Source organism: Anomaloglossus baeobatrachus, chromosome 9 (genome assembly GCF_048569485.1).
Source record: "Anomaloglossus baeobatrachus isolate aAnoBae1 chromosome 9, aAnoBae1.hap1, whole genome shotgun sequence".
In the NCBI taxonomy this organism is placed as follows: Eukaryota; Metazoa; Chordata; class Amphibia; order Anura; family Aromobatidae; genus Anomaloglossus; species Anomaloglossus baeobatrachus.
In genome coordinates this window covers 115,686,934-115,758,728 of record NC_134361.1, presented here as the reverse complement: position 1 = coordinate 115,758,728, position 71,795 = coordinate 115,686,934, and the positions used below count along the sequence as shown (strand labels likewise).

The 71,795-nt window shown below is 47.5% G+C and overlaps 3 protein-coding genes across 4 annotated transcripts; 2 read left to right on the top strand and 1 right to left on the bottom strand.

The window, feature by feature from the left end:
* Positions 1–26,178: 26,178 nt before the first annotated feature.
* On the top strand, positions 26,179–30,813 carry LOC142250539 (glutamine amidotransferase-like class 1 domain-containing protein 3, mitochondrial). Its single transcript, XM_075322717.1, has 4 exons — positions 26,179–26,382; positions 27,439–27,610; positions 29,072–29,273; positions 30,531–30,813. Exons 1-4 carry the CDS (start codon positions 26,275–26,277, stop codon positions 30,721–30,723), a joined length of 675 nt encoding a protein of 224 aa, XP_075178832.1. The 5' UTR covers positions 26,179–26,274; the 3' UTR covers positions 30,724–30,813.
* Positions 30,814–43,487: 12,674 nt separating this feature from the next.
* Positions 43,488–46,082, bottom strand: LOC142250538 (L-threonyl-[L-threonyl-carrier protein] 4-chlorinase-like). The gene is made up of 6 exons (XM_075322716.1): positions 45,906–46,082; positions 45,518–45,734; positions 45,347–45,438; positions 45,093–45,232; positions 44,475–44,579; positions 43,488–43,927 (listed from the first exon to the last, which is right to left on the bottom strand). The coding sequence occupies exons 1-6, from the start codon at positions 46,033–46,035 to the stop codon at positions 43,820–43,822; spliced, it is 792 nt and encodes a 263-aa protein (XP_075178831.1). The 5' UTR covers positions 46,036–46,082; the 3' UTR covers positions 43,488–43,819.
* An 8,504-nt stretch (positions 46,083–54,586) lies between these two features.
* LOC142250537 (uncharacterized) lies at positions 54,587–60,722 on the top strand. 2 transcript variants are annotated; one of them, XM_075322714.1, is made up of 9 exons: positions 54,587–54,770; positions 54,884–54,997; positions 56,658–58,334; positions 58,452–58,551; positions 58,976–59,124; positions 59,290–59,402; positions 59,559–59,648; positions 59,729–59,851; positions 60,475–60,722. In XM_075322714.1, the coding sequence occupies exons 1-9, from the start codon at positions 54,704–54,706 to the stop codon at positions 60,682–60,684; spliced, it is 2,643 nt and encodes an 880-aa protein (XP_075178829.1). In that variant the 5' UTR covers positions 54,587–54,703; the 3' UTR covers positions 60,685–60,722. The 2 variants fall into 2 exon arrangements, with proteins under 2 accessions (XP_075178829.1, XP_075178830.1); XM_075322715.1 differs by lacking the exons at positions 54,587–54,770; positions 54,884–54,997 and adding an exon at positions 55,215–55,246.
* Positions 60,723–71,795: the final 11,073 nt, after the last annotated feature.

The window sequence follows — 71,795 nt, the reverse complement described above, 5'->3', positions numbered from 1 at the left end:
ACACACACACACACAATACAATGCACCCCCATTACCCCTACACACACACACACACACACAATACAATGCACCCCCCATTACCCCTCCCCACACACAATACAATGCACCCCCCATTACCCCTCCCCACACACAATACAATGCACCCCCCATTACCCCTCCCCACACACAATACAATGCACCCCCCATTACCCCTCCCCACACACACACAATACAATACACCCCCCATTACCCCTCCCCCTCCCCCCACACAATACAATACACCCCCCCATTACCCCTCCCCCTCCCCCCACACACACACACAATACAATGCACCCCCATTACCCCTCCCCCCCACACACAATACAATGCACCCCCCATTACCCCTCTCCCCACACACAATACAATGCACCCCCCATTACCCCTCTCCCCACACACAATACAATGCACCCCCCATTACCCCTCTCCCCACACACAATACAATGCACCCCCCATTACCCCTCTCCCCACACACAATACAATGCACCCCCCATTACCCCTCTCCCCACACACAATACAATGCACCCATTACCCCTCTCCCCACACACAATACAATGCACCCATTACCCCTCTCCCCACACACACACACACACAATACAATGCACCCCTCATGACCTCTCCCCCCACACACAATACACCCTCCATTACCCCTCCCCCCACACACAATACAGTGCACCCTCCATTACCCCTCCCTCCACACACAATACAATGCACCCTCCATTACCCCTCCCCCCACACACAATACAACCCTCATCACCCCCTACACACACAAATTACACTGCTCCATCCCTACACACTCCTGCCTCCCCCCCCTCCCTCGGAATACAGTGCTCCTCCTCTGCCTGTCACAGAGCTGTGTTCCTTCACAAATGTTCACCGTTGTGTCCTCAGCCCCTCCTCACTCATCCCCATTAATTACACCTGTCTCTTCAGCTCCTTCATGGAGCGCTCGCTTCCTCATGTCCCCAGTGTGGCGCCGGCAGCACTGTGATGACGTCAGCAAGGTGCTGATCTCATCACGTTGCTGCACGTCGGGGGCGGGGCCCAGTACCGGTGCGCTGTTCAAATGTATTTACGTCTGAAAGACGCAAATACATTTGAATAGGAACGGAAACAGGAAGCTGCGGTCATTGGCTCTGCTGCGCTCCTCTGCAGTGTACATGCCGGCACACAGCAGAGCCGGCGCACAGCAGAGCCGGCGCACAGCAGAGCTGGCGCACAGCGCGCTGCCTCCTGCTCCTGCTAGTGTGCCTGGCATGTAAGGAGCGCAGCGGGGACAGCACACTGCTCCATCCCTACACACTCCTGCCTCCCCCCCCTCCCTCGGAATACAGTGCTCCTCCTCTGCCTGTCACAGAGCTGTGTTCCTTCACAAATGTTCACCGTTGTGTCCTCAGCCCCTCCTCACTCATCCCCATTAATTACACCTGTCTCTTCAGCTCCTTCATGGAGCGCTCGCTTCCTCATGTCCCCAGTGTGGCGCCGGCAGCACTGTGATGACGTCAGCAAGGTGCTGATCTCATCACGTTGCTGCACGTCGGGGGCGGGGCCCAGTACCGGTGCGCTGTTCAAATGTATTTACGTCTGAAAGACGCAAATACATTTGAATAGGAACGGAAACAGGAAGCTGCGGTCATTGGCTCTGCTGCGCTCCTCTGCAGTGTACATGCCGGCACACAGCAGAGCCGGCGCACAGCAGAGCCGGCGCACAGCAGAGCTGGCGCACAGCGCGCTGCCTCCTGCTCCTGCTAGTGTGCCTGGCATGTAAGGAGCGCAGCGGGGACAGCAGACAGCGGCCCACCACACCGTGCCCCTGCTTCTAGGTACGGCCGCAGCACATAGCAGGGAGCATTAGCACACCTCTGACCCCGGAAGTTCAAGCGGCCGCTGGTACTTCCGAGGTCAATCAGCGTCCTGTGCCCGCAGTTTGTTTTTGCGTCTTAAAGACGCAGATGCAAATAAATAGCGGTGCCCCTTCCCCCCCCCCCCCCCCCCGAAAACACAGCTGATTTATTAGACTGTCTTTACGGAGGGGGAGAGGGTGTGAAAAAAAAAATGCTGACAGGTGCCTAGTGCCAAGTATGGTGGGGGCCCCCTTGGAAGTTCTTTTGGTGGGGGCCCCTGGGCTCCAGCCCCGCCTGCCCCGCCTATAATCCGGCCCTGCAGACATGCACTCATACGCAGACATGCACACATACAGCTCGCAGACATAGTTACAGACATACACTCACATATGCAGATATGAACACACACAGTACACAGACATGCACACACAGAATACGAAGACATGCACACATACAGTACACAGATATGTACACACACAGTACACAGGATTGCACACAAACAATATGAAAACATTAACTCATACAGTATGCAGAAATGTATGTACCGCCCCAGGGTTATGGGGTACACGGTCTTGGGCCGTATATCTACGGGGACAATTCACTGGGTAGCCATTAACCGGTTCCGTGACTCTGGGGGTCGCTTGAAGGGGGTTATGTACAGGGGAAACTTTATAAAGTTTGTATCGTGACACCACTTGCGGGTTGCGGTTATAGTGATGGAACCGCTGCTGCACAGTTTCTCACCGCTGGGGCTGATGTTAGTGGCAGCCTGATTTTTGGGCCCTCCGCAAGTAGGTCCGTGGCCCCAAGGGGGTAGGTGATGGAGTTAGGCGCAGAAAGAAGGTAAGCCACACAAGGGATTGAAGTGTAACTGGGTTCTTTCCTCACAGCAAGTTGATAACTGGTACCCGGAGGAAGGCGGGTGCTCACTGCTGGTTCCCGTAGTCCCAGTGGCGGTTTGGTGACCTGGTGGCTTCTTTCCTCTGCAACCTTCTCAAGTTGGTGTGTCCCTATGGCTTGGAGCATCTGGGGGTCCCCTCCTTGTAGTCTCTCAGTCTTTAGTCCGTACGGCGGCAGTTTGAACCCTGTAAGGTCGGTGTTCCATTCTGGTCCCTGGTTCTCCCGTCACTGCTGGTGCCCCCGGACTTTACGGTCAGTGAGGTCCTGGATGGTCCCCTCACTGTGCAGATTTTATTAGGTCTGCTTGGAGCGTTTGCCTGACCTAGGGCTCTGTACCCTGTCGGTGCTATGGTTCCTGGAGCACTTCACCGTACTCCACCGGCAACTACACGCCTGGGCCCTCAGGTCACCGTCACACACTTCCGTCAGTATGGTTGTCGGGGGCGGGGGCCAGTCCCCTGTCGCGGGGGCTGCTCGGGGAGATCACGCTCTGTTATCCGGTGCCTTCTCCTCGGTGTCTCGAGTGGGCCGGACCCGGGGCTCGAGCAGCGCTCTTCACCCACGAGTGAAAAGGGGAATTGGATTTTTGGGATATATAGAGTTCGTGACGCCACCCACGGGTTGTGGTGATGGTGGGCACCACCGCTGCTGGTAACGGGGTTCCCGGGAGCAATAGCGGGGAGCAGCTAGGTGTTGACCCCTCCGTGGGTAGGGGCTGTTGGTCCCGGGGCCCGGAGGAGGGAGGGTTCCGTAGGATGGGGTTTGCAGGGTGCAGTGTTGCGGTGCAGCACAGCGCGGATGTCGGATGGCACAGGTTTACTCACTCAGACAAAGATGGACAGAGTCTCTGGTAAACCAAATGGCTGGATGGACGGGGCCCACAACCGGCTGCAGTGTTCTCCCTGGATGGGTTGATGGTGGCTGTCGTTTCCCTGCACCTGTGTTTTGTATCTTGACTCCAATGCCTAGGCACCGGTAGTCCGCTCCCCGGCGTATACGTGTCGAAGGAGCCCGTTTGCCCGCAGACGCTGGCCCTATGGATCTCTGGCCCTTGGCGGTGGCGCTTATCCGGAACGGTTGGGCTGTTGCCTTCAATCGGGATTTGGGTGGGAATGAACCCCTGAGGTCCAGACCACAATCAGTAAATTTGACTAAAGGGCGGCTTCAAGCCTAGTCGGGGTCTGAGTATCCTGCCTGGTGCATGGCTCCAATCGGCTCCCCGGTTCGGTACCAGCGGGCCACCGCCCGACCCCGGTCCTACGGTTCCGCTGACCGTCACCAACTCCGGCAGACGGCCACCACCATCTGCCTACCTTGCTGGAAGTGCCTGGGCTCCAACCCAGACACCAACAGTTTCACTCCTCACTCTCTACTGACCACATCTGGTGTGTTTTCCTGCCTCCAGGCCTGTGAACTCCTCGGTGGGTGGGGTCAACCACCTGGCTCCGCCCCTCCTGGTGCGGACATCAACCCTGGAGGGTGGCAACAAGGATTCAATGTGTGACTGGTGTGACCTGTCCAGGAAAGGGGGGGGGGGTTGTGATGTTGTGCCTGTGACTACCTGGCTAGTCCAGGGCGTCATATGGTCACGTCCATCTCCTCACTCATTGACTCTCCACACTGTTCTCACTGTGTGCCCCCTCTCACCTGGTTGTCGTCTAGTGGACTGGATCGGCTCCACCCCTGGGTGGCCATCCATTGGGTCCAACTGTAGTCTGTCACCAGTCTTTGGGGATGGGGAAAACTGGGATTATATTGTGTTTTGCTGTTAAATACTCACAGACTAATGGCAGAAGATGCAAACTGCCGAGGACAAAAAAACAAATGCACTGCCAGGATGCAGCAAGACCTCAACTAAACGGAGACATCACAGGTGCAAAAGGAGCTTGATGGTAAAATTGCACACTTGTGGATTGCATAGGGCACGGTTCACACATGCAGGTTCAAAGTATCTGTTAAGCAGCCTATTAGTTACGCCTCATCACAATAGATGCAAGCGGGCTGCGCCAGTACTAAACATGTGCTCCCTGCAGGGACAGTGACTATAGTATGCAAGGCCTAACAAAAAGAGGCCTGGCTGTAACCTGTATAAAATATTCTGTGCAAAAGAATAAATAAATATATGAGGTATTGGTAGGTAATTGCAGGGGTGGGATTCAAATTTTTAACAACAGGTTCTCTGTAAACCCCGCCCATTTGAAAACCACACCCATTCTGTAACCACACCCACTTTGTTAGCCACACCCATTTTCACGCACTTTCCTCAACCAAAAATACAAGTAATTTAAAGTATCATCTCTTTCCCCTTCTTCCCCTCCTCTACCATCACTCTCCTGTCCAGCACCAGATGTTCCAGTCACTGTCAGTCATATTGTATTAAATGGTTTTTCTACAGTTTTTAAAAATTATTACTAAAAATTATTGCTAAATTGGAACGGATGACCTTCCCCATACAGATCCCATCCCATGTGGTCTCTCCCCCCCTGCAGATCCCATCCCATGTGGTCTCTCCCCCCCTGCAGATCCCATCCCATTATGGCCTCTTTCCCCTGCAGATCCCATCCCATTATGGCCCATTTTCCCCTGCAGATCCCATCCCATTATTGCCTCTTTCCCCTGCAGATCCCATCCCATTATGGCCCCTTTTCCCCTGCAGATCCCATCCCATTATGGCCTCTTTCCCCCTGCAGATCCCATCCCATTATGGCCTCTTTCCCCTGCAGATCCCATCCCAATATGGCCCCTTTTCCCCTGCAGATCCCATCCCATTATGGCCTCTTTCCCCTGCAGATCCCATCCTATTATGGCCCCTTTTCCCCTGCAGATCCCATCCCATTATGGCCTCTTTCCCCCTGCAGATCCCATCCCATTATGGCCTCTTTCCCCTGCAGATCCCATCCCATTATGGCCCCTTTTCCCCTGCAGATCCCATCCCATTATGGCCCCTTTTCCCCTGCAGATCCCATCCCACTATGGCCCCTTTTCCCCTGCAGATCCCATCCCATTATGGCCCCTTTTCCCCTGCAGATCCCATCCCATTATGGCCCCTTTTCCCCTGCAGATCCCATCCCATTATGGCCCCTTTCTCCCTGCAGATCCCATCCCATTATGGCCCCTTTCTCCCTGCAGATCCCATCCTATTATGGCCCCTTTCTCCCTGCAGATCCTATCCCATTATGGCCCCTCTTCCCCTGCAGATCCCATCCCATTATGGCCCCTTTCTCCCTGCAGATCCCATCCCATTATGGCCCCTTTCTCCCTGCAGATCCCATCCCATTATGGCCCCTTTCTCCCTGCAGATCCCATCCTATTATGGCCCCTTTCTCCCTGCAGATCCCATCCTATTATGGCCCCTTTCTCCCTGCAGATCCCATCCTATTATGGCCCCTTTCTCCCTGCAGATCCCATCCTATTATGGCCCCTTTCTCCCTGCAGATCCCATCCCATTATGGCCCCTTTCTCCCTGCAGATCCCATCCTATTATGGCCCCTTTCTCCCTGCAGATCCTATCCCATTATGGCCCCTCTTCCCCTGCAGATCCCATCCCATTATGGCCCCTTTCTCCCTGCAGATCCCATCCCATTATGGCCCCTTTCTCCCTGCAGATCCCATCCCATTATGGCCCCTTTCTCCCTGCAGATCCCATCCCATTATGGCCCCTTTCTCCCTGCAGATCCCATCCTATTATGGCCCCTTTCTCCCTGCAGATCCCATCCTATTATGGCCCCTTTCTCCCTGCAGATCCCATCCTATTATGGCCCCTTTCTCCCTGCAGATCCCATCCTATTATGGCCCCTTTCTCCCTGCAGATCCCATCCTATTATGGCCCCTTTCTCCCCTGCAGATCCCATCCTATTATGACCCCTTTTCCCCCTGCAGATCCCATCCTATTATGGCCTCCTCTCCCCATATAGCCACATATAGTAACAGTTCCCATCTTATGCGGCCCCTCTCCCTGCAGCTTCGGCTCACTGAGCGGCTTACCTGATACAAGCAGCACCGGCCTCTCCTGTGTCTCCCGTCCTCCTCCGCGGCTCTCTGCAGTCACAGTGACGCTGACAGACGGCAGGAGGAGGAGCTCCCTCCTCTCACTGCCGTGACCTGTGTCTGCAGCGTCATCGCGTCACTGCACGCCGGGTCAGAGAGCCGAGGCTGCACTAAACCAGGAAGTGCGGCACGGAGGTATGCAGATTCATTTGTGCTAGAGTCTTAAAGAGACACTAACACAAATGAATACAGCAGGGAACCGGATCTCCAGAGCTGTTTCTTGCCGGTTCTGGGAACCGGCTGCTATTTTAACAACCGGTTCTCCAGAACCGGACAGAACCGGCTGAATCCCACCCCTGAGTAATTGGTATCCTTTTGCACCTGTGATGTCTTCATTTAGTGGAGGTCTTGCTGCATCCTGGCAGTGCATTAGTTTTTGGCCTGGGCAGTTTACATCTTCTGCCATTAGTCTGTGAGTATTTGCTTAGCTTTTAGAGGATTTAATTCCTCTTTTTTGCTGTGTTTTGCTGTTACCGGCCCTGGTCTTCCAGGTTCCTGGGGGTAGGCCCTGCGTCTTTGACAGGATGCAGTACCTTATAGCTCCCTGATGGGTTCAGGGGCGCTACATGTACACATACAATATGCAAGAAAGTACACATACAGTATGCAGACATGCACACACATACGCATGCATGCGCACACATTCTGTATGCAGACAAGGGAGCACACCCACACAGATGCACTCATACACAGATATGTGAACCGCCCCAGGGCTATGGGGTACACCTGTGCTGTGCGGCCAGGTAGGGGGGCTGCTGCTGCAGGGTTCTTCTCAGGGCCGATGTTGATTGCAGCCAAGATTGAGTCACTTCCCACAGGTGCAGTGGTTGCCCCGAGAGGGTGGCCGGCTGGCTGATAGAGGGCCGTGGGTGCCGCAGTGCAGGGCGGCGTCACCGGTAAATAATGGAAATGAGGCAAGAGCTCTGGTTCAGGTATTTTACTCACTGGTTAGGATATTGCCGGAGAGCATACTGATTCACTGCTGGTAAAGGCGGCGTTACACGCTACGATTTATCTGGCGATATGTTGTCGGGGTCATGGATTCCGTGATGCACATCCGGCATCGTTAGCGGCGTCGTTGCATGTGACACCTACGTGCGACTCCGAACGATCGCAAATAGGTTTTAAATTGTTGATTGTTGACACGTCGTTCAGTTTCAAAATATTGTTCATCGTTTGGAACGCGGCAGACATATTGGTAAGTTTGACGCCCTGCAAACGACGAACAACATCCACACGGCCGCTATGGTCAAACAATATATTGCTGAACGATTTTGCGTCAATTGTGAGATCTTTACGTGTGACCGCTAATAAACGACCTATGTGCGATCTCGGCAAATCGTAACTCTGATCTGGGCGTGTCACATCGCTAATGAGATCGTCAGATAAATCGTAGCATGTAAAGCGGCCATAAGTCTCTGGTTATCCAGTGCAAGTTCCCGGCAGTTACCGGTGTCAGTGTAAATTTCCTGTTTGTCCCCGCTATCCAGCGACTGGCTGAGGGAACCTGGGCTGAGCTCCAGCTCACAAGCCTCAGGCTCCACAACGGAAAGATAAGCTGTGTGTCGTCCCACCAGCACTGGTGCTCTGCTGCACCCAGTCTGGTCTCATGGGACGTCCCTCCAGAAAAGCTCACTATGCGTCATGGCTACCTCCTTTTATAACCCATGTGGCACCCGCCCCCCAGTGGTTGTCTTGGTGTCCGGGAAGTCCCATACTACTGGATGGCTAACTCTCCCTGTCCACCCCAGTCCACTCCCCCCTGTGGGGAAGGCCCCTAACTGCATGTGTAACGTGTCTGGTGTGAGCACCGGCAAACCACCTGTCACTTACCCCAGATAGATACTGCTCGTTAACTCAGTTGCAGTACCCTGTAGGGGCCAGCGCTACACATGCACACACATGCAGACTAAACGCACATGGTACACAGACATGCACACCCAAAAATGCATATACACAAACATATATGTAAATACACATGCACAGATATGTACACAGGCATAAACATACTTGAATACATGTTCACAAAAAAACATATAAACTGACAGAAATATACATGCAGTCATATACACTGACATACTGTACATACACACAGACACATTTAGATGTATTTTTTTATATGGCTGAAGCCCGTAGCAAGCCTCGCTCACCTCTCCTGCTTGTCTGTTGACTGGGTAGCAAGAGCTTCAGGAGAAGGCCAGTGGCCCATGTTAATCCTTACAGGGTGTATGATGTGGTTAACAGGGATAATAGTTGTATCCAACTATGGTAGCTAGCATCTGTAGAGACAGTCGAAAGCTGCACGATCTGTGCTGCTTAGTAATTTAGGGAGAAATTGGGAAGAGACAGTCTCCTTAGTCATCTTTATCTAGACATAGTTGTGTGTACAATCCTGGGGCATTTGTCTTCACAAACAAAAATAGAAAGTATACAATTTATATTTGCAGAAACTCTAGCTGAAATTGGGATCTGTAGGGAATGTAAAAGTTAACTATATATAATAATATTTATTAATATAGCGCTAATAATTCCACAGCACTTTACATACAATGGCAGCACTGTCCCCATTGGGGCTCACAATCTAAGTTCACTATCACTATGTTTTTGGAGTGTGGGAGGAAACCCACACAAAGATGGGGAGAACATACAAACACCTTGCAGATGGTGTCTTTGGTGGGATTTGAACCGAGGACACCAGGGCTGCAAGACTGTAATTATAACCACTTAGCCACTGTGCTGCCACTAGGGAGAGATCTGATTTTAAATCTCCTGGCCAGGAGAGGAAGCGCATGTACCGATGGAAAAGTTCATTGGGAATTCTACTAATTACAGTGGAACCTCGCTTATCGAGTAACCCAGTTAGTGAGTATGTCGCTTAACGAGCAAACTTTGCTGTAAATTTTTAACTCAATTTACGAGCAAGCTTTGCTGTATGAGCAAAATACTCACCACACACACTTCCGGTTCCGTACATCCACCGCACTCTAATCCGCTCTTGCAGTCCACACAAACTCACACAAACACACACAAATATGCACAAGCACAAACACACACATAATATGCTCACCTTACCTTTCGTAATAGGAATAACCAGCCCCCGAGATTACGTAGGAAAACACGATACAGAGATAAGAAAAATAGATTTAGCAAAGGCAAGGCCTGACTTCCTAAATACATAGTAAAGAAAAGGAAACTGATTGCAGTCAGTACAAACCCTGCAGAAAAATACCAATCTCCTGATAGTAAAAATGGTCCTGGAGGTCACACGACCTTACCCCGACTATATCAGGTACTCTTATAAATAATGGGAGAAGCAAAATACCAAAAAAAACCTCAAAAATACAAAAGTGCAAATAATCAAGTGTGACAGGAAGAATCTCCCTTTTCTTGCAGAAGAGCTAACAAAGGGGGAACCCCCATGCTCATCAAACTAGAAAAGCAAATCTTCACCTGTAAGAAAACAGATTCCAAACAAAACAAAAAGAAAAACAAACACCCTTTGATGTAAACCAGGAAGCAAACATATCTGCAGAGGTCTTGCACAGGAAGACAGGGAAGACAGAACTCCAAGCCAGGTTCAGAGACTGAAAAAAATTCAACTATCAATGGCACCAGCAAGGCAAAAAGTGCTCCCCTATATACACCAGACTTGTCTGCAATAGGACTTCCTTAATTCCCAATTAACGCTGACGCCTGTCTGAGTCACAGACTCAGACTCAGCTTCACTACCATTCCTGGCCACCAGAAGGAGCTCCAAAACAGCACCCACACCTAGAACATTCACAACAGTAGCCCCCCCTTCAGGAGGGGTCACCGAATCCTCACGAGAACCACCGGATCTGTCAGAATGAGCATGATGGAAGTCACGAACCAATCTGTCAGCGTGAATGTCAGAAGCAAAGACCCAAGAATTTTCCTCCTGACCATAACCCTTCCACTTAACAAGGTACTGGAGTTTTCGTCTATTAAAATGGGAATCCAAAATTTTCTCTACCTCATACTCCAGATCCCCTTCTACCAAGACAGGATCCGGAGGCGCCACCGTGGGAACTACTGGCTCCACATGTTTCTTCAACAATGACTTATGAAAAACATTGTGAATTTTAAATGACTCAGGAAGAGCCAAACTAAAAGATACAGGATTAATAATCTCTGAAATCTTATAGAGCCTAATAAATGTAGGCTTAAATTTAGGCGAAGAAACTCTCTTAGGAACAATCCTGGAGGACAACCAAACCATGTCCCCCACTTTAAACCGGGGACCAACTGTCCTACGTCGGTTGACAAACCTTTGAGCATTCTCCTGGGACTGAAACAATTTCTCAACTACTTCAGCCCAAATCTGCAGCATTCTCTCCACGACAGAATCAACTCCCGGAAAGGCCGAAGCCTCAACCTGCCGTGAAGAGAACCTGGAATGAAATCCAAAATTGCAGAAAAAGGAGACATCAAAGTAGAAGAGTTTGCCTTATTATTGAGAGCAATCTCTGCCAAGGGCAAAAAAGAAACCCAGTCATCTTGATCTGCAGATACAAAACATCTCAAATAGGTTTCCAAGTTCTGATTAGCTCTCTCAGTCTGGACATTGATCTGAGGATGACAAGCTGAAGAAAAAGACAGTTCAATTCCTAATCTAGAACAAAATGCTCTCCAAAATCTGGACACAAACTGAACTCCTCTGTCTGACACAATATTCTCAGGAATACCATGTAAACGAACCACCTGTTGAAAAAACAAGGGCACCAACTCTGAAGAAGACAGCAACTTCGGTAATGGTACCTAATAAACCATCTTAGAGAATCTATCACAAATAACCCAAATAACCGTCATCCTTTGAGAGACAGGAAGGTCCAAAATAAAATCCATAGCAATATGAGTCCAAGATCTCTTAGGCACAGGTAATGGCAACAACAACCCACTAGAACGTGAACAACAAGGCTTGGATCTGGAACAAATCCCACAAGATTGCACAAAACTCTTGACATCCCGAGACAAAGAAGGCCACCAAAAAGACCTACTCACAAGATCCATAGTACCAAAAATCCCAGGATGACCAGCCAAAACGGCACAATGAATCTCGGACATAACTCTAGTCCTCCATTGATCAGAAACATACCATTTCCCCACAGGACATCTCTCAGGTTTGCCCCCCTGAAATCTCTCAAGTGCTAATGTGACGCCCTGGCAAAACCAGAGTGTCACAGAGGTCTGCATCCATCTTTTTGGTGCAGATCTCACTCTCCCTTGGGGAGTTTCCAACACAGTTATACACAACACCAGTGGGCGGAGCAGAGAGGTCTGAAGTGTCTGGGAGGGAACTATATAGGGAGTTTCCAGTTTGCAGTGAGCAGTCTGCAGAAGGTGTGGAGTCTGGAAGGAGCTCTGGTGTGGAGCTTGGGGAGAGGGGCAGTAAGGGCCTCAGGAAAACGCCAGCCGCTTATGGGGAGCCGAAGTGGACCGGGACAGGGTAGTGGCCCGACGGTGCCGACTGTCGGGACCTGGTCCAGACCTGTGCACGGAGCAGACACAGACAACAGACAGGAGAAAAGCACATGTATTGCACCCCTGGGTGAGGGGCCCCTCCTTACAGCATCCGAGGGCTCCGATTACCAGCAATTTGCTTAATTCCTGGACTCGTGTCAGTTATTGCCTTATATCGTGAGTACTCCTGCACCACCTGGTCCAAGCCCTGGTCCAGTACCGCATCCGTTTTATCCCTATAGATTTGCATTGTTACCAGATTGTACCTGATGGCTTTGCGTTGCATCCGTTTTTTTCCGGATGCGGCAAAATTAATTAAAGCGGCGGCCGGAGGCAACGTATCTTGTAAAGTTTTTTTGTCCGGCAAAAAAAACGCATCGTGCCGGATACGGCGTGTTTTACAATGGAAGCCTGTGGACGCCGGATCCGGCAAAAACCGGATGCGGCTGCCGGATCCGTTTTTGTAAACTGAGCATGCTCCAATGTTTTGAAAAAACGGATCCAGAAAAAAAAAAAACCGGACAAAACGGATGCAAAAACGGATGCAAAACTGATCCGTTTATTTACGCATCTGGCATAACGGATCCGTTAAAAAACGGATCCGGTGATTACGGTTTTTACACTTTTTGCCGGATCCGTTGGATCAGGAAAAAAAAGGATTGTGCCTGAATGCAGAAAACTGATGTGTGAAAGTAGCCTAAAACATATAAAATAATTTCTGAAACATTAAGTCGCTCTTTAAGGTGTGTTTACACTGCTGCGGATTATCGATCTACCTCAACAAACTGTCAATCACCTGATGCAGGAGCAAAATATCTGTCACCCACAAAATGCCGATCACCCGGCACAAATATTCATAATAGGGAACGTCGCCCATAGAAAAATCATACCAGATGTATACAGCCCATACAGAAATCACACCAGGTGTATACAGCCCATACAGAAATCACACCAGGTGTATACAGCTCACACAGAAATCATACCAGGTGTATACAGCCCACACAGAAATCACACCAGGTGTATACAGCTGAATACAGAAATCATACCAGATGTATACAGCCCATACAGAAATCATACCGGGTGTATACAGCCCATTCAGAGATGACACCAGTTCTGTACAGCTCATACAGAAATCATACCATTTGTATATAGCTCATACAGAAATCACACCAGGTGTACACAGCCTATACAGAAAGCACACCAGGTGTATACAGCTCACACAGAAATCATACCAGGTGTACACAGCCCATACAGAAATCACACCAGGTGGAATATAGCCCATACAGAAATCACACCAGGTGTATATAGCCCATACAGAAATCACACCAAGTGTACACAGCCCATACAAAAATCACACCAGGTGTACACAGCCCATACAGAAATCACACCAGGTGTACACTGCCCATACAGAAATCACACCAGGTGTATACAGCCCATACAGAAATCACACCAGATGTATACAGCCCATACAGAAATCACACCAGGTGTATACAGCTCAACATAACATTTGATAAAAGATTCACTTTTGTTTATGGCATAGGCCACTCCAAAAGTGCACAACGCCCCCTGACTGCAAAAAAAATAAAAAAATAAAATAGAAGATTTTTTTATTGTTAGGTTTCTATCTGTTTCTACCTGGCATGATTTTTATATGGGCTGTGTTCCCTAAAAAAGTGTTTGTACAGTTTAATTGGCATTTCGGGGGTGACAGACACCTTTAAATATCTTTCTTGGCCGCACATTGTCCTGTGAACACATGCTGCCAAGAACAATGCTATTCTATGTGCACAGGACGATCATAGTAAAGATCATATTGTGCACATGAAAGTGCGGTCACAGGCTCAGAAGCTGTTAAACCATTGACCATCTGCTGGATATAGATCAGCGATCGCTTAAAACCTGCATTTATCCAATGTGTTTAGCCATCACCTTCATTTATCCAGCCTCAAACCTTGGTACCTCACAGGTCCTGGTGCCATGATGACTTCACATCCACACCTCGTCTCTGCAGACCTCCATCTTCTCTGCTCTTCTGCAGCACATCACGACACAGTGCCCTTAAAAATAACATGTCATTATAAAAATAATCAACCATGCTGTTCCCTAAATAAGCCCCTAAAATAAATAACTGTCCCTCACTTTAATCCCTGCACAAAAAAATGACCCCCACACTGTCTATATTATGGTACATGGCTTCCACACTGCCCCCTTTATATACCACACCGGCTCCCCTCATGAGTTACACCCACTACACCCTCCTCACTTATGAACTATGATCGCCAAACTGTCTGGACCACATGCTGCCCCCTATTCGAACTGTCTCCCACACATTAGACTACATACTGAGGCATGTTGCCCTTTCTCCATACTGAGCCCACCCCACGTTGCCCCCTTTTCCATACTGAGCCCACCCCACGTTGCCCCCTTTTCCATATTGAGCCCACCCCACGTTGCCCCCTTTTCCATACTGAGCCCACCCCACGTTGCCCCCTTTTCCATACTGAGCCCACCCCATGCTGCCCCCTTGTCCACAGTGATTCCACCCCACAGGCTGCCCCCTGCCCCATACAGATCACACCCCATGCTGTGAGCCCACACAGAGCCAACTTCATGCACCCCCTTTATCATACAGAGCGCTCCCTCTGCTACTGCCCCCTGCCCCATAGAGATCTCCCTCCATGCACCCCCTTTCCAATACAGTGCGCCCTCTACTGCTGCTGCCCCCTGCCTCATAGAGATCCCCCTCCATGCACCCCCTTTCCTATACAGCGCACCCCCTATGGCTGCTGCCCCTGTCCCATAGAGATCCCCCTCCATGCACCCACTTTCCTAGACAGCGCGCCCCCTATGGCTGCTGCCCCTTGCCCCATAGAGATCCCCCTCCATGCACCCCCTTTCCTATACAGCGCGCCCCCTATGGCTGCTGCCCCTGTCCCATAGAGATCCCCCTCCATGCACCCCCTTTCCTATAAAGCGCGCCCCCTGGCTGCTGCCCCTGCCCCACACAGATTACACTCCATGCACCTCTTTTTCCCATAGAGCGCCCTCTATGGCTGCCCCTGTCCCATGCAGATTACCCCCCGCCGGCTTCTACCGCCGCTATCTTCGGCTCTACAGCGCCTACCTCCCGGCTCCGGTGACTTCTCTCCTCAGCGGCACTCAGTCTGCAGAGACGCCGGCAGCGGTGACTCATCGCGCTGCCGGTGACGTCACCAGTGAGCGCGCCAGGCCAGGGAGCTGATTGCAGCTCCCTAACCCCGGAAGTGCCGGCGAGAAGGGAGCAGAGCAGGTATGCAGGATGATTTGTATTAGCGTTTAAGACGCTAATACAAATTAAAAACGGGACCAACTAACTACCCAGCCCCCCCCCCCGCAAAGACTCCAGTTATGGTAATGAGTCTGGGGAGAGAAATTTAAAAAAAAATTTTTTTTTACTCTCGCCCTCGGCGCCGCCCCCCCGCAACCCACCGGACCACGGGTGCCTAATGGTAAATACGGCCCTGCTTGTGGGTAATTACATAGTCTGCCCTGGTATTTTTGTATCTCCATCCTCTTCTCTATGTATTGTTTCTATGCGGTATATGTACGTGTTTGTTATTTAATACAGATAACTGTTTTTATTTTCATTTTTCTGGGGGTCTCTTTTTTCGGATTACATTCTTATTTGTGTTCAACTTTTTGATTGCATTTTATTCCACTTTTTTTCTGCAGTATGATGAAAAAGCATTTTTTTGCTGCTTTTATTTTTAAACTTTTCAATGAAGGGGATAAATAGTGTGACAGTTTTACAAATGAGGGTGGGCTGGATTCGGCGATACCAACTACGTGTTATTTTTTTTTAGTTATTTTTTGGGTATACTGTATATATATTTTATTTACATTTTGTCTTTTTTTTTACTTTTTCACCTAGTCCCTATATGAGACTTTAACTTTTCTTAATCTGATCACTGATATAATTCATTGCCCGGTGTCAGGCTACAGATCACCTGTCAGACCCTACTGCAGGCTGAGTCTGACAGGCCACCATACAAAGCAGATCCGGTCAACATGTGACCTCCAGCTGCCTAGGCAACCTTCGGCTCCCCCATGATCATGTCACTGAGGAGCTGGAGAGGTAAGAAAAGCAGTACACTGCTTCTCTGAAACTTATATGTGCTGCGGCACATAAAAGATCATAAAAGCTTAACATCATCAGTATCTGATCCAATCAGGTCCTGATGATGTCTCTGGGAAGAATTACCATTCTGCACCGGAAATCCTGCAATAGCGGCGCACAGAGTGTCGCAATACCCTCCTGACTGCCGACTGTAATTATGTAAGCTCTGCACAAAGCCAAGCAGAAGCTGACGTATATTTACAAAAGGTCCTGAACAGGTTAAATAAGAGGAAATACTGTTTTTTTTTTTTAAAAAAAAAAAAAGCCTCATCAATAGAGATGCGCGATCTTGATTGATAAAGGTTCGCCAATTTCAAAATCATACAATCCTTGGCCGGTTCAGATCGGGCTTGAAAATCCGAACATTTGTCCCAAAAGTCGTCAATGTTCGGCTTTGTTCAGTAACAGCTTTTCTGATACTTGACTACTGTAGTGGGGCTGTATGATGAGCGGGGGGACGTGTTTGATGAGGGGAGGGGTTGGGGAGAGGTCAGCGGAGCTGCGTATTTTTTTTTTCTTAACTTTATGTGTGGATGCTCTGGCAGCCAATCAGGGTGCAGAAAACATCCACAACGTTCAGACACAAGGGCTTGTGTCATTGGCTGTCTAATTCCCATGTCCCTCTGCATATAAATCGCGGACATGCAGCGTTGGCACGATTTTGTGATTGCTAAAGCTTAGGGACGGTTAACCGCCGCTGCTGCTGCTAGACAGCTTAGGTAGGGGTTTATCATAGGTCGTTGAGATAGTTAGGATGGAAGGCGACTGTGTAGAATAGGGAAGTGCAGTGTAGGGAACATTGTGTGCCACAAATTAGCATTTCATCTTCTAGTGATAGCTAATTGTGTGCTCCTGCTCCAAATTGTGATTTGTGCATCTAAATAGGTGTCATGGGTGAGAGACAGTCCTGCGATCTCCGGCTATAGAAGGTCACAGCGTTTGGCTGCACAAACTGTTCCTTGGCCTTCTATCATTCTTGCTTGGTTTCCATCCTTCTCCGTTTAGAGCTCTGCGGAGTTCCTCAGCCTCTCAGCTGCTGTTCACCAGCACTTTCCTTGTCTATATATACTTTCACTTCATATTACTTGGTGCTGGTGATATTTGATACATCTTTATCAAGTCCTTAGTGCAAGCAGGCGGCTTCCATATATCAGGAGAATCTTGGTGGTTGTTGCAGCTTCTCTGCCTGAGACATCTAGAGATAAGTTGTTGGTTGTTTTCCCTTGTTTGTTATCCCTGGGTGCCCTTTAGTGCCCAGTGGGGCTGACGAAGAACTCATCCCATCCGCTCTTTACTTAGGGCCCAAATCAGGGTCAGCCTAGGGTCAGGTATTTGACTGGGCCCATAGGTGCAGAACCTATCTATAGTGGTGAGGGCCCAGCAGTAGGCTTGGTAAGGAGTCAACATCACCCCCTTCCCTGGACACAGGATTTCCCTTAACGTTTTGCTGTTTGTTTGGTACTTTCCCATAGCTAGCATGATATTATTTCCATGAAAAAAACACCTGACACACAGGTTTTGTTTTTTCTTTTTTTTTCTCTTTGGTTGTTGTTGTTTTGTTGTTTATTTTTCCTCCCATGGACCCCGTTATTGTTTTGTCTCAACGGCTCCGGGGTCTGTTCCTGGAGGCTGCAGACCTTTAGTTAGCTGTGCAGCAGCAGTGGTCACAGACCCCTAATGTTGGGGATTCTGCGGGTAGACAGTTCCAGCCAGAGACCAAAATTACTCTGTCAGACAGGTTTGCAAGGGGGTAGACCCACATTTTTTGTATCTAAAGAAGCCTGTAAACTGTACTTTAGCCTAAACTAAACTACATTGGTCCAAGTGTTTTTTTCATGGATAGCACCAAACATAAGGTCAGGTGTACGAGCCCTAAGGATGCCTGTAGACATATACATCAGACGTGTGTTACCTGATTTTTAATAGGACAGCATACTGACCCATGTTATTCAATACTGCTGGGCAGATAAACTATTTTTTTCGGTCCAAGGGACTGTGAGAAAAAAATGGCAGCATGTACGACCTCCTTCCGAGTCTTGGATGAGACTCGCCCATTCAAGTCCATGTGTGCAAAAGAAAAATCAGATCCTACACAGACCATCAGATAGTTATCTGAATTTTACTGATAGATTTTTACTATAATCCTGGGAAACTGTGCTAGAACATTTATATATTTTAATGAGAAAAAAGATTTAAGGGCATAACAACCAGTCGTATAGATAATGAAAATATAGGGCCCCTCCCAAATCAATTATCTCACAGAAAGAACAACTCTTGGAATTTGTAAACGCCCCTGTATTGTATAAACTCATCCTGATCTGTCCATACAGTAAAAAGTCAAAAATTGTAAATAACAATTGTATCAATTGCCGGGAAACTTGCAAAAAGCATCTATCAGCAGAAAGTAAGTGACCCCATGATGAACCAACTTTCTACTCACCCATAAAGTGCACCGTGTCTTTATGTGCCACATCCAGGCACGGTGCACTTTATGGGTGAGTAGACAGTTGGTCTCATCATGGGGGTCACTTACTTTCTGCTGATACTTGTAGATGCTTTTTGCAAGTTTCCCGACAATTGATACATATCAATTGGAACTTGGGGATATAGCGCCACCTTGTGGATAATGTAGTAATAGAAGTCTGGGTTTCTATATATAATTCTGGGACACATTGTCTGGCAATTGTTGTCCGGTTATTTTATGCCCACTGTACAACTTCCCCCTTGGATGTCTTTTTGTTGGGGCAATTATCCCTGTCCTCATTTTTTGTCTTTGGTCATTTTCCTCTCCTTTTATATTTATACAATATTATTGTGTAATTTTTGTATGACTGTCCAAAAGTTTTTCTGATGTAGCAATTATTCAATAAAATTGTTGTTTATACCACTTTAAACAATTTTTAACTTTTTTACTGTATGGACAGATCAGGATGAGTGTATACAAAACAGAGGCATTTACAAACCCCAAGCCTTGTTCTTTCTGTGAGGTAATTGATTTGGGAGTGGCCTTATATTTTCATTATCTATACGACTGGTTGTTTATAAACCCCAAGAGTTGTTCTTTTTGTCTGGTAATTTATATATTTTATTGTAGCATGAAAACGGATCCGATGGCACAGGATGAAAATCTGATCAAAATTAGAAAGAAAGTTTTCTGGATGAAACTAGGACGATTTTTCATAACCTCGTCTGCAGCCAAACTAAAAAGCAAAAACCTGCTGACAGATTCCTGTAAAAATTCACAAAACTTTCTTTTCTTTGTTTGTTCAGTAATTTGGGCAGTTGTGTGAGTGCGTCAGCGTTTTATACAGGTGTATCTTGTCGTCTGAATGAGCCTTAGGTTCCCATGAGGAGGTTTTGAAGCTTTGTATTTCTTTTCAGTTATACAAAAAAAAATCAGCGTTTTACAGCTCCAGTAAAGTGGATGGGAATTATAGAAATCTCCGGCCCGATGTCCTTTTGTTTTCTATGTAGTGTAAACTTACCTGCGATGTGGTTTTCAAATCCGTAACATATCATTTCTCTTGCAGAAAAAATGAGTTTTATTTGTTGAATTTCCCCCTAGAATTGAATGAGATGAGAATAATCCGCAAATAAAAAACTGATGTGTTTCTAGTCTGTTTCTGTAGCAGAAAAGTCAAGTTGGCAATCCTAATTGTGCAAACTAAGGGAATGTTCACATATTGGGCTTTTTCTGTACTTTTGTTTTTTTATTATTATTATTATTATTATTATTATTATTATTATTATTATTAATAATAATATTATTACAATTATTGCACCAATACCCAGAATGGTGGCGAGAAAATGCTGTGTCCAATATGGGAGTTACTGTTGCATTTTTATGTGCATATCGTTCATTATTTAACTTGCGTTTTTCAACCATTTATGAGTCAAAAGTGGAGTAAAAACGCTGAAGGAATTGTCACGCTGCGTCCTGCAAAAAACGCAAAAGGGCTCAAAATACAAGAGGAAAAAAAAAACGACTGCGCATGAGATTTCAGAAATCTCAGGATTATACTGCTGCTATGAACGATACGTATTTTATACACCAAAAACTCTGAATAAAAATGTAGCAAAATCTCTGTGTGAACAAAGCCCATACTTCAGTGAGACGCAGGTGTTAACCCTTTCACTGCAATCATCCAAATGACTATGTCCTGATATCAATTCAACTGAAGACAATGGAATAGTGTAAAGCCGGGTGTGAGAGCCACAAGCTGCTACATACATTACCGGGATGAGGACAAATCTAATTAAGTGATTTACAAAAGTTTCATAACTTTGAATAATAATAATAATAATAATTATGTTTTTATTTATATAGCACCAAATATATTCCACACCACGTTACAATTCAGAGGAAACATAGACAATATGAGACATTATAGAATAACACAATTCAACAGAAACCAAGAGGAGTGAGGGCCGTGCTCGCAAGATTTCAGTCTATGATTATCCAACTCCTCATGCTGGATAAATTATATCTATATACAGTGGTGCCTCAGTTTTCGTTATTGTTCATTTCGGTTTTCGTTGATTTTTTTTCCCCTGAAAATTTGCCTCAAGTTTCATTGTTTTTGTCAGCATGCCCACGTGACTAAAACCGAGGTATCTCTGTAAATGTTTTTCTTCTGTAAACTGAGTGCCAGGTGCGGGCGGCTCTGAATAATAAGTGACAGGAGCGGGCGGTTCTGGATACTGGGCACCAGGCACGGGTGGCTCTAGATACTGAGTGACAGGCGCAGGTGGCTCTAGATACTGAGTGACAGGCGCAGGTGGCTCTAGATACTGAGTGACAGGCGCAGGTGGTTCTAGATACTGAGTGACAGGCGCAGGTGGCTCTAGATACTGAGTGACAGGCGCAGATGGCTCTAGATACTGAGTGACAGGCGCAGGTGGCTCTAGATACTGAGTGACAGGCGCAGATGGCTCTAGATACTGAGTGACAGGCACAGGTGGCTCTAGATACTGTGTGACAGGCGCGGGTGGCTCTGGATACTGATTGCCAGGTGCGGGCGGCTCTGAATAATAAGTGACAGGCGAGGGCGGTTCTGGATACTGGGCACCAGGCGCGGGTGGCTTTAGATACTGAGTGACAGGCGCAGGTGGCTCTAGATACTGAGTGACAGGTCTGGGTGGCTCTGAATACTAAGTGACAGGCGAGGGCGACTCTGGATACTAAGGGCCCACTCACACTTGCGCTATTTTGACGCAAACGGAATCCGTCACTAATGTAGTGCAGTTAATTTATTTACAGTGGAAGCGCGACATCGTGTGGACACAAGCGGGTACTGCATGACACACACACGTGCCATAGTAACGCGCTTCCACTGTAAATAAATTAACTGCACTACATTAGTGACGGATTCCGTTTGCGTCAAAATAGAGCAAGTGTGAAACTAGCCTAAGTGACAGGCGAGGGCGACTCTGTGATACTAAGTGACAGGCGCGGGCGACTCTGTGATACTAAGTGACAGGCGCGGGTGGCTCTAGATACTGAGTGACAGGCACTGGTGGTTCTAGATACTGAGTGACAGGCGCGGGTAGCTCTGGATACTGAGTGACAGGCGCGGGCGGCTCTGGATACTGAGTGACAGGCGCGGGTGGCTCTGGGTACTGAGTGACAGGCACGGGTGGCTCTGGATACTGAGTGACAGGTCTGGGCGGCTCTGGATACTAAGTGACAGGCGAGGGCGACTCTGGATACTAAGTGACAGGCGCAGGTGGCTCTGTATACTGAGTGACAGACGCAGGTGGCTCTGGATACTGAGTGACAGGCGCAGGTGGCTCTGGATACTGAGTGACAGGCGCAGGTGGCTCTGGATACTGAGTGACAGGCGCAGGTGGCTCTGGATACTGAATGACAGGCGCAGGTGGCTCTGGATACTGAGTGACAGGCGCAGGCGGCTCTGGATACTGAGTGACAGGCGCGGGCGGCTCTGGATACTGAGTGACAGGCGCGGGCGGCTCTGGATACTGAGTGACAGGCGCAGGCGGCTCTGAATATTGTGAGCTTCTCACCTCGCTCTCATAGTGAGTTGCTGTATGGTTTGGGGTAATATTTATGACCCTCGCTGTACTCCAAAAACATACTGATAGGGAATTTAAATTGTGAGCACCAATGGGGACAGTGTTGCCAATGTATGTAAAGCGCTAAGGAATTAATAGCGTTATATAAATGAATAAATATTATTATATTACTCTTGTATTATGATGGTATCAGATTCAGCGCTTTCACTTTTTATTGGAGCTATAATAAACCACAGACACATTGTTACTTTATTATTGCTCTGATCCAGATGTAAAGCTCCTACATCAGAATAGGGCAGCAGAGTCATCCTCCTCAGTCACCGCCAGCCATACTGTGACCATCAGAATAGGGCAGCAGAGTCATCCTCCTCAGTCACCGCCGGCCATACTGTGACAATCAGAATAGGGCAGCAGAGTCATCCTCCTCAGTCACCGCCGGCCATACTGTGACCATCAGAATAGGGCAGCAGAGTCATCCTCCTCAGTCACCGCCGGCCATACTGTGACCATCAGAATAGGGCAGCAGTGTCATCCTCCTCAGTCACCACCGGCCATACTGTGACCATCAGAATAGGGCAGCAGAGTCATCCTCCTCAGTCACCGCCGGCCATACTGTGACCATCAGAATAGGGCAGCAGTGTCATCCTCCTCAGTCACCGCCGGCCATACTGTGACCATCAGAATAGGGCAGCAGAGTCATCCTCCTCAGTCACCGCCGGCCATACTGTGACCATCAGAATAGGGCAGCAGAGTCATCCTCCTCAGTCACCGCCGGCCATACTGTGACCATCAGAATAGGGCAGCAGTGTCATCCTCCTCAGTCACCGCCGGCCATACTGTGACCATCAGAATAGGGCAGCAGAGTCATCCTCCTCAGTCACCGCCGGCCATACTGTGACCATCAGAATAGGGCAGCAGAGTCATCCTCCTCAGTCACCGCCGGCCATACTGTGACCATCAGAATAGGGCAGCAGAGTCATCCTCCTCAGTCACCGCCGGCCATACTGTGACCATCAGAATAGGGCAGCAGTGTCATCCTCCTCAGTCACCACCAGCCATACTGTGACCATCAGAATAGGGCAGCAGTGTGATCCTCCTCAGTCACCGCCGGCCATACTGTGACCATCAGAATAGGGCAGCAGTGCCACCTCCTCAGTCACCACCGGCCATACTGTGACCATCAGAATAGGGCAGCAGTGTCCTCCTCCTCAGTCACTGCCGGCCATACTGTGACCATCAGAATAGGACAGCAGTGTCATCCTCCTCAGTCACCACCGGCCATACTGTGACCATCAGAATAGGGCAGCAGAGTCATCCTCCTCAGTCACCGCCGGCCATACTGTGACCATCAGAATAGGGCAGCAGAGTCATCTTCCTCAGTCACTGCCGGCCATACTGTGACCATCAGAATAGGGCAGCAGAGTCATCCTCCTCAGTCACCACCGGCCATACTGTGACCATCAGAATAGGGCAGCAGTGTCATCCTCCTCAGTCACTGCGGGCCATACTGTGACCATCAGAATAGGGCAGCAGTGTCATCCTCCTCAGTCACCACCGGCCATATTGTGACCATCAGAATAGGGCAGCAGAGTCATTCTCCTCAGTCACCACCGGCCATACTGTGACCATCAGAATAGGGCAGCAGTGTCATCCTCCTCAGTCACCGCCGGCCATACTGTGACCATCAGAATAGGGCAGCAGAGTCATCCTCCTCAGTCACCGCCGGCCATACTGTGACCATCAGAATAGGGCAGCAGAGTCATCCTCCTCTGTCACCGCCGGCCATACTGTAACCATCAGAATAGGGCAGCAGTGTCATCCTCCTCAGTCACCGCCGGCCATACTGTGACCATCAGAATAGGGCAGCAGAGTCATCCTCCTCAGTCACCGCCGGCCATACTGTGACCATCAGAATAGGGCAGCAGAGTCATCCTCCTCAGTCACCGCCGGCCATACTGTGACCATCAGAATAGGGCAGCAGAGTCATCCTCCTCAGTCACCGCCGGCCATACTGTGACCATCAGAATAGGGCAGCAGTGTCATCCTCCTCAGTCACCACCAGCCATACTGTAACCATCAGAATAGGGCAGCAGTGTGATCCTCCTCAGTCACCGCCGGCCATACTGTGACCATCAGAATAGGGCAGCAGTGCCACCTCCTCAGTCACCACCGGCCATACTGTGACCATCAGAATAGGGCAGCAGTGTCCTCCTCCTCAGTCACTGCCGGCCATACTGTGACCATCAGAATAGGACAGCAGTGTCATCTTCCTCAGTCACTGCCGGCCATACTGTGACCATCAGAATAGGGCAGCAGAGTCATCCTCCTCAGTCACCACCGGCCATACTGTGACCATCAGAATAGGGCAGCAGTGTCATCCTCCTCAGTCACTGCGGGCCATACTGTGACCATCAGAATAGGGCAGCAGTGTCATCCTCCTCAGTCACCACCGGCCATATTGTGACCATCAGAATAGGGCAGCAGAGTCATTCTCCTCAGTCACCACCGGCCATATTGTGACCATCAGAATAGGGCAGCAGAGTCATCCTCCTCAGTCACTGCGGGCCATACTGTGACCATCAGAATAGGGCAGCAGTGTCATCCTCCTCAGTCACCACCGGCCATATTGTGACCATCAGAATAGGGCAGCAGAGTCATTCTCCTCAGTCACCACCGGCCATACTGTGACCATCAGAATAGGGCAGCAGTGTCATCCTCCTCAGTCACCGCCGGCCATACTGTGACCATCAGAATAGGGCAGCAGAGTCATCCTCCTCAGTCACCGCCGGCCATACTGTGACCATCAGAATAGGGCAGCAGTGTCATCCTCGTCAGTCACCGCCGGCCATACTGTGACCATCAGAATAGGGCAGCAGTGTCATCCTCCTCAGTCACCGCCGGCCATACTGTGACCATCAGAATAGGACAGCAGAGTCATTCTCCTCAGTCACTGCCGGCCATACTGTGACCATCAGAATAGGGCAGCAGAGTCATCCTCCTCAGTCACCGCCGGCCATACTGTCCTCAGTCACCGGCGTCTAAGGCTACTTTCACACATCAGTTTTCTGTATTCAGGCACAATCCTTTTTTTTCCTGATCCAAAGGATCCGGCAAAAAAAATTTAAAGCCGTATCCACCGGATCCGTTTTTTAACGGATCTGTTATGCCGGATGCGTAAAAAACCGGATCCGTTGGATCCGTTTTGCATCCATTTTTGCATCCGTTTTGTCCATTTTTTTTGATGGATCAGTTTTTTAAATAAATTTGGTGCATGCGCAGTTTACATAAACGGATCCGGCAGCCGCATCCGTTTTTTACCGCATTGCGTTGGATCCGACGTCCAAAGGCTTTCATTGTAAAACACGCCGTATCGCGCCGTCGTCGTGCCGGACAAAAAAACGTTGCAAGACACGTTGCCTTCGGCCGCCGCTTTAATTAATTTTGCCGCATCCGGAAAAAAAACGCATGCAACGCAAAGCCATCAGGCACAATACGGTAACAATGCAAATCTATGGGGATAAAATGGATGCGGTACCGGATCAGTTTACCCGTTTTTTTCCGGATTGTGCCTGATGGAAAACAAAAAACTGATGTGTGAAAGTAGCCTAGTCATCCTGGGAATTTCCTCCACCTCCTATTATGTAATGACAGTGGAAGTGCTGGGACTGTCTCCTCCCCTGAGACTCTGCCCCAGGAGCTCACACCTTCCCTGTGTATAAAGCACAGGAGCAGCGGGTCCCTCAGCTGCAGACTCTTCTACTCCTGATCTACCGGAGCCGCCATTCACCTGAATCCGCCATGACCAAGCAGGTGGCAGTGATCCTCTGTGGCTGTGGGGTGTATGATGGCAGTGAGGTCCACGAGGCCTCTGCAGTGTTCGTGCACCTGAGCAGAGCTGGGGTGCAGGTAAGGGGAAGGGTGCGGGGAAACCTTCTGTGGGGTCACAGCCAAAGCCCCGAGTCTGAGACTGAACTTTGTGTCAGAAGTCTTATTCCAGTCACAGTCAGAGGGGAAAGTCTCTGGTGACATTTCCACACGTCTCAATGAGTCCAGGGCAAAGGCTCCATTCTATGTAATGAGGAAGAAAGCGGCTTCTTCTCCTGACTGTGGTGGGATCTTATAGCCTGAAATATACGGAATAGCTGCACTAATCTACTGTTAGTCACACAGTGCAGGGGGCGTCATTACAGGACCGACATTTATCGTCTGTGGATTGTACAACTTCGGATGTAGCAGAGTGCTGTAAGATCAGATTACACCGATGTAGAGAGGAGTTTGCTGGGTGCATGCTGCTGAAGGGACAGGACCTCAGCTCTGCTGTATCTGTACAGGATAGATACAGAACATATACAGATGTAGCAGAGCTGAGTGTTTGTTATATTTCCTGTATTGTTACTGTATGGATGTAGCAGAGCGGAGTCTGCTTTCAGTCCCCTTATTACCTGTATAGTAATGATGCAGAGGGTATGGCACTTGTATACAGATGAGGCAGAGCAAGTTTGTTTCTCTCCTCATTACTTGTATGACCAGACTATATGATTGTAGCAGAGTGGAGTTTGTTGTATGATCACACTAGGTCATTATTGAACAACCCCTTTAAGCTTTATATATAGTGAAGGCAGAGTTGAGCTTGGTATTGCCCATCTTGTGTGATAAGACTATGGATGTAGCAGAGCTGAGCTTGGGGTTTATACATTGTCTATGTGCTCGGTGTATGTGATCTCTTTCATGGTCTGTCTGATTATCAATTTAATAACCTACAATGAATGAAGAAGAAACCTAATCTGTCTTGGTGACTGCAGAGCTCTTCATCTAGTCAGTAAGAGGTCGTACGAGTACAATTATTTTTGTCCTATAGGGTCTTCCATACTTTCCTAGATCCCTTATATATTTGGCCTCTGTACATGGTGGATGGTTTGTTTTCTTGTATTGAGATGTGTCTCCTCCATTCTGTTTCCATAGTATGTGGCGTTTGCCCCTGACATGGAGCAGATGCATGTGGTGGACCATGTGAGAGGACAGCCCTGCGAGGAGACCCGGAACGTGCTGACCGAGAGCGCGCGCATCGCAAGAGGGAAGGTCACAGATCTGAAGGAGCTAAAAGTCAGTGACTTTGCTGCAATCATCATCCCAGGTATGTGTCCTGATCATAAGGACAGTATGGAGGACATCTTAGGCCGTAGTCACAGTTGCGTGTGCCTTTACGTGTATTTCTCATTGAGTTTCCCCCCCCCCCTCCCTTTCCTCCACATGGCCGCACACTCCTAACATGAGCGAGTTGGTTGCATATATCTGTCGCGGGCGGAGGAGGGGACGCTGCGCTCTCCCACTGCTCAGGTCTGGCTGCCGCTGCTCGGTGGTGGCTCGAGCGGTGGGCCAGACCCCGGGGACTCGAGCGGCGTTCCTCGCCCTTGAGTGAAAGGGGGGATTTGATTGGATGGTGGGGGATTTGGTGATTGTTCGTGACGCCACCCACGGTCGTGGTGACACCACCGCTGCTCTAGACGGGGATCCCGGGAGCGGTGACAGGGAGCAGCTTTGTTAGTTCTCCCCTCCGTGGGTAGGGGGTTGGTTGTCCCGGGGCCCGGTGATGGGGTAGGGATGGATGACAGGCGGGTTACAGGGCCTGGTGAGGTGCAGGGTCGCGGGGGGCAGCGCTGTACGGCGCGGTGGTACTCACTCAGCCAATGATGAGGACACAGTTCTCGGTAAAACACACGGCTGGATGGACTGGTCCCACAGACAGCTGATGTGTTTCTCCCGGCAGGTTGATGGTGACTGCCTTTCCCTGCACCTATGTACTGTAAACGGTTCCAATGGGTTCCCACTGGTAACCCGCTCCCTGGCTTGGATGTGGGCTGGAGGATCCCCCTTTTTCCCGCAGGCTCTGGCCCTGGGAACAGTAGCCTTGGTGGTGGCTGTTTCCCTCTCTCGGTTGGACTGTTGCCTTGTGTCGGGTCTTGGCTGCTGGGAAACCCAGGAGGTCCCCTTCGCTAACGAATTTGGCAAATTCACGGCGACTCCTAGCCTTGCCGGGGTCCGTAAGACCCTGCCAGATGGTGCTGACTTCTTTGTGTACCGGCGGGCCACTGCCCTTCCACGGTCCTTACGGTAGACTCCGATAGGCCACTCCTGCAGACGGGTCACCACCGTCTGCCAACCTTGCTGATCCGTCCGGGCCACACACCCGGACTAACTCTAGTCTGCTCAGCTGCCACTTCACTCCTCTCGCTTTCGCTTCCCAAACTGAACTCCCTACTTTTCCCGCCTCCAGGACTGTGAACTCCTCGGTGGGCGAGGCCAACCGCCTGGCCCACCCCCTGGTGTGAACATCAGCCCCTGGAGGAAGGCAACAAGGGTTTTTGTCTGACTTTGGTGTGCCTGACCAGGAGTGTGGGGTGTGTGGGTGTTCTCTGTGGCCCCTGGCTTGTCCAGGGCGCCGCATCTCTATGCAGCTGAGGCTCTCCTGTCTGGAGAGTGTGCGGCCGTGTCGGGAGATTCAATGAGAGACTTGCACGAGTTAAACGCAAGACATTCGCAAGTGTGATACTGGCCTTCTACTCAGACTTCTTACACTCTTTCTTCTCTTTACCAGGAGGTTTTGGAGTTGCTAAAAATCTTTGTACTTGGGCGATTGATGGGAAAGACTGCTCCGTAATAAAACCCATTGAAGACGCTATTAAAGGATTTCATGATGCCAAGAAGCCCATTGGCCTGTGCTGTATCTCCCCCGTACTGGCCGCCAAAATCCTACCAGGATGTGAAGTCACTGTCGGGTCTGATACAGAGTGCGAAAAGTGAGTGAATTTAACTAAATATCTCGGTCTTCAGTATCTATCTAAACCAGAGGTCTTAAACACGCAGGCCGCATTCGGCCCCTGAAGCTACTTGTTGTGGCCCGCACACCCCGTGACAATCGCGGCCCTATACCCGGGGCGGGCACCGGCAGGACATTACTACAAATTGAATTATTTGCGGTGCCGCACAGATGTCCGCGTTATACCAATGGCTGCTGCCTGCCAATCAGATGCAAGGAAGTGACGTTGCTGTATGATTCCACCTCCTTGCATCTGATTAGCGGGCAGCAGCCATTGGTATAACGCGGACAACTCTCTGTGCGGCACTGCAAATGATTAAACTTGTAGTAAAGTCCTGCCGGCGCTTTTTTTTTTGTTTCCTTTTTTTTCCCTCTCCCGGGCGGCGCCCCCCCCCCCCCCTTGTTTTCACTGCTTCTAATCAGCAGTGAGTGTATTATAATACTTACCTGTCAATATCTTATGCCATTTCCAATGATTGGTAACAGGGGACAATTAAAGCTAAATATGCCAGAGTGGTAGTTTAAAAATAAAAGCAAGGGATTATTATTAATAATTATATTATTCTACAGTTTTACTCATCCCCAGACTCCTGACAGCCTATACAGCGCCTTTAACCTCTGCAGTGCTGGTAATACCACAATATTGGGAACCACATTGTAACCATTACAAAAGTCTGTATGGTATAGATAATAGGAACCGGGTTTCCAAAGTCTATTTGGTGGGAGCCTTGTCTGTACAATCTAGACTTCAACCAATATGTGGTCAACTAAATGTATATTACTGCAGTGTTCTTTTATTTGTGGCTGTAAAGAGTATTGTTCATAAGAATAATGTAAAGACTTTATAATGTCAGAAAATTGGGGCTGATGCTTAGTAATTTATTTATCCATCTTCCCCCCCCCCCCCCCCCCCCCCCCCCCCCGCCATGAAGCCCTATCCATACACTAGAATGAGGTTCATGAACCTCAATTACCGCACATAATTCCAAGTAAATTAACCAGGACTAGTTCTCCGGATCGGAACTGCTGATCATTTGGGTTTTCTGGAGATAATTCCCCACCAGACCTGATACTTGGTGCCTTGCTAATAAAGCACACAAGCGCTCTGCTGAGCTGTGTATGGGGAGATGGCCACTGTCTGAATACGATAAGGCATAGTACAGACATGCTGTATGTGTATAGTCGTAGTTTTCACTATTGTAACTTGCTGCCCTTTGTCTATTCTTCTATTGTGTAGGTGGCCACATGCTGGAACAGCGGGAGCCATTGAACAGCTGGGCTGTAAACACGTCAACAAACAGGTCAACGAAGTTCACATAGATGCCAAACATAAACTGGTCACCACGTGCGCCTTCATGAGTAATAGCCCGCTACATGAGATATTTGATGGCATTGGCAAAATGGTTGAAGCCGTGCTCAAGTTGAGTTAAATGAGAGAATGAAACATTTGGTGGAAGAATTGGAGGAACATTGACTGATATTTATTTCTGTGTACAAATAAATATTGCTTTGAAATAGAACTGATTTGTGCTTACTGGTTATAATAAATATATTATAAGGGTTTTAGGTGTGCAAAGTTGGCTATATAATATATCAACCAAATAAATAATTAAATGGGGGGAGAAGGTCCATAGCTGGGCCCTTCCCAGCCTAAAAAATGTCAGCCCCCAGTCACCCCAGCAGTGGCACATAAGATGCTCCAATTCTGACCCTTTGCCTCTAATCATTCCTGATGCTTTGGTGTGGTGGCAATTGGTGAAATGGTTTTGGGCTAAATGTCAGCCGTGTAGTAGCTATTACTAACACCAGGGTCTGATCTCAGCTGTAAGGGTACGCTCACACGAGCGTGAAAATCGGACGAGTGCAATGCGAGAAATTCTCGCATTGCACTCTGACCAATGTCTGGCAATGAGGTTGAGCTGTTCAGATTCTGGATGCGAGAAAAGCGGCAGCATGCTGCGATTGTCTGCGAGAGCCGTATCCCTCGCACCCATTCAAGTGAATGGATGCGAGAGATACATCGGACTGCACTCGGATGTTATCCCAGTGCAGTGCGATATAAGCACAGGCTGACAGTGGAGGAGATGGTAGAATTAACCCCTCCCTCTCCTCTGCTGCGCCCGCACTCAGCTTCACAGCTGTGACCCGATCGCAAGATCGGGTTACAGTCGCATGACACTCGGCTCACGCTCGCAGCAGAGCCTGAGCCGGGGGACATTAGCATATCGCATCCGATGCGCTCGCAACGGATGCCATACGCTCGTGTGAGTCCAGCCTAAAGAGGAGTCTAGCAGACCAACCCCTTCTACCCCCACGTATGTATGTTCTTCCCTAAATAGTTCATGCATAATTTGGAGGTGTGCTTTGGGTAATTGTCCTGTTGTAGGATGAAATTTACTCCAATTAAGCGCTGGCCACAGGGTATGGCATTGCAAAATAGAGTGAAAGCCTTCCTTATTCAAAATCCCTTTTTTATCTTGTACAAATCTCACACATTGCCAGCACCAAAGTAACTTCAGACTATCACGTTACCGCCACCATGCTTGACAGATGGCATCAGGCACTCTTCTAGAATCTTTTCAGTTCTGCGTTCTTCTGTGTGATCCAAACACTTCAAACTTCGATTCGTCTAACACTTTTTTTTTTTTTTTTTAAAATCTTCATCTGTCCAATGTCTGTGTTCTTTTGCCCATAGTAATCTTTTCCTTTTATTAGCCAGTCTCAGATATGGCTTTTTCTTTGCCACCCTGCCCTGAAGGCCAGCATCCCGGCATCGGCTCTTCACTGTAGATGTTGACACTGGCGTTTTGCGGGTACTATTTAATGAAGCTGCCAGTTGAGGACCTGTGAGGAGTCGATTTCTCACAATAGAGACTCTAATGTACTTGTCTTGTTACTCAGTTGTGCAGCGCGGCCTCCCACTTCTCTTTCTACTCTGGTTAGAGCCTGCTTGTGCTCTCCTCTGAAGTGAGTAGTACACACCGTTGTAGGAAATCTTCAGTTTCTTGCCAATTTCTCGCATGGAATATCCTTCATTTCTGAGAACAAGAATAGACTGTCGCGTTTTACATGAAAGTTCTCTTTTTCTGGCCATTTTGAGAGTTTAATGGAACCAACAAATGTAATGCTCCAGATTCTCAACTAGCTCATAGGAAGGTCAGTTTTATAGTTTCTCTAATCAGCAAAACTGTTTTCAGTTATGCTAACATACTTGCATAAGGGTTTTCAAGGGATTTCTAAATATCAATTAGCCTAACACGGTTAGCAAACGCAATGTACCATTAAAACGTGAGTGGTGGTTGTTGGAAATAGGCCTCTATACACCTATGTAGATATTGCATTAAAAAAACAGATGTTTGCAGCTAGAATAGTCATTTGCCACATTGACAATTCAGCAATTAAGCTTCATTGAAAAAAATGTGCTTTCCTTTCTAAAATAAGGAAATATCTAAGTGACCCTAAACTTTTGAACTGTAGTGTACATGTAGCGCCCCACAGGGCAGGTGGTTAACCTACTCGTCGCTGGGCCATTTAGGTCGGGTCAAGCATTGTCACGGGGTGGCCTTGCAGGGTTTTGTTGCCCCGCGGCATACAGTAAATGGTGGTGGAAGGGGGTATTTGGGAAAGTTTGTTGTGACGCCACCTGTGGCATGCAGCCAGGAGTAGCCGCCGCTGCAGGATTCCTCACCAGGGCAGGTGTTGCTTCCCACAGGCGGAGTGGTCCCCGGGTGGATGATGAAGGTTTTAATGGCCATTGGCACCTGGGCGTCGGCGACCGTAAGGACGAGCCAACACAGTCTCTGCGGGTTCAGACTGTAGTTTACTCACAACTTTAGCTGCCAGCCTGGTCCCACTGGTCACTACTGTGATGGGCTCCGGTCAATCCCAGATCTGGGTCACCACCAGTGTTTTGAGAAAGTAGGAGAGTCCTATTTCTAGGGGTGTCCCCCTCAACAGTTAGGTACCCTGGCTGAGCCCCCTCTCCAAGCCCCGGGCCCAGTAAAGTCCAAGTTCTTTCCAGAGATGTCTTGCCAGAACTATCTTCCTGATGGGTCTGTCCTGTGTTCCGCCTATTTCTACCCCAGGTGGAATTCGCCCCCCCCCCCCCCCCAGGTCGCTGGCTTCAGTGACCGGGAAGTCCCATGACTGTTATGGCCACCCCCTGCCTTCCCTAAGCCAAGCCACCCTATGTGAAAGCTCCTAAGCTGTATGTAGTGTGTGAATGTGGAACACCAGTGATTAACCCCCTCCTTACCTGAAATAGAAAACGCACCTTAATTGAGGTGCAGTACCCTGTGGCGACCAGAGCCTCAGGGGCACCACATTCCCCATGGCAAATGGCAGCACTTCCGGGCTGCAACAAAACACAGTTAACACTGAAATTTTTATATATGCATATAACAGGTTAACAAGAAACATCTTTTCCCCTTTTTTGGGAAGCAGCATTGACTTCAAACGTTTCAAACATGTTCAACATTACCAGTCACAGGTCGTCCAAAACGGCTCAAGTCAGAAAATATCACAAATGAAAAAACATTCTGCATATGAAAAACATTAACAATTATTCTTGTTTGGGTTGCTGGTGTTTCCAGAGGTTCGTTCCCGACCCCCTGGATTGGCACGATAACTGGACATCCTCTGGCATAATGTCCTGCTTGCTTGCAATGACAGCAAGCAGGAATGAGAAGACCGGCGGGATCAATATCAGGGTCCCCCTCCAGAACAGTGCTCAACCGACCTCCCAGAACCCCTGGTTTCAAGGGTAGGATCATTACTACCTCACCCGCAGTCCCAATATGAGGTTCTGGGCAATGAATCTGCCATTACTTCACCCCACTGGGACCCGGGTAGATTGATTGGGTCAGCGTGTAAGTCTCAGCTGGACGGTGACCACTGATCGGGTTGCTGAACCTGTCCCCGCCAGCACTCGGTGGTTGCAATTTTTCTGTGCACTGCGGAGCTTCATCCACTCCCAAGGTACCAGGTTTAAGTCCTTTCCTTCCTCTTTCAACTGGTCATTCGAGGTGGTAGACTCCACTCCAGCATTAGATCCTTAGTTCACGTGCTTTTCAGGAAGCCACTCCCCATGGCGCTCCCTCTTCTTTTCCTGCTTGGAATTATTAATGGCGACTGTTCTTTTTGCAAAGGAATAGTTCAACACGAAATTATGTGGTTTAACACTGTTCTGTAGGCGCACAGTACCCGGTTTAATGGGCATGATATCCTGTTCATGACGCCAAATGTAGTGCCCCACGGGGCAGGTGGCTAACCTACTCGCCGCCGGGCCATTTCGAGCCAGGTCAGGCATTGTCACAGGGTTCCCTTGCCCAGTTCCGTTGCCCCACGGCGTACAGTAAATGGTGGGGGAAGCAAGGTATTTGGGAGAGTTTGTTGTGACACCACCTGTGGTATGCGGCCAGGAGTAGCCGCCGCTGCAGGATTCCTTGCCGGGGCAGGTGTTACAGCAGCCGGGATAATGTTGCTCCCCACAGGCGGAGTGGGCCCCGGGTGGATGATGAGGGTTTTAATGACCGTTGGTGCCTAAGCGCTGGGCGGAGGTGACGGTACTGACAAGCCAACACAGTCCCTGTGGGTTCAGGGTGTAGTTTACTCACAACTGCAGCTGCCAGCCTGGTCCTACTGGTCACTGCCGTGATGGACTCCGGTTAATCCCAGATCCGGTAAGGGGTCACCACTGGTGTTTTGAGAAAGTAAGAGAGAGAGTCCTATTTCTAGAGTGTCCCCCTCAGCGGTTAGCTACCCTGGCTGAGCTCCCACTCCAAGCCCCGGGCCCAGTAAAGTCCAAGTTCTTTCCAGAGAAGTCTTGCCAGAACTATGGTCCTGACGGGTCTGTCCTTCATTTGTGTGTGTTGCGCCTATTTCTACCCCAGGTGGAACTCGCCCCCAGGTGGCTAGCTTTTGTGAACGCGAAGTCCCATGACCGTTATGGCCACCCTCCTGCGTACACTGAGCCAACCCACCCTATGTGAAGGCTCCTAAGCTGTATGTAGTGTGTGAATGTGGAACACTGGTGATTAACCCCCTTCTTAGCTGAGATAGATACCGCACCTTAATTGAGGTGCAATACCCTGTGGTGATCAGAGACCCAGGGGTGCCACATACATAAGGGCTAAATATGGGTTTTAAGATATACATGACTTACAAAAGTTAGGGATGTTTGGCTTTCGGGTGAAATTTATGGAAAATGTAAAACGTTCACAGTACAATGATACTTCATTTAAGTAGAAGCATGTAGTATTGATTTCCTCATCTCAAACAATTTATTGAAACAATAGTCACCAACAGTGGTGGGTATACCCCACCAAAAATGTCAGTCTCAGTAACTTGTCATGTGGCCTTCAGCATCAATTACAGCTGACAACGACTTCTCATGCTTTTCAGAAGTGGAGTTATTGTCTGCAGAAGCATGGCATCCCGCTCTTCTTAAACGGCGGCCCTCAGGTCATTGAGGTTCTCGGGTACAGAGTTACGAGCCTCCACACGGCAACTCAGCTGATCACATAGGTTTTGTTTGGCATTCGGGTCTGGAGAAAATGCAGGCCACTCCATTTTAGGTCATCCAGTCTCCAGCAGTCATTCCCTAAAGGCCTCAATGTGCTGGTCTTCCGTGAAGATAAAATTAGCGTCTGTGTTGTTCATGCAGAGGCACAATGACTGGATTAATGATGTTAGTCAGGTAGTAGGGGCTGTCACCTTACTATTCACAAAGTATAGGTCAGTTCTGTAATGACTTGACACCTGCCCAACTGTAACACCACCACCCCCAAAGGCTCGTCTTTTGACAACAGTGGCTGATGCATAGCGCTCTCTTTGATTTATCCAACATCATTGGCGGCCATCAATTTTGCTCAGTGTGAATTGACTTTCATCAGTGAACAGCACTGAGACCCACTTGTTTCTCGTCCAGCAAGACAATAATGCCTGTATCTGGTGGTGTGGTCAGGTACACTTGCAGATCATCTAGCATGCAAACCACGCTGATGTACCGTATTTTTCGCTTTATAAGACGCACTTTTCCTCCCCAAATTTTGGGATGAAAATGGGGGGTGCGTCTTATAAAGCGGTAGCGGGGGAGGGGGGTCCTGTCTGAGGCGATCGGGCGGCCGGGTGCCTGTGGCTGCATGCAAGCGGCCGGGTACCTGTACTTGCGTGCAGCGGCAGCCGGGTACCCGTGGCTGTGTGCGGGCGGTAGCGGGTGCTGTGTGGGGTCGGCAGCCGGGTACCTGTGCTTGCATGCGGTGGCAGACGGGTACCCATGGCTGTGTGCGGGCGGCAGCCGGGTGCTGTGTGCGAGCGGCAGTCGGGTGCCCGTGCGGGCAGCAGCCGGCTGCCGCCCTCACACAGGTACCCGGCTGCCGCCCTCACACAGTCACCCAGCTGCCGCCCGCACACAGCCATGGGTACCCGGCTGCCACCGCACGCAAGCACAGGTACCCGGCGGCTTGTACGCAGGGTGGGCGGGCAGCCTGCTGGCTGCCACTCTGTGGATGCGGGGCGGGCGGCTGTGCAGCTTACCAGTTGTCCGCGGTCCCACTTTCAAATGATGGCGCCGGTGGAGCTCTTGGATGAGCGCTCCATCTGCGCACGCGCTGCTCCGGAAGTCAGCGCGTGCGCAGATGGAGCCCTTGGATGAGAGCTCCATCTGCGCATGCGTCGCTCCGGGCGCCATTACTTGAATCGGGACCGCGGACACACTCCACCACTGAGCCGTCGCCGCCGCTCCCACCACTGAGCCGTCGCCGCCGCTGCCACCACTGAACCGGGACCGCGGACAAACTCCACCACTGAGCAGTCCCTGCCGCTGCCACCACTGAGCAGTTGCCGCAGCTCCCACCACTGAGCCGTCGCCGCCACTCCCACCACTGAGCCGTCGCCGCCGCTGCCACCACTGAACCGGGACCGCGGACACACTCCACCACTGAGCAGTCCCTGCCACCACTGAGTAGTCGCCGCCGCTGCCACCACTGAACCGGGACCGCGGACACACTGCACCGGCCTGCTGCACGGCTCACCCGCCACGGCTGCTGCCGCCACCACGGACGCCACCGCGCCTGCAACCACGGACGCCACGGCACCTGCAACCACGGACCCTGCTGCCACTGACCTGCCGCACCTGCCAGCACAACCTGTGCCTCCTGTGACCCCGCTTCACCACCACTGCTGCCCCCCTCCGGTAAGAGAACACCGGAGTATAAGACGGACCCCATTTTTCTTTTTTTTACCTTTTTTTATGTCTAAGCTTGGGGTGCGTCTTATATTCCGGTGCGTCTTATAAAGCGAAAAATACGGTAAATGGTTTTAAATTATCTTACGTGACACTTTGGTGCCTCTCACCCACCTTAAATTTGCCTGGAGTTGTGTGGTACTCATGATCCGAATCCAAAGAGCATTGTTCACAATTAAGTGATAATCAGTGTGGGATGTGGCCAAAGGATGTCCACTTTGCCTTTCTGTGACTCTTCCAGTTTCTCTGTATCTCTGTTGCAACCTGCTGAAGACACTCTGTGACACTCTATGCTCAGTGGCCAGAGATCAACCTGTATGAAGCCTCACAATGGCGAGGTACTTTTGATCAATTGTTAGGTGCTGTCTTGGTCTCATGATGTCAAAATGTGAACAGCATGATGAGGAGGACTGTATTAATACCAATTCTAATAGAACCCCAAAATTTATTGTGCGATTCATGGATCAAACATCTGTTGTGAATATATATATATTCTAAGATGGTGGCTCTGGTACCTGTAGCACTATGACACCATGAGACTTATTAGGGCAGGTCTGGCTCTGTTGTTATACGTCTGGAAGGAACCGATGAGAGAGAAAGAGAATTCACTTATCCTGAGCGGGTAAGGAGTCTGTTGATGCAGCTATGCCTCCACTGGGATACATCTGGAGAGAAGTTGTATCTTAACCTGTACAGATGTACCCACAAGTGAAACGGACTAGGACACAGTCAGTGTTTATATTCCTTGAAGATGGAAGAAGGCTTGTGTTATGTTTTTGGAGTGCAGATTATATGCTGCTGAATAAACCTGCTTGACGTTTTAAGTAAAAGTATTCCTGTCATTACCTTAAGGAGCAAGCTGAGTGAGTAACCCCATCATATATGGTGGACAATGCAGACAGCGTTACAGGAGCCACATGTAACGGCTGTAGTGAAGGCTGTAGATCCTGGATGGAACCTGGTGGAATTGTGGAGAGCTGTGTGAGTAGAGATGTGCATACGAGCGAGATGTAGGAGCTGTGGATGCAACTGGTGCAGGTCTATGTACTGCAAAAGGGGTCCAGCAGGCGGAGGCTCCCAGAGAGCCAGTAACAACAGCGGGTGCTGTGGCAGCGACAGGAGTAGCTGACAGAGTATCCTGAAGAGGTGGTAATGGACCGGTTTGAGCAATCCTTTCTGAGGCTAGTACAGGCAGGGGTTGACAAGGGTGATCCCCTAATAACCAGAGTGGGCCGGTGGAGAAACACCAGGTGTTTAAGAGTGCCTTGAGGAGCCACAGAACTTACCCTCTCCATCCTGGGTAGATGGCATCATAATGAAAAAAGATTATGTGGCAATACTGAACCAACGTCTCAAGACATCAGCCAGAAACTTAAAGCTTGGACAGAAATGGGTCTTCCAAATGGACAATGACCCAAAGCATACTGCCAGACTGGTTACAAAGTGGCTTAAGGATAACAAAGTCAATGTTTTGCAGTGGTCATCACAAAGCCCTAATTTTAATCCTATTGAAATTTATGGGAAAGTTGAAAAGGCAGGTGAAAGCAAGGTGACCTACAAACATGGCTCAGTTACAACAGTTCTGTAAGGAGGAAAGGGCACAAATACCTACCAACTATTGTTGGAAGCTTGTGGAAGGAGATCCAAAATGTTTGACCCAAGTTATGCAGTTTAAGGTCAATACTACCAAATACTAATGAAACGGATGGAAACTTTTCACTTTGCAGAAAGTATTAAAAATGTATTTCCTTCTCTCTCTCATTATTGTGGCATTTGGCAAATATAAATAATTTTGGTTCCTAATTGACCTAAAACGAGAAAGGATTATTCTGATTTCATGTCAGATAGTGAGTAAAACATGCAGATGTGTCTTTATAGAGAGTGTATGTAAACTTCTGGCTTCAACTGTATCTGTAAATAAAATCACAGCGTGCTGCAATTTCACTCTGATATCACATGAGAATTACCTATTCAAGTCTATGGGTGTGAGAAAAAAATATGAAATGCCTCAGTATGGCATCCGATACATTTCTATGGACATATTGCAATTCTCTAACATAGCAAACTCTAAATGGTCCTGTAAATGATTCAATAAGGCTACTACAAAAAGTAAAAAATAAACTGCATACAGAACAGATGACAAGTGAGAAAAAAAACCGTCTCACTTTTCTGAATGAAAATCAGACTGATTTTTTCTATTGTCATTTGCCCCCCGCCTAATTCTCAGATATCATCTGAGCATGAAATCCTGCAACCAGAATCAATATTAGTGTGAATTATAGTATTAGCATTCTCACTGCTGGGATTTCCTGGAGAATATCTTAATTCTGTATAACTTACGTCCAAAATTTGTAACCTCTTCCCGTCACGGCAATTTTATGTTTTCATGTTTTCCTCCCCTGGTGCCAAAAGCCAAACGTTTTTTATTTTTCCACCTTCTGTATTTGGGCTTGTTTTTTGCAGGAAGAGGTGCAGAATTTAATGGCTTCATTCCTTATACCATTCAACATACTGAAAAATGGGGGAAAAAAAATCATGAATTATTTGGGGTTTTTTTTAGCTTTGCTTTTTCAGTGTTCAGTAAAAGTGTCCTGACATCATGATCCTCCAGGTCAGTACGATGGGGGAGAGACCATATTTTTTATTTCTTTCTTTTAAATGGGGAAAAGATTGGAAATTTTAATTAATATAGATAGATTCTTTAAAACTTTCTGCCTAAACATTTCCCTTCGTTTGTTAGTTCACTAAGGAGACTTTATCCTGCGATTGTCTGATCACTTGTACTACATATTGCAATAGTAGAATATTTCAGTATCTAGTAAAAAGCGTTTCTTTTGAGTTCCAGGCACAGATTTGTCTTCAGCAGCCCCCAGCTCTCATGGAGACCCATCAGCATAGAAATTAAGCAGTTACCAGCAGCGGGCATAGCTCAGATAGTTGAATAACACAGCCATCATCTGCTGGGAATAATGCAGGCTCCGCTCCTGAGCCTGCTTCAAAGACGGGTAACCGATATATGAGATGATACTATGTCGTATGTCAGTAACATTTAGGCATCAAAAATAAACATTTTCAATTGCTGAATAAAAAATTGAACTGCTGTTCTATCCAGGAAAACCTTTCTTTTGCTTAAAGTCACGATAGCATTCGGCTCATTTCCACCAGTGTGACTTACACACCACATGAAATAGGCTAATCCACATGAGGAAACCTCCTTAATGGGGTTAAATACCTTAGTAGAGAATATGAACGTCAATAATCTTTTATGGGGAATTCTCTTTATTTTATGCCTTTTTTGTGTAATTTCTGAATTTGTTCTCAGTATTGCATGTAACCAAATATAATAGTAATGTACATATTGTGAGAGTAAATGTGGAGCTGGCGGTGATTCCTGTTTGCTTAGTCACTAAAGGCTACTTTACACACTGCGATATCGGTCCCGACATCGCTAGTGTGGGTACCCGCCCCCATCTGTTGCGCGACACGGGCATATCGCTGCCCGTGCCACACAACATCGTCCAGAGCCGTCACAAATACTTACCTGTCCGGCGACGTCGCTGTGACCGGCGAACCGCCTCCTTTCTAAGGGGGCGGTCCGTGCGGCGTCACAGCGACGTCACTGAAGCGTCACTGAACCGCCGCCCAATAGCAGCGGAGGGGCGGAGATGAGCGGGACGTAACATCCCGCCCACCTCCTTCCTTCCGCATAGCAGCCGGGAGGCAGGTAAGGGGAGCTTCCTCGTTCCTGCGGCGTCACACGCAGCGATGTGTGCTGCCGCAGGAACGAGGAACAACTTCGTTACTGCTGCAGTAACGATTTTTAAGAATGGACCCCCATGTCACCGATGAGCGATTTTGCACATTTTATCAATGATGCAAAATCGCTTATCGGTGTCACACGCAACGGCATCGCTAATGCGGCCGGATGTGCGTCACAAATTCCGTGACCCCAACGACTCCGCATTAGCGATGTCGCAGCGTGTAAAGCCCCCTTTAGCCTTACAATGTGATGGCGGGACAGGCCAATGTGTTGTAATGGAGTCTCAGAATTTATTTCTGCTTTCATTTCCTTCTAATCAAATACAATTCTGCTAGAAAGTAAAGATGGTATAAAGCAAATGACTAAAATGTAACTTTTAATATGTAACAGATAAAAGTTTAACGTCCCTTAGGACACATAAATATACCACAAAGCTCCCTGGATGACAAAAAGGTTTTCTAGCTTAAATAAACACAGACAAAATAACCTAGGATATTGCCTTGGGGCACAACCGTCCTTGTAAGGATGTGAGCTGATGGGTGACAGTAAAGCAGGGTTTACACGCTGCGACATCACTAGCATCGGCTAGCGATGTCGAGCGCGATAGCACCCACCCCCGTCGTACGTGCGATATTGTGTGATCGCTGCCGTAGCAAACATTATCGCTAAGGCAGCTTCACATGGACTTACCTGCCCTGCGACGTCGCTCTGGCCGGCGACCCGCCCCCTTCCTAAGGGGGCGGGTCGTGCGGCGTCACAGTGACGTCACACGACAGGCGTCCAATAGAAGCGGAGGGGCGGAGATGAGCGGGACGTAACATCCTGCCCACCTCCTTCCTTCCGCATTGCCGGTGGAGGCAGGTAAGGAGATGTTTGTCGCTCCTGCGGAGTCACACACAGGGATGTGTGTTGCCTCAGGAACGAGGAACAACATCACTAAAAAAAAACAATTGATTTTTTGATTCAGGACGACCTCTCCGCGGCAAACGATTTTGACCGCTTTTGCAATCGTTTAAGGTCACTCATAAGTGTCATACACTGCGATTTCGTTAATGACGCCGGATGTGCGTCACAAACAACGTGACCCCGACGACAATTCATTAACGATATTGTAGCGTGTAAACCCCGTTTAAGGATTTTAAGGCCGCTTTACACACAACGATATCACTAGCGATCTCGTTAGAGATGTGACATGCCCAGATCGTTGTTACGATTTGCCGAGATCGCTCATAGGTGATTTTGTAGCAATCACACGTACACATCTCACAAATGACGCTACATCGTTCAGCGATATATTGTTTGACCAAGGCGGTCGTGTGGATGTTGTTCGTCATTGGCAGGGTGTCAAACGTAGCAATATGTCTGCTGCGTTCCAAACGACGAACAATATTTTGAAACTGAAACACGTCAACGATCAACGATTTTCACCCTATTTGCGATCGTTCGGAGTGGCACGTAGGTGTCACACGCAACGACGTTGCTAACGATGACGGAAGTGCGTCACAAAAACCGTGACCCCCGACGACATATCGTCAGATAAATCGTAGCGTGTATAGCGGCCTTTAGTTTAATTTCCCTCAGGGCGTAATAGGGCCAGTTTAATGATGGATTTTTGAGGACCCTGCCTAAAGGACACTATCCGTATACCCCGGCTCCAAGAGATTTGGTGAGACCACTCCATTTATTCTAAAACAGGAATTATATACTTAGATATGATTGGAGTTACCACTATATTGACCACTGTCACTGTGAAATTTATCATTTAAGTATATTGTGTTTTTTCTCCCTTTTTTATATTGGATGACCACTGTCTATCCTATGAGATAGAATTAATACATTTTTTGTTTACTGTTTTGTTTGTTTTGTTGTGTTTTTTTCTTGAGGATATATCTAAATGTATTTAATGTCTGGTGGCTTCCTGGGGTTCGTACAATCGTGCACCAAGGCAATATCCTAGGTTATTTTGTCTTTGTCTATTTAAGAAAGAAAACCTTTTTGTCGTCCCAGGAGCTTTGTTGTATATTTACGGTATGTGTCCTAAGGGATGTTACACTCTTATCTATTACATATTAAGTTACATTTTAGTCATTTGCTTTATACCATATTTTTGAGTGACATATTTTGGAATTCCACTTTCTGTGCTGTATTATCTATAAAGTAAAGATCACAAATGTCTCCATTTACATCAAACAGTTTAATTTACAGCAAAGTATAAAAAGTAACACAGGACAATAATGTTTAATAACTTAACATATTAGATTACAATGTATGACATTAATATATTACGTCTGTCTGTAAATATTATAAATTAGAACAATAAGAGCATAGAGTCCAGTGCGAGGGCGACATTGCTGAATGTATGAGGAGCCACATTTTATACATGAAGAACATAAGATACTTATGAAATATCGGATACAATGAATTGTGTCTTATTCTACAGATTTCTGTGAATTACTGTGATTATAGGAATAAATTGTCCTAGGCGTCTCATACATAATGCAGCAGATATTTTACTAAACAATTAAGATGTCTTGGTGAAGAAATTAGGAGCGTGGTCCTGGAAGTGCTTATATTCATCTGTTCCCGCCACCAGAACAGTTGCAGGAAAAGTCCTAGGACGTTCTGGGTCCTGTAAGAGAAGCACAATCTGTGTTAGTGAGTGATCGTTACTCTTCGGTAGTATCTGTCGCCCATTGGCAGCAATATTATCAGGAGATCCATAATTACATTGCAAAGAAATGAAATACCATAAAGGCTGGCCATGCACCTTCACTGGGGTGTAAGACCCCCCGAGAAACTATAGAGGAACAAGGGCTGGGGAATTGTCCTAAAGCTCATGTCTGTCGGAGCCTGAGATCACCACTGGGGGACATCTTTATGGTTTCTCCCTCTGTGACCCTCCACTATGTCCACCAGTGACTCCACCAGTTACATCAGTGGGTGCAGTTTATGGTATGTCATCTGCAGATACTATAAATACTATATTATTGTCTGTAGCTGAGATAATAAATCACTGAATATTTTCTAGTTTTCCTTATTTACTTAGATGTTATTTTATGTGACCTGTTTGGTCATTTTACATTATTTCTGGTGTTTCTCCTCTTGGGTGAGCCCAACCTTCTTCTTTGAGTGTGATTCCCTCCCGATTTACAACCTTCTGGGTTTTGATTTCTTACCTTCACAGGATAAGCTGTCGTAGGAACATAACGGATGACAAATCCACATCTTCGCCTGTCAGACATGTTGGGCTCACTGGCATGAACAGTCAGACCATCGTGGACCTGTCAGTATCGGGACACAAGGGTTGTTCAATACACAAGTCTCACACATTACACTTGGCTTATTATATGGAAACTCATCATCAACATTTCAATTTCTGCTGAATATTCAGAGCTTTTTATATTAGTACATCCCATTCTTCTCTGGGATTGGGATTTATCCATAGAGATGACTGTCCGTGACTTATCTGTATGGAGGACAGTGTTATGGACATGACGTCGTCCTTCTCCACATCCGGTCCTCATATCCTCCATAATGACACATTCCCATTCATCCTTATAGAAATTTACTGACACATAGAAATGCTGTCTTGGTTTTGTCAGTAAATATATCAGAAAAGGACATTTCTATTACATTAATAGCAGAGGATGAAGCTGTAATAAAACCATTTCTCCTACTTGTACAAATATCTACACAATATTAATGTCACTGTTATATTCTGAGGGGCTGTATGGTGATAACGCACTGAATAATGTAATAATCTGTGATGTCTGTAGAGGATTATTTCTACTTACAGACATCTGACCGGCTTTAAGTGGACACTCCACCAGGTCTTCTACATTCACCAGGTGCCCTGGGATCTCCTGGTTTGCCGTCAGCATGTTCCCGGGGATCTCTGCAATTCTGTGCTCCAGAATACCTTGTTTATGACTCTCTGGGGTATTAAGCATGGTAAACGCAGGTTAGATCTCATGTAAATTCATATAAAGAAGGTTATTTCTAGTGTTACACATTTAGCTATAAAGAAAAAGCCATAAAGAGATCATACCGGGAATGATTTGTAGGACTCCATTTTCTGCATCAACATCATCAAATGCCAGCCATACAGAAGCCACTGGTCCTCCTTCAAATCCCCAGTATCTTTAGAGAAGATAATACTGTTAGGTTATATATATGTATAAGACGTCAATCATTATTATCTACCCGCTTTCATACTCACTTGATATCCTGATGCCAGGCAACATAGGGGGGAGTGTTATCTTTGTGTGGAACCTCGGAGGACGGATATTTACAGATAAATCTGGAGTCTAAAAGAATGACGTTAGGCCCCAGTACAGCTGTGATGGCTTTCAGGAGATTGGGATGGGCAGCGAGATTCATCACCCACTCATACTCCATGTGGATGTTATGTAGATTGTACTGAGTGTACTCTTTACCTGAAGGATACAATATATGGAGGGATCAGGACCTCAGCCGCCATTAATACACACTTACATATATCAATTGTTTAACTACAGGAAATTCTTCTTTGAAAAAAATATTCTGATCTTGGATAAATGTGCAATAAATCCTACAAATCACTAATTCATTGTAAAGGTAACACTCACCAAACTTCTCTTCCAGCTTTCCATGCTCCTTCTGAGCTTGGTGCAATTCCTTCTCATCTAATACATCAACTGCCGTCAGGAAGCCATTGGTGTCATAGACGTCCTTCATCTGATTACTGTCAGTCTTCATAGTTTATTAGTGGGATGCTTTCAGCTGTGGTGAGAATGCTTACTCACTGAGCGTATAACCGTGCGCTCCTCACACTGACTTATATACAAATCTGACAGCGGCCCAACCCACGATACTATATCTAAGAACTGGTTATTTTACTTTCTATATTTTTGTTTCCTGTATGAGATAGGAAATGTTATAGCCCTGAGTAATGCATTCTGAAGTCTCAAGAATCAATCACGCTCTAAAGCTCAGAATAGAATTTCCTTGTTTTCTCCTTCTTTCGTCACCGCAGCGTGATTATTGTATCGTCACTGTGGTAAGAGCCCGGTCCTGGAAACTCCACAGCAATTCAGGAACCAAATACCAGATATGTTACAAGATTTAACAAAAACATTCAATTCATTTGTTTTTACATGTAACATATTTAAAAAAAATATTTTCAGTAAGTTTTAAAAAATGTAATGTAGTCAATATGTATATATGAGCAGATCAATCTGCAGAGGATCAGGGTACTGAAATTGATGGAAATTTAAACACTTTGAGATTTGATTCCCAATTGTACATACCAAGAGGGGCCCAGGATGGGGACATATATGCTAGGAAGCGGACATATATACCAGAATGTGCCCACGAGGGGGATATACTTAGCAGGAGGAGTCTTGAATAGGGACATATATGCTAGGAAGGTGACATTTATACCAGAATGTGTCTAGGAGGGGGATATACTTAGCAGGAGGGGCCCAAGATGGGGACATATAGGCTAGGATGGGAAAAATAAACCAGGATGGGGACATATATACCAGGAGCAGGACATATATACCAGGAAGGGGACAAAAACCAGGATGAAGACATATATATCAGAATGTGCCCAGAAAGGGGATTTACATACCAGAATGTGCCCAGGATGGGACATATATATCTGGACGGGGATAAATAAACTAGGATGGGGACATATATACCAGGAGGAGGACATATATGATAGAAACGGGACAATAAACCAGGATGAGGACATATACATCAGGAGGGGGAAATATATACAAGGAGGGGGGACATACATACCAGGAAGGGCCCAGGATGGGGATATATATACCAGGATGGGACCCAAGGGAGGAACATATACACCGAAGGGGATAGTATATACAAGGATGGAGGACATGAAATCCAAAGAAATTCCAGCAATCCAGTCCGAAAAAATATTCTATTAAAAAATACAAATTTTATTTTTAGGTCATGTTAAAAAGTCCATACAGGGTCAACATCAGCCCAAAAAGAGGACATGTTTCAAACGTGTTGTTCTTAATCTGTCTTAATCCTGTTAGAGTTAGAGACAGATTAAGAACAACACATTCGAAACGTGTCCTCTTTTTGGGCTGATGTTGACCAGGTATGGACTTTTTAACATGACCTAAAAATAAAAATTGTATTTTTTAATATAAGATTTTTTGGACTGGATTGCTGGAATTTCTTTGGACTTCAAGTTTCAAGCCTTGCCGACTTTTCCCTTCCGTGCACGGTCCAAAATCTAATGGTCTCCACGGAGCAGGTAAGCTGGACAAATCTTTTTTCTTTGTCAAGGATGGAGGACAGTATATATCAGGATGGGGAACATTTTTACAAGGCTGGGGGACATATATACCAGGATTGGGGGACATATTTACCAGGAAGTAGCCCAGGATGTAGGACATTTACCAGGATGGGGGACATATTTCCCAGGAAGGAGCCCAGGATGGGGGGCATTAGCACAGGATGGGGTATTACTACATAATGGGGGGAGTGCAACTTATTTGTCTTTTTAGGATTTAGTGTGCTTAATGTATACATACATATACATAAATCTGACCAACATGCGGATATGAGAGGAAGGCCAGGTCCAAATTTTGCACAGGGGGCCTTAATATCTAGTTACGCCACTGCCTATAGAGTGTAAGCTCTTAAGGTCAGCGGGGGCCTTCTCTCTCCTATGGAGTGTAAACCCTTATGGTCAGCCGGGAATTTTCTCTCTGATATAGAGTGTAAGCTCTTGTGATCAGCTGAGATCTCTCTTTCTCTTCTCCCCTCCTCATGTATCTTTCTAGCAATTATAAGGTTATCAATATTGAAATTTGTGCAATTTTATTCACCACAAATCAAATTCTTGTGGTAAATTTGGTAACACCAGCAAATATGAAATTCAAAATATCCGCTCATCTCTAGTTAGTAGGGAATATTTTGGTATTCCATTGTTAGCTACATCTTGACAAAAATGTTGGGAATTCTCCTGACCTGAAAAAGAACTTTTCTAAATTAATTCACTTTGTATGGACTGTCATAATTGGCAGGGAGGATTGGTATATTATTATTATTATTATTATTATTATTATTATTATTATTATTATTATTATTATTATTAATAAAATGTTGCTGAAATAAGAAAGCATTGTAACATTTTTTTAACATATATTTTATTATGCATTTTTTCTCTGCATATTTTCTACTTGTCTTGAACAAATTTTACATATAAAATGTGAGGCCAAAATGTGAGTCAATTTACAAATACTACAATAAAAATCTTAGAAGTACCGATATCTTTCAGTAAAACTTATTGATGACGCTTTGGCTGTTGCTATCTCCTGAGCTGGGGGTACGGCCATTTCAGTGCAGGGTTTACAATATGATATCGATATTTGATATTACCATTTTCCATTTCATGTGGCTTGTGCTATTATTTGACCTATTGGTTTTTGCTTTTTGTATAGACTTTTCTCAAACTCTACAATTACTATTCATTGTAATATCTCGCTTTATTACACAACTTGTCCCTCTTTACGACTCCATGGAATAACTGCTGTCATCACAAGGCAATTAGCGCATTATCACTGATAACAATATCTGATAAAGAACAGGAATGGCACCACATTTTTGATTTTATGCTTTTGATGACTGTTATTACATTTAATTTTAGAAATGTGAATCACTGAAGCAGCTCATTTTATGCAGCAAACATGTTATAAGTTGATTATTTCTTGTATATCAGGAGCGCTGTATCCATAGAAGAAGCATTGTGGAATAAAACTCCTCAATGATCTCACCTTATGTCTATCACATCGTGTGGATATTTAGGAATCCACAGTTTATTCTTTCCAAAAATAGAAAACAGAAACCTGGTGACAAATCCCTGTAAAATGTGGCCTTGCCCTCACCGGGGCGTCGTGTCCGGTGAATGTGAAGGTGGAATTTCCATGGAACTGAGCTGAATACTTAATAGCACTAGTACAATATCTCCACCCGCTGATACTACAAGTTGTCTTTTCCCTGGTTAGGAAACGTCTTGTAGACATGTTATATATTGTATGCAGTGATGCACACAGGGGATTGGCGGCAGTAAAGACCTTCCATCTACACTACCGCTATATTATATCCGGTGTCCCTTCATCTGAGGATGGAAATATGTTTATTCCGGTCATGTTACAATTTGCTTATTGTTGAATTTTCATCTACATTTTCTGGAATTTTATGAACCTGATCTGAAGAGGGACATTTCCCTCAAAACGCGTTACGTTACATCTTTAATAAATCCCCCCCTTCTGTGAAAGCGCTGGAGCCTTTCTTTCATCCAGGTTTTGTATCCTGTTTTCCTGCAGCATCTTCTCCTCGCTGATCTATCCTTGTACTGCGCTCCTGCACCTGCAGTGACATAGAGGAGGACGTTACTGCCGTCTATCACTGGTTACACACAGGCTGGTATATTCTGAGCAGTCATTTCTCATGATTTCCCCTGCGCAGTGTCACACTATGGGCCACGCTCGGCTTTCTTATAGTTATCTCTTTACTCTTAGCAGAGAACATTTTGAAACTTGTATCAGTCAGAAAGTGACAAATCAGAGGGTCTGAAAACAGAAGAATGAATATATCCTTTATCGAGGAAGACTAAAAAATAATAATACTTTATTATTTCACAATGTACTAATACAATTTCATTAAAACTTATAATATCCAAGGGTAGAGAACATGATACAGAGAAGATAAGACGGGACGCTGCAATATGTTCATATAATTACAAGTGTACACAGGATTAGTCACAATATATACAGTCATGGCCAAAAGTATTGGCACCCCTGAAAATATTCCAGAAAATGAAGGTTTTCTATCAGAACATTATTGCATTTACACATGTTTTCTAATACATATGTTTATTTCCTTTTGTGTGTATTGGAAAAACAGCCATGAATAGAATAAAAAAAGCAAATTGGACATAATTTCACACAAATCTCCAAAAATGGGCTGGAAAAAATTATGGGTAAACAATTTTGTTTGAAGTATGTGATAATTATTTATACTCACAAGAGCCAATTGAAAGACATAATTACTGTATAGGGACAACTGGAAGAAAATATTACTTATTACTGCCAGAATAGGGGACACTATTACTCTACATTGGGAGACATTAATAATATTCCCCATTGTGGCCCATACATAATTAATTATGTTAAATTATGGAGCCATAATTGGAGATTATCCAACTGTACTTAGGCATAAATAATGGAATCTATTACTGTACGGGGGCAGAAATGGTGCATGTTACTACTGTATTGGTGCCACTGGGGATCGCTGCATTATTGTTGTATTCTAGCACAAATATGGACATTACTAATATAGGGAGACATCACTACTGCAATAGATTTTAATTTTTGGGGATCTTGTTACTGTATATAAGTGAGGTAATAAGTGGGCAGGGTTCTGTACAAAGTGATCAGTAATGGATGTATATGAGACAAAAAAGAAATCATAGCAGCCTGTGCCGAATGAAGAAGAAAAGCTAAAATGAATACTTCAATTGGAGACATCCAGTGAGCTCTGTATCTACCTGAGCTGTATACACTATATACTATCTGCAGAGCTCCGTGTATAATGTCACTGGTGGTAATATTAGTGTTAGTACTGTGGTGTTTGTTAATGATCACTATGATGGTATTATTTAATTTGTATGTGGTGGTAATATGGGGTCTTGTCATGGTTTAGCACTATTTATCTCTTTTATGTGGTATTCTTGGCATATTGGTCTTGATATAGTGTATTTGTTTTTTTAGTAAATGGATGGTAGCTACAAGTGCTTCTCAATAAAATAGAATATCATCAAAAAGTTAATTTATTTCAGTTATTCAATACAAAAAATTAAACACATATATTATATAGAGTCAATGCACAGAGATGGATCTATTTCAAGAGTTTATTTCTGTTAATGTTGATGAATATGGCTTATAGAAAAATACAAACGTCATTATCACAGAAAATTAGAATAAATACCACAATACACCTGCAAAGGCTTCCAAAGCATTTAAAATGGTCCCTTAGTCTGGTTCAGTAGGCTACACAATCATAAGGAAGACTGCTGACTTGACAGATCTCCAGAAGGCAGTCATTGACATACTCCACAAGGAGGTTAAGCCACAAAAGGTCAGCAATGAAGATGGCTGTATCCAAGCATATTAATGGAAAGTTGAGTGGAAGAAAAAAGTGTGGTAGAAAAAAGTGCACAAGCAACCGGGACATGGGCTACAAGTGTCACATTTCTTGTATCAAGCCACTCATGACGAATAGACAACACCAGAAGCATCTTAACTGGGCCACGGAGAAAAAGAACTGGATTGTTGCTCAGTGGTCCAGGGTGTTGTTTTCAGATTAAAGTAAATTTTGCCTTTCATTTGGAAATCGCGGTCCCAGAGTCTGGAGGAAGAGTGGAGAGGCCACAATCCCAGCTGCTTGAGGTCTAGTGTGAAGTTTCCACAATCAGTGATGGTTTGGGGAGCCATGTCATCTGCTGGTGTAGCTCCACTGTGTTTTATCAAGACCAAAGTCAGCACAGCCGTCTACCAGGAAATTTTAGAGCACTTCATGCTTCCCTCTGCCGACAAGCTTTGTGGATATGGAAATGTCATTTTCCAGTAGGACTTGGCACCTGTCCATACTGCCAAAAGTACTAATACCTGGTTTAATACCCATAGTATCACTGTGCTTGATTGGCCAGCAAACTCGCCTGACCTAAACCCTATAGAGACCCTATGAGGTATTATCAAGAGGAAGATGAGAGACACCAGACCTAACAATGCAGACGAGCTGAAGGCAGCTATCAAAGCAACTTGGGCTTCCATAACACCTCAGCAGTGCCACAGGCTGATCGCCTCCATGCCACACCGCATTGATGCAGTAATTCCTGCAAAAGGAGTCCGGCCAAGTATTGAGGCATTTACTGTATAGACTTTTCAGTAGGCGCCAACATTTCTGAGTTTAAAATTATTTTTACAGTTGGTCTTATATAATATTCTAATTTTCTGAGATAATGACTTTTGGGTTTTCATTGGCTGTAAGCCATAATCATCACCATTAACAGAAATAAGATAATATTCTAATATATGGAGATGCACTTGTATCTACAACCAGGAAACAAAACATCATATTCGACTACACGAGGAATGAAAGAAGCTATTCTTAGTACAGTGATATCTTCCCACATTGTTACATCAGAGCTTCACTACTAGACCGAGACTGGGAATGCTAATTATTACTAGTGACATGGAGAAGAGGGCGAGCGCTGTATATATAGAGCACAGTATTATCCTAATTATTACTAGTGACATGGAGAAGAGGGCGAGCGCTGTATATAGAGAGCACAGTATTATCCTAATTATTACTAGTGACATGGAGAAGAGGGCGAGCGCTGTATATAGAGAACACAGTATTATCCTAATTATTACTAGTGACATGGAGAAGAGGGCGAGCGCTGTATATAGAGAGCACAGTATTATCCTAATTATTACTAGTGACATGGAGAAGAGGGCGAGCGCTGTATATAGAGAGCACAGTATTATCCTAATTATTACTAGTGACATGGAGAAGAGGGCGAGCGCTGTATATAGAGAGCACAGTATTATCCTAATTATTACTAGTGACATGGAGAAGAGGGCGAGCGCTGTATATAGAGAGCACAGTATTATCCTAATTATTACTAGTGACATGGAGAAGAGGGCGAGCGCTGTATATAGAGAGCACAGTATTATCCTAATTATTACTAGTGACATGGAGAAGAGGGCGAGCGCTGTATATAGAGAGCACAGTATTATCCTAATTATTACTGCTGCTAGAGGGAACTAGTGACATGGAGAAGAGGGCGAGCGCTGTATATAGAGAGCACAGTATTATCCTAATTATTACTAGTGACATGGAGAAGAGGGCGAGTGCTGTATATAGAGAGCACAGTATTATCCTAATTATTACTGCTGCTAGAGAGTAACTAGTGACATGGAGAAGAGGGCGAGCGCTGTATATAGAGAGCACAGTATTATCCTAATTATTACTGCTGCTAGAGAGTAACTAGTGAAATGGAGAAGAGGGCGAGCGCTGTATATAGAGAGCACAGTATTATCCTAATTATTACTGCTGCTAGAGAGTAACTAGTGACATGGAGAAGAGGGCGAGCGCTGTATATAGAGAGCACAGTATTATCCTAATTATTACTAGTGACATGGAGAAGAGGGCGAGCGCTGTATATAGAGAGCACAGTATTATCCTAATTATTACTAGTGACATGGAGAAGAGGGCGAGCGCTGTATATAGAGAGCACAGTGTTATCCTAATTATTACTAGTGACATGGAGAAGAGGGCGAGCGCTGTATATAGAGAGCACAGTGTTATCCTAATAATTACTAGTGGCATGGAGAAGAGGGCGAGCGCTGTATATAGAGAGCACAGTGTTAGCCTAATTATTACTAGTGGCATGGAGAAGAGGGCGAGCGCTGTATATAGAGAGCACAGTATTATCCTAATTATTACTAGTGACATGGAGAAGAGGGCGAGCGCTGTATATAGAGAGCACAGTATTATCCTAATTATTACTAGTGGCATGGAGAAGAGGGCGAGCGCTGTATATAGAGAGCACAGTATTATCCTAATTATTACTAGTGGCATGGAGAAGAGGGCGAGCGCTGTATATAGAGAGCACAGTATTATCCTAATTATTACTAGTGACATGGAGAAGAGGGCGAGCGCTGTATATAGAGAGCACAGTATTATCCTAATTATTACTAGTGGCATGGAGAAGAGGGCGAGCGCTGTATATAGAGAGCACAGTATTATCCTAATTATTACTAGTGGCATGGAGAAGAGGGCGAGCGCTGTATATAGAGAGCACAGTGTTATCCTAATTATTACTAGTGACATGGAGAAGAGGGCGAGCGCTGTATATAGAGAGCACAGTATTATCCTAATTATTACTAGTGACATGGAGAAGAGGGCGAGCGCTGTATATAGAGAGCACAGTATTATTCTAATTATTACTAGTGACATGGAGAAGAGGGCGAGCGCTGTATATAGAGAGCACAGTATTATCCTAATTATTACTAGTGACATGGAGAAGAGGGCGAGCGCTGTATATAGAGAGCACAGTGTTATCCTAGTTATGGCAGGTAATTAGATGTGTAATAGTGACGTCACTGTTATTGCTGATGACTGCACGGAGCCGGCACATAGTATCGGAGCTGGATAAACCTGTATCTTTCCTTGTAGCCTCGGGAGATGGATAGCAGAGCTGTGTGATGAGAGGAAATGTGGGTGTGTGGCGTGGACTGGTTGTGGGTGGAGATGTCCTCAGTATAAAGGCTCAGAGACCGGCTCTTCAGGAATCTCAGTGACATCAGAATCTGCGGCCGCTATGAATGAAGCTGAGAGCAGAGGAGAATCGCTGTATCTCAGCATTGGGGTGCTGGCTGTTACTGCAGGTACGGGACACTGATCTGCCTTGTTCCCTCACTGTATATATCCATAGTGATAAAAGTTACTATAGGGCTATAACTATATTATATGTTTTTATGTTTTTATTCTCCTGTTTTAGGCAGTTTACTTCTCTCAATACAATATTACAGTATTGGAGCGTCTGCTCCTCTTATACCCACAACTGCCCTGGGCGTCCTCCTCCTGATATCGGCAGCTATTTTAGGATATTCAGGTATGGATCTACTGACAGAATATGTTGTATAAAGGGATTTCTGGCAGCGCTGACTTCTGCAGCGGTCGGTGAGCGGCGCTGCTGGCGATGGGTCTGGACGTGCCTCCTGGGACGCCGGCTCATCCATCAGAATAGGACTGGTGCATGATACCTGCCGACTGCGCACGCGCCTGGCCGATATGTGTGGATGTGACGTCCCCAGCGCCGCTCACCTACCAATGCGGAAGGGATCGGAGCCCGACCATCCTCGTAAGTGTTTAATTAAAGTTGAGTACATTTACTAAAAGCTTTAGAATCATTTGCTTAGAAATAATCAGTGTTACAGTTCAGACCGGTAATGAATGATTATCTGAACATAGGGCTGTTATAGGAAGGAGACGGCTGGAGATGAATTATTACATAGGACATCATTATAACATAACATAATGGTAACACTGCAATGCCTCTATAGTGATTCTGTGACAAATCTATACGATATATTCAGTGTCTGGGGCTTTTCCAGATCTGTAATCACATCCGATCCCGGGCTCAGCTCCCGTGATTCTGTCCTTTCCATACTTCCCATATGTGCAATGTTCTGGCACAGTCCGGATCACCAGATACAGGACAGGGAAACGCTCTACTAATTTGTGCTGAGACTTTTCTAGTGTTTGGGGGAATTTCAGGGTAGAAGGAGAGATCAGCTTATAATGTGCCACAATATGGGATGGGATGTGTTAGTGTACAGCATGTATCACTGTGCAATGTAATGAGCGGCTCAGAAATGGAAGAATGACCGCAAGATGGCCTGATATTATATAGAAACACTTTACATAAATAGAAAAATAAAATGCTCTTCATCAGAAACGTGGTAAAGTCATTCTAAATAACAATAATGTACTAATACCATTGTAAAACACTGCATAAACGTGAAACTCTCCTCTGAGAGCAGCATGATGTAGGAGCAGAGACCCTAATTCCAGCAATGAGTCACTTACTGGGCTGCTTCCTGCAGTTTTGATAAAATCACAGTTTTATCTGCTGCAGGTCTACCAGTTCTCTGAATGCTGAGCTCTGTATAATCCTGAACACACCACTGATTGGCAGCTTTCTGTGTACACTGTGCATAGGCAGAAAGCTGCCAATCAGTGGTAGGGTGGGATTATACAGTGCCTCTAAATATGGAGGACTACATGGCAACAGATTTACTATTCCTGTATTTAGAATTTCCTGCTGATAAAACTATGATTTTACCAAAACTATGGCAAGCAGCTCAGTACCCAGGACTGGAGTCAGGGTTTCTGTCTCTATATCATGCTGTTCTCAGATTGAGTTGTAGTAACCTGGTGGCAGAATCCCATTATCCAGCAATAAATTCCAATCAACCTTATAAAAAGCCATTAATCGCCCCCACATTGTTGATCCCCTCGGCAGCCTGTTGATTCTCTGCACAGGGACATTTGGTCGCGCGGCCGTTCATGTCCTACAAATCATCAGGCTGCGGAGGCAAACACGAGAAGGCAGAGTATTGGCAGAGCCGGAATGATGGGGAGTTTAGGCAGTAATTATATTACCCTATAAAGTGTATCTGATCTTAATATTGTAAAATTACTGAATTATTGGAAATACTGAATCTAAAAATATTGCCTATTTTATATTTTCATTGTCATTTACATATTAGGAATCCGGAAAATACGAGGAAATGTTTCCCTGTGGGTCTCCTTTTACTGGACGGTGTCAGCTCTGTGGAGTGGATATGGCGTCAACCTGATCCTGAGGGGAACCAACGTCATCAGCGTCTCTGACATGAGAAATGCCCTAGTTCCTGGCTTAGTCGCCTTCTTCCTGGGGCTGCTCATTATTGGGGTGGTGGGGATCCTTCAGAAGGAAACTCTTCTTGCTTTGATGTCTGTGGCTCTTTCTCTTTCCAGCATTCATGAAATCGTTCTCTTCTATGATAGTAGAGTCGGCTCCTCGGCAGTTGCATGTAATTATCTTATAGTTGTGCTCCTTGGGATATACTTCTCCGGTGGCCGGACGCTCCATAGCATCACCAAAGGGCAGGTTATGTTACCAGGAACAGACATAACTAATAAAAGCAATGAGCCAGGATCTGATGGCTCCAGTAAGGCAGCATTCATAGCTGCGGGCCTCATTCTTAACATGGCGGCCTCTAGTGTGTTTGGCTGCCGGCTCCTGGGAATAACCAGTAGTCTTTTCGTTGGTCAGGTAGCCTGGCTGTGGACGGCGGCGGTCTACCAGGCCGTTATCTGTATCTTTTCATACCGTCATTATCACATGCTAGAGGCTACACATTTTGCCTTTTTTTCCATCTTGAGATTTGCTGAAGGCTATTCTCTACTGTATCAGTTCCTAAACACAAGTCAGTTACATTACCCCCTTCCATTCTTGGTGGTTTTCTCCATACTATTTTTTGTCCTCACTCTGTTTACAAGTATTCAGAGTCCTATAGAAGCAATATATCTATTGTTTTATGTCGCCTACTGCATTGCATTAGCTTCTAACCCAAAAGGATTTTTTCATGGTGGACCCCAAGGAGTTAATATCGCAATATATATAGTTTCAGCCATTACAGTTCTCATCACTTTATATAATGCAAAGTCTTCTACAACGATCCCAACAGGTGAAGGCATTATCAGGAAACTATTCCTCAGCAATAACATGTTCAAGCTCCGTCAAGATAAAGATATAAATGAGCCCTACCTTGGTTATTCCAAGTATGGCGATGCAGAAATCCTCGCCCACGCATGCAATATTTTGGCTGCCTTTGCCATGACTATGCCGGGGAGCCCGGGTGAACCTTTGGTTACGGTTGTCTTGCCGTGGGTTGTGGTGGCTGGAGGACTTTATAATCTCATCTGTGGGTCTGTAGCTTTCTCCCGAGGTAAGACACTAGAAAGCAGTGCCTTTATTCTGTATGGGGTGATGTGGGTGATCTGGGGGATTTCCCGGTATAGTGGGGTCTATGACACAAGCAGAGGCTTCAACACGGCCGTAGGAATTATATGTTTCCTTCTCTTTAATAGTTTTCTTGTTCTCAGCACACTTTTCCTGTCTAAAGCCTGGTTTGTGTACACTCTCACCTTCCAGCTTATCTTAATCAGCTTTCTTCTTGATGCTCTCAATGTGCTCCCTCAAGGCTATGATATCGCTGTTACTATTATATTTGGCCTTGCTGGATTCTACTTATTTCTTTCCACTCTTCACAATACCACTTTTGAGACTCCCCTGATCCCAGTTGGCAGCCCCATTATCAAAATTAGTGGTTTTACCAATGACAGATCAACATGTCCTCACCTGATTTCTACAAGGACCAGCTCAGTCCAAAAGATTGCAGGTAAGAGATAAGAGAAAGATGATAGTAACCCTTGTAAGACGTTTTCTTTGTATAGAACTAAGAAAAGTTTCTTAGAAGACTTACATAAATGTGATTTTCATGTTCTTGCTTTTTTAGAAATCATGAAAAATGGCGGTATATGTGGCGTCCCTACCGACACGGTGTACGTACTGGTGGCCGCCTGCAATCACCCGGAGGCAGTGGAGCGGGCGTACAAGTAGGTTAGGCCACAACACAGCGACTGATGGTTTTCTGAAAATCTCATTATTATAGATGGCGGACGCTGCAGACAAATACATTGTATATTACCTGCGGGGTTGTGTGTGACACAGTGACCTATAGATCCTCATAGTGAGGACTCTGTGACGTGCGGCCCCTCAATGTCTGCCCTTAAGAATATGGCAGGAATACATGGAAAGGAAGAGCACGGGCCGGGTTATTCTAATCTATTATCTGCCTAAATAAAGTAACAATAGAAAATCCAAATAGAAGAATAAGACTTTTTTTTATTATTTTTTTACAGTAAAATAAATGTGATATAAAGGAAAGTTATTTCTATATATTGTATACAGTATATATTGTCTATATATTGTAAACTGCAATAGACAATTCTCTAATGAGCTTTACTTTCCCTTTTTCAGGACAAAGCGTCAGGCTCAGGATCGGCCGATGTCTCTGTGGATATCAAGCCTACAGCAACTGGAACCGGCCAAACATCTGCTCAGTCCTCTGCTCTGGGACTTCATGGAGGCGGCTTGGCCCTCGTCCATCAGTCTTGTGATCCCAAGAGGTGAGAACCTACTGTATATACGGCCACAAGAAACTGTCATCTCCTCCAGACCCCAATGCCATAGATATAAGTCACGCCCTCACATACAACAATTCCATCATGTCCCTTATTTCTGTGTCACACCAGGATCTGCCTAAAATGTTAATACATGTATTTCTCTCATAGGACCATGGCTGGATGTTTTAGGAGCTCGTGACTCTGCAAAATACATAGGAACCCCTCAGAGCATTGCTATCCGGATCCCCGACTGCTCAGTGACCACTCACCTCATTGATATGGTAACAGAAAAGGCGACTTCATCCGTTTTCCCAAACTGTAGTCAGATAATATGTTTCTTCACAGATTACAGAAAAGTATAATCCATACTTACAAAACGTTTTCATAAAAAATAATATCTGCAGCCAAATGAATCTTCCGGTGTCTTCGTCCTGCAGGTCGGCCCCATTGCAGTGACGTCCGCCAATCCTTCTGGAGAAGCCGACACTACTCATCACAACCAAGTCTATGCAAAATTAGGAGACAAGGTAGCATGGATGATGGATATTTAGCCAGGTATAGTTACAAGGTAAAGACAATAGGTAAAAGCCTCTATGTTTCCTCTCAGGTTGATGGCGTTCTGTGTGATGGGGCGTCCCCCGAAAATATCGCTTCTACTGTGGTAGATTGCACAAAGATAGACGCTGGTAACATCGCATTCTTCAGAGTCGGCATCGTGCCCAAGTCACAGGTAATGCTGGGATACTAGTATTGGATTATTATTGTTATTTACACATTTTTGCAGTTATTCCAGTCTGATTGATATGTTCATTGAGAGGAACATGTCCATATAATAAATCTTTTCCATTTGTACGCCATCTGCAGTCATCTCCATTGGCAAAGTTCAATTAAAGGCCCTGTGTAAGAATAAGAAAATGATCATTGTCCTTCCAGAAAAGGCGCCGCTTTTCTCCATGGTGTATATCCAGAAGTGCTGCTTAGACTCATTCTGAAAAATGCAGATTCCTGTTACTAATCTCAGGCAATTTATATAGGAAAGCCCAAAATGTCATAATAAAGAAAAATGATATTCCCCCAGGCCACAGCCCACCAGAACTTTCTATCAATCCTGGACCAGTATCAGTTATACAATTACAGATCCCGAATACAAGGATTTTCTAAAATATGTGACGGCTGCGATTATATTACCAGCTCTCGTCCCTATACTCCACTGTATTGATAGGGTTAATGATTTATGGCTGCAGTCATCTAAATACCTATAACAATACTTCTGGGAAGAAAAGTGTGAAATCATGTCAGTATAGAGTAACATCAGAAAACGCATTTGCTAACACAAGTTATTATATTTTTCAGGTTTTACAAATATTAGACCAAGTTCAGATGAAGCACAAAAAGGGTCTCATTAATGGGGGATTCTCTGGATCCACAGAAGAAATCACACAGAAGATGCAGGGGTCTAATAACCAGACAGACGTGCGGCCCCCGACCAACTCTGAAGATAACGGATCTGCGTCATATGATAACGAGGGCTTCACAGCAGAGGATGATCCCCAGGGAAATTAACATTGGTGAATGTAGCAAATGTTGTAAATATTGAATGACACAAGTTCCTAATTTTATACTTATTTATTTTATTTAAATATTAGATTAATAAATATTAATTATTTTTGTAAAAAATGTTGTCATCTTTTCACAGACAGAGGCAATAAAAAATTTTAAAGGTCTTATTTAGCTCGACCCATTACCAGCCAAACATAGTCATATTTTCAAGTCTTGAGCTGTAATGACCTGTAATGTAAAACATAAGGATGACAAGACATTTGTCTCGTTGCTGCCTCACAAAGCCTCTTGTGACCCCTGAGAAGTGAAGACACAATAAAAACGTATAATTAGTGATTTACTATAACTGTAAAGGCAGGAGCCGCACATGCAAAAACCACACATTGATCCTTTGCAGCTAAGCAAAAATTTACAAAACTGAATATTAGGATGGTAGTTTACTGTTCTTATAATTTGTTTTTTAGCTACTTCCACTTGGTGTTGGTGCTGGGTGGAGGCCATTGTTACTGTGGTGTATTGTGGGGCGGTGTGGTCTGCAGTGATGGGATCTCAGCCTGGCAGCTCTGCTGGTGCCCTATTGCGGTCCCGGTGGTTGGGCAGAGCACCGCACTTTTAAGGCTAGGGACCCACTGAGAGGTTCTGCATTCAGTCTGATCAGGCTGTTAAACTAAGAACCTTGTGTTTACTTTTGTCAATTTTTCCTTAGCCATAATAGATCAATGTATAAAACAGATAAAAATAGATCAATGTATAGGTTTAGTTGTGCGGTCCAGGTCTTTCTCTACAGCTATGGTAAATATAACAGTACAAGGGGCGGGCGCTATTCCCCTGGGAGTGTGGTGCCCCTGAGGCTTCCGTCGCCACAGAGACATTGCACCCCAGTCAGAGGTGTGATGTCCCATCCTGGGTAAGGAAAGGGGTACATGCCAGTTCACAGGTAAAACTGCACTACACCCATTGCTAGGCACACACTGGGACCAGAGACAGTGGCAGCAACCCTCCCATGCTGCATGCTGAGAGGGGCCGTAAGACCCATCCCTGCTCCCATAGGGTGGTAGCTTAGCAACCGGGGGTGGGAAGAGCGAGCCGAGTGTAGAGCAGAGAGGAAGGTCAGAGTTTCAGTTTACCTCAGAGAGTGAGAGAGTGAGGAGACAGCATGTAGCTGTGAAAGAGAAAGAAACTCTGTGAGTTCAGAGTGTCTGCAACAGAGAAAGAAAGCAACAGAGAAAGAGAGAAACAGAGAGTAGAAAAAGAGCTCTAGTCAGGCAGGAGCTAAAGAAAGAAGAAAGTGACGCTTCCTGGTGAAGACCCTGGGACTCAGAGGGTCCAGGTGACACCAAGCAGGGAACGAAGGGATTCCAGGGCCACAGATAGCTTCAGAGCTGGTGACCTGTTCCACAGGAACATCGGTGGAGGGATCAAGCTGCATCAGGGGACGGTCCCTAGTCACTGGAGGAGGAGAAGTCATCTCCAAAGGTTAAAAAAACCGAGGTCCAGGGAAAGCTGCATGCTCCCCGGACCAAAGCCCACAGCAAGAATCTCTGGAAAAGGGGCAAATACCGACAGGCGAGCTCCCAGCCCGGAGGCTGCAGTGGAGGCCGAGCCAGGTTCAGCCACAAAAGGCAAGGCTAGTGAAGTCAGCTGAGAAAGTACACAATTAGAGGGGTGCACTGGCATTTACCCCCAGATCTACCTGGGATTGGCGGAGGTCCCTGACGGTGGTCCCAGCAGTCCAAAGGCTCCTGCAGGCCTTGACAAGAACTGTGAGTAAAGACCTTGAAACTGCACCCCTGGTGTTGCCTCAGTTATTTATCTGCATAGACACTTACGAGCACCAACAGTGTCCCCGGGGCACCGCTCCACCTGTGGGGAGCAGTACCACCATTGCTGCCATTCCATCGCCCCGGAGGCCTCACACAGCAGCGGCGGCTTAATAGCCGCAAACCACAGGTGGCGTCACGACAAATATACACTCTAATTACCCCTACGTCACCAGCCATATTAATTGACACCCACCAGGGCCACGGAGCCAGGCCCCCGCCACCACTGACGACCCCCGGACTAGTCCGGCCCGGCACCGGGTGTCCCATAGCCCTGAGGTGGGTGAGTCAACTTTGGCGTCACGAACAGGATTTCGTGCCCGGACCCACCTGGTACTGTGCGCCTGAAAAGACTGTGAAAGAACTGTGTTTTACTGAAAAAACTGCCGCCATTAGCCTGGCTGAGCGTGGGAAGAAGAGGGGCGTGCCTGCAGAAAGAGCGCGAAAGTAAGCCCCGCCCCCTTTGATCTTGCAAGGAAGAGCGCGAAGCGGTGCCCGCTATGGAGAGCGGACGGAAGATGTCTGCGTTCAGCCCTGTCGGCGGCATGGCGGGACTCCGAAGTGGAGGAGGCGGAGTGGCTTTTGATGTGGAGGATCGCGGCCCGAGTGAGCTCCCCGCGGGAAGCGCTGCCTGGTTGGAGCGGGAGCTGGGTCGGTTCTGTGTCCGGGTGAGAGCAAAGACGCTGCAGCAGGTGCTCGACTGGAAGGCGGAAGTCCGGAGGATGGTCGCCGTGGTGTGGGCCCAGGAACAGAGGGCCGCCGCAGCAGCCGTGTCGCGTGAAGATAAAGCCACTCAGACCCCCACAGCATCCCTCCTCAGCTGGGAGCCAGGACCCAACAGCACCGTGACGAGTGAGCCCTGTGAAGCACCACTCCGGGATCAAGAGGTACCATGTACACTGCCCCCGCCACCGTTCCCGCTGGAGGTTCAGAGCCTGGGGATGTATTGTGCCTGGAGAAGAAGTCCGGTGTCCCGTACGACATTGGCACAGTACGATCCACCACAATGGTAACCGCATCCATAAGTTAACCCCTGAAGTTAAACGTTCGAGTTGAAAGTTTTAAAGGACCTGCTCCAGAAATAATGCCTCCTGCCTTTGTTGAACGTCCCTAGGTTCTCCAGGAGACACCACCCAGCACAAGAGGTGGAAGGAGGAGGACCTTGTCTGACTTGTTGACCGTCGCTGGGTCGGAGTCGCAGTGGGCGCCATCAAGGGTCGGAGCCCCTGGTGGAGGACGACAAGGAGTTAATGGAGTCAGGACAGTACATAGCCCCTGAATGTCTGCCCATTGTTCTTTTCGAAGATGACACCCTATTCCTGAATCCTTGTCCCCTGTTCTTTTTGAAGATGACCCCCCCCTGTTTATGTGTTACCGGGCCACTGGACTGGAATGTGGTCCCCGGTGAATGTGTTATTTATGTGCCTCCCATAAAGGGATGTAATGTCCTAAAGTTTTAATGTTTTATGCATAACAAAATTTTGCAGTTTCTTCCATTGTTTTTGTTGTTTCAGCCCGAGGACGTGCTGGGATTCGCTGTGGGGGAGTGTGGCGCCCCTGAGGCTTCCATCGCCACAGAGACATTGCACCCCAGTCAGAGGTGTGATGTCCCATCCTGGGTAAAGAAAGGGGTACATGCCAGTTCACAGGTAAAACTGCACAACACCCATTGCTAGGCACACACTGGGACCAGGGACAGTGGCAGCAACCCTCCCATGCTGCATGCTGGGAGGGGCCGTAAGACCCATCCCTGCTCCAATAGGGTGGTAGCTTAGCAACCGGGGGGGTGGGAAGAGCGAGCCGAGTGTAGAGCAGAGAGGAAGGTCAGAGTTTCAGTTTACCTCAGAGAGTGAGAGAGTGAGGAGACAGCATGTAGCTGTGAAAGAGAAAGAAACTCTGTGAGTTCAGAGTGTCCGCAACAGAGAAAGAAAGCAACAGAGAAGGAGAGAAACAGAGAGTAGAAAAAGAGCTCTAGTCAGGCAGGAGCTAAAGAAAGAAGAAAGTGACGCTTCCTGGTGAAGACCCTGGGACTCAGAGGGTCCAGGTGACACCAAGCAGGGAACAAAGGGATTCCAGGGCCACAGATAGCTTCAGAGCTGGTGGCCTGTTCCACAGGAACATCGGTGGAGGGATCAAGCTGCATCAGGGGACGGTCCCTAGTCACTGGAGGAGGAGAAGTCATCTCCAAAGGTTAAAAAAACCGAGGTCCAGGGAAAGCTGCATGCTCCCCGGACCAAAGCCCACAGCAAGAATCTCTGGAAAAGGGGCAAATACCGACAGGCGAGCTCCCAGCTATGGTTGCCAGGCTGCAGTGGAGGCCGAGCCAGGTTCAGACACAAAAGGCAAGGCTAGTGAAGTCAGCTGAGAAAGGACACAATTAGAGGGGTGCACTGGCATTTACCCCCAGATCTACCCGGGATTGGCGGAGGTCCCTGACGGTGGTCCCAGCAGTCCAAAGGCTCCTGCAGGCCTTGACAAGAACTGTGAGTAAAGACCTTGAAACTGCACCCCTGGTGTTGCCTCAGTTATTTATCTGCATAGACACTTACGAGCACCAACAGTGTCCCCGGGGCACCGCTCCACCTGTGGGGAGCAGTACCACCACTGCTGCCATTCCATCACCCCGGAGGCCTCACACAGCAGCGGCGGCTTAATAGCCGCAAACCACAGGTGGCGTCACGACAAATATACACTTTAATTACCCCTACATCACCAGCCATATTAATTGACACCCACCAGGGCCACGGAGCCAGGCCCCCGCCACCACTGACGACCCCCGGACTAGTCCGGCCCGGCACCGGGTGTCCCATAGCCCTGGAGTGGGCGAGTCAGGAGCATTCCCTGAAATCTGTCCCGATACGGTGGTCCTTATTTACATAATGGTAATCAAGGACATGATACATTATATTGCAGAGCAATAATGGAAAGAAAGGGTCACAACCACAATAATCACAAGTGTGCTACATCATAAAAAAACAAAGAAGAAAATAAGCTAAACATATACCCTGCAGTAACTAAATAGAAAGAAGTGTGCCGCCCCCACGCCTGTAGCAGCTGGGCTGCTCGGATCCGGACCCGCTGTGTGGCTCGAGGGATCCTCCGGACCCGGGGGTCATGCGGACACGCGAAATTAAAAGGGGGGTGCAGTTGTACGACCTTAGCCGTATTCAGTTCGTGACGCCACCCACGGTGTGTGGTGAAGTGGGACAACACCGCTGCTGTTGTGGGGCACCCGGGGGAGATGTAGTGGCAGCTGCATGTTAACCCTTCCGTGGGTAGGGATGGTTGCCCCGGGACCCAGTGTCTCTGTGCAGGGTATGGCGATGGCAAGGGATTACTCGCCCGGACGTACCAGGGGATGTTTGGTTACTCACAATTAAATGAATCACACCAGTCTTTTGGTAAACCAAGGTGCTGGTGGCCAGCCGCCACGGCCGGTTGTACTCCGGTCCCCCACCGGGGCTGGTGGTCGCTGTCTTTTCCTCTGCACTACTTCTGTTGTTTGTTTAGACTTCACGGTATGGAACACGGGAGTCCGCTCCCGGCTTTTTATGTACCTGAGGAGTCGTGGCCGCTGACGCTGACCCGTTGTATTTATGGGCCCTGGTGGTTGCCCTATCCCTCTCTGTGGGTGGTTGTCTGCTTTTGGGACTTTGGTTGGGACAGGGCCTATAATCCTGCCCTCAATGGGTTGATTAGCTAGGCCATTGGTTCCCGTCCTGGCTTCAGGGTCAGAGTACCCACTCTGTGCACGGTTTCCGGGTCGGGTCTTTGGTGTTGGTACCGGTGGGCTCCAACCCTGTACCGGTCCACCTCGGATCTCCAACTGCCATCTTCCCTTCGCCTGCCGACGGAGACCACCGTCTTCCATCTAACCAAAGTACCAGGGTTCCAACCCTGGCACTGCTCAACTTGAACTTCTCCTCCGCTGGAGCTACACCTAGCCCCAGCCTCTACTCTTCTCAACTTGAACTCCAAACTTAATCTGCTTGTTTTCCCATCCTGGACTGTCTAGACCCCTAGGTGAGCGTTCCCTAACTGCCTGCTTCCGCCCACTGGTGTGCCTGTTTTGCCCTTAGGGGGGTGACTAGGGTTTCAGGTCGGCTGTATGTAACCCTGTGAGGGATAGTGTAATGCGGGGGCCTATGTGTGACTACTTGGTTTTGCCAGGGCATCACATTCCCCCTTGGTTCAATAGAGACCGTCCGCGGTGGGTGTACTATAATGGGTGCACTATATGAAAGCAATGCTAAATAAATGATGCAGCAGTGGCAGAGATAGTCAATATATATACACCTCATATCACCCCAGCTGCCAGTGGTTGACAGAGACGGATAGTGAGACACACAACTCCAGAGGTCGCTTGGCCAGCCAGTCTTGTTTATTTTATTCTTCACACCGTTATGACAGACATGGCCTTCATTTGTCTCTCTGTGGGGTACTATTCTTCATTCTATCTCCTGCTATCTTTGACCTTTGTCTGCACCCATCCTCCCGCACTCCCTATACTGTATCCGCACCCATCCCCATTTCACTCCCCGTACTGCATACACACTCGTCCCCCCTTGCTCCCTATACTGTGTCCTCAAATTTACCCCCTTGCGCCCCATACTGTCCTTAAATTTCTCCTCCCCTTGCTGCCCATATTGTGTCCACATACACTCCCCCCCATTTGCTCCCCATATTTTGTCTGTATACTGTCCTCAAATTTCTCCCGACCCTCTCTCACCATACTGTGTACTCAAATATCTTCCCCATCCCGTAATAACAATAAATGACAATAAACCTTTGGTGTCTTCAGCTCCACTGGAGCACTTACCACACCAAACTCCTGCTGACTGTGCAGCACCAAAGAGTGACAGTAGAAGTATGATCAGATGACCTGATCACGCTGCTGACATCACCCTGACCCAGAAGTGGCGGGAGTCAGGGCTTCAATTGTTCTCGCGCCTCTAACTCACCAAGTAGAATTAATCACTGGGAGCCGCGTGCTGCATCCTCAATGATCCAGCTGTCAGCTTGACAGCAGGCTCAGAGAATAGCACCTCCCACTATGGGGGGAGGCGGCAAAATGCAGCCGCTGGGGCAACACCTCAGGTGTCGACCCGATGATGCCCCCTACTAGCTGTGCATGAGGCAAATGCTCTGCCTGCCCCCCTTAGATTTGTCACTAGAATAAGCACAACAACAGAAATTGTTGAAATATCCAATTTATGCATGAAACAGAGAGGCTAAAGTAATAAAACATTCCCAAAATATTCTTCTACTGAATATTTTTTAAGTTGTAACTAGTCAATGTTACCTTAACTACAGCTTAAACAATTAAAATACAACAGAGTTTAAGGGGTTGACGACCTTTGGGGACATTTTTGTTTTACTTAAATGCATGTATTTTGGGCTAAAAATCATTTTTGCAATTGGTTTTCATTACATTTTTGCAGCATTTTGCTTTACGAGTTCTTTGCTTCTCTGAACATTTTACTTTAATATAGTCAGTGGCCAGAAATTAGCTGAGAGGAGCTCAGAAAAAGATAAAAAATAGTTACAAACTTTCCTAACTGTGAGAAGGAGCTCACTGAGTGATTCTCAGGTACAGTACACGAGTCCTTTATAGTCCAGTAATGCGCCCAGTTATGTTTCTGTAACAGAAGGTAATTGCTTCCTTAGAATCTCTTGCCCACTCTTGTCACTTGCACCTGAACAACATCTCTAGAATCCACCCCTGTCTCACCATGGAAGCAATAAAAACCCTGACTATGGCCCTGATCCACTCCCACCTTGATTACTGTAATTCTCTGTTAATTTGTCTCCCTCTCACTAGACTTTCCCCTCTCCAGTCCATTCTTAATGCTGCAGCCAGGGTCACCTATCTGACTAATCATTATTTTGACACTTACGCTCTGTGCGAGTCATTGCACTTGTGACGCCCTGGGCAAGCCAGGGGTCACAGGTCATCACACCACCACACCCTACACCCCAGTTAGGAACACCAAAGCTAACCCAAAATCCTTGTTGTCTTCCTCTAGGGGCTGATGTTCACACCAGGGGGTGGGCCAGGCGGTTGGCTCCGCCCACCGAGGAGTTCACAGCCCTGGAGGCAGGAAGTACCAGGCAGATTAGCTCAGGGAGAGCTTGAGTAAGGAGTTAAGCTAGGGAAGTGAAGGAGTAAACAGCTAAGATGAGTTAAGGAAGTGGAAGTAGAAGGAAGTGAAGTGGTAGAGGAGCAAAGGAGAAAACTGGAGAAAAGGAGTAAAAGTGAGAGTAGAAAAGCCTGAAGTTGGTCCAGCTGTGTGCAGGACAGAGTCAGCAAGGTCAGCAATGGCGGTGATTGTCCGGAGGGGTGACCGTTTGGAAGTTCCTGGAAGGACCGCGGACGGGTGGTGGCCCGGCAGTCTGGAGCAGTGTACAAAGGACAGTCAGCACCAGGGCAGGGGCCTCTCGGACCCCGGCAAGGCTAGGAGTCGCCATAATTTGCCAAATCCGTCAGTGAAGGGGACGTCGATCCCCCAACAACCAAGTCCCGATTGAAGGCAACAACCCAACCATTACAGTAGAGACACCGCCACCGCCAGGGCACCAGTTTCTAAGGGCCAGCGCCTGCGGGCAAAGAGTAGAGCTCCTCCGGTCCAGCTTGAAGCCGGGGAGCGGGTTACCGGTGGGAACCCATCGAGACCATCAACAACATTAGGTGCAGGAAAAGGGACATCACCGACACCTACTGGGGAAAGCAAGTGCAGCCGTCCGTGGGAACCGTCTTTCCAGCCGTGTGTTTTACCGAGAACTGTGTCAACATCTCAGGCTGAGTGAGTACCACAGTGCCGCAAGGCACAGCGCTGCCCCCGCGTCCCTGCGCCCACCAAGCCCTGCATTTCCCACCTCATCACTGGGCCCCGGGATCACCAACCCCTACCCACGGAGGGGCAACACAACAACTTGCTGCTTCACACCATCACTCCCGGGATCCCCACACCGAGCAGCGGTGGTGCTAACAAATCACCACAACCGTGGGTGGCGTCACGGACAATAGACAATATCCCAACAACCCAATCCCCTTTCACTCACGGGCGAGGAGCGCCTCTCGAGAACCGCCAGGATCCGGCCCACCGCTCGAGCCACCACTGAGCAGCAGCAGCCGGACCCGAGCAGAGGGGTGAGCGCAGTGCTGACACCCTCCTCCCCGCCCGCGACAACTTGGCGTCACGAACAGGATCCTACCGCTCTGCCGTCTGGTAGAGGTGCGCCTTGTTACCGCCGGAGGTGTCCGGCAGAAAAATTTCAGAAGCCGCCATCTTTGGCGCGAAAAGTTCCCGCTCGAGCGTCTTCTCGAGTAGCAGAGGCGCGAAGGCCAAAACCCCGCCCCGAGAGAGGAGGGGCCGGAAAGAGCTAAGTGGGACGCGATGGTGGCTGGCTGCATGTAGACGCAGCTATAAAAGCAGGGACGCCAGGACTCTGCAGACATCTTGTTCCTGGGAAAAGCCGCCAGCAACATGTGGATGCCGTCCCGCGACACCGTAGCCCCTGCGCCTGGGACCGCGGCGTGGGTGGAGATCCGGACCGCGCAGCTCTACCAACGGCTGCAGGTCAAGATGCAGCTCCTCATGGAGGAGTGGGAGGCCGACATGGCGGACGTTATAGCAGCCGTGCGGAGACGCGAGGAGGAAGCAGAGGAAGGGAGGGTGAGTGACCCACGCCCCGATGCCCTGGAAGGGCCGGTCATCGCGGCTGCGGGACCCGGTCCAAGCCCTCTCCCCCCGCCGCCTCCCTCGCCACCCGTCTCGGAGGCCGTGACCCCGCCACTAGGCCTGCTACCACCGCAACCGGTAGCAATACCCAGCGTCCCCGCCCAAGCGGGCCGACCTGTAGCCGGAGCCCGTAGTCGACCGGAGGTGTTGCCATGGAAGGTCCCAAAGACTGAACCGGAGGCATCCCCTGAAAAGTCCCCCGAGCCGGAGCTGATGACCCGCTCCGAGCCGAAGGCCCAGCAGCGGAAAGCCCCTATGCCCATCCCCCACACCTCGGCTGAGGTAGCGCCGGGTTGTTGCTTTAAGGCAGCGCCCAAGGCCAAGACACCGTGGGACACGCCGCCCAGATTCCTGACAGTGGGCAACGTCCAGAATGTCCCGCGGGGCCCGACCCGTGCGCCGGAGCTCGCAGCAGCGCCATATTGGGATAGGGAGCCGTTACCGTTGGGCCTAGAGATCGGTGAATGGGAGAGGAAGAAGGCTGAGCTGGTGGCCCGAGCGATAAGGGAGAAGGAGAATCTCCGCCAGGCCACGTTCCGTGTCCGGGGCCTGCTGTAAGAGGGGCAGGTGAGGCGGTTTGATGTCCGCCGGGGCTATGGGTTTATCTATGAACCGGGCCTGGAGGCCGAAGTGTTTGTAGCCCGGCGGGATGTAAATGCCCACCTACCTGAAGAGCATCCCGGCCGCAACCTAATGCCGGGTGACATCGTCCAGTATACCCGGCACTGTGGGGAGAGAGGGTGGTTTGCCCTGGATGTAAAACTGCAGGGCAGCCAGGAGAGCAGAGTGAGTCCCGCACCCCCTCCCTCGAAAGAAGCTGAAAGTCCGGGGTAGGGCAGCGGATGCCTGCTGCAGCAGTCCCCGTTGGGACCACCACTGAGTTTCTGTTTGAGTTTGTGTGAAAGTTTTGAAAAATGATGAAAATGATTACCGAAGAAGTCATCTGATTGTCAAACAGTGATTGAACCGGCCGGAGCCGGCACCGTTGTCCCCGTGGGGACCGTTTGAAAGTTGTTTTGCATGTGGAACTTCTCATGGACAAGCCCGTGAACTTGCAGGGCACCCACAAACGTTAAGTGGCTTGTAAATAAGTTGTTTACCGTTACCATTTCCGCATTGCCGCCTGCGGAAAGGCAGGTTGGAGGGAGGGCCCGCAGTAGAGCCGGCTGGGGCCCAGCCACCACAGGAACCGGTGGCTACCCTCTGGAGGGGAAGGACAGATCCCGCTCGGGTAACTTGTGCTGGACTTGGGTCAAGGGGTGCTGCCTGGGCTTTAGGGGCAGCATCAGGGCCAGGTTGCTTGGGTGGGAGAGAGCTGAAACCGTAACCGTGAACCGTTATGCAACGTTTAAGAAATGTGCTTCCGTTATGGGAAGAATTATTAAAAATGTAAATATGTTACCGTTTAATTTTATATATTTTCAGAAAAATAAAACCGGTGTTGGACGGGCAGTCCGCGGACGGTCTGCATTTTGCTAAGGGGGAATGTGACGCCCTGGGCAAGCCAGGGGTCACAGGTCATCACACCACCACACCCTACAGCCCAGTTAGG

Excerpts from the sequence above, each read along its gene's own strand:
- LOC142250539 (XM_075322717.1), top strand. The coding sequence starts at position 26,275 with ATGACCAAGCAGGTGGCAGTGATCCTCTGTGGCTGTGGGGTGTATGAT. Across the intron at positions 27,611-29,071 it reads TGCTGCAATCATCATCCCAG|GAGGTTTTGGAGTTGCTAAA; the intron begins GTATGTGTCCTG and ends TCTCTTTACCAG. Across the intron at positions 29,274-30,530 it reads TCTGATACAGAGTGCGAAAA|GTGGCCACATGCTGGAACAG; the intron begins GTGAGTGAATTT and ends TCTATTGTGTAG.
- LOC142250537 (XM_075322714.1), top strand. The coding sequence starts at position 54,704 with ATGAATGAAGCTGAGAGCAGAGGAGAATCGCTGTATCTCAGCATTGGG. Across the intron at positions 59,125-59,289 it reads CAGTCTTGTGATCCCAAGAG|GACCATGGCTGGATGTTTTA; the intron begins GTGAGAACCTAC and ends TTTCTCTCATAG. Across the intron at positions 59,649-59,728 it reads ATGCAAAATTAGGAGACAAG|GTTGATGGCGTTCTGTGTGA; the intron begins GTAGCATGGATG and ends GTTTCCTCTCAG.
- LOC142250538 (XM_075322716.1), bottom strand. The coding sequence starts at position 46,035 with ATGAAGACTGACAGTAATCAGATGAAGGACGTCTATGACACCAATGGC. Across the intron at positions 45,439-45,517 it reads GCCTGGCATCAGGATATCAA|ATACTGGGGATTTGAAGGAG; the intron begins GTGAGTATGAAA and ends TCTTCTCTAAAG. Across the intron at positions 43,928-44,474 it reads CGACAGCTTATCCTGTGAAG|GACCCAGAACGTCCTAGGAC; the intron begins GTAAGAAATCAA and ends CTTCTCTTACAG.